This window comes from Salvia miltiorrhiza, chromosome 4 (assembly GCF_028751815.1).
Source record: "Salvia miltiorrhiza cultivar Shanhuang (shh) chromosome 4, IMPLAD_Smil_shh, whole genome shotgun sequence".
Taxonomy (NCBI): domain Eukaryota; kingdom Viridiplantae; phylum Streptophyta; class Magnoliopsida; order Lamiales; family Lamiaceae; genus Salvia; species Salvia miltiorrhiza.
Window position 1 is genome coordinate 22,175,039 of NC_080390.1, and position 70,301 is coordinate 22,245,339.

Below are 70,301 nucleotides of genomic sequence, written 5' to 3' on the forward strand. Positions count from 1 at the left end.
GAGGAAGAAATCGACTACTTCGAGAGGGCACAGTGGCTGCGAGCGGCAGTGCTCGGAGCCAACGACGGGCTGGTGACCATCGCATCACTGATTTTGGGCGTGGGAGCCCTCAAACACGATGCGAGGGCCATAATCCTCACCGGCTTCGCCGGACTTTTTGCCGGCGCGTGCAGCATGGCCATCGGTGAGTTTGTGTCGGTGTACACGCAGCTGGACATAGAGAAGGGCCAGATGAAGAGAGAGAAAGGAATGGGTGAGGATGAGTCGGAGAAGGAGAAGGAGAGGCTTCCGAACCCTTGGCAGGCAGCGGCGGCTTCGGCCCTCGCGTTCTCTTTGGGAGCTGTTGTGCCGCTGCTTGCTGCCGCGTTCATAACCGATCACAGGGTGAGGGTGGGGGTGGTGGTGGCGGCCACCACCTTGGGGCTGCTGGGGTTCGGAGGCGCCGGGGCGGTGCTGGGGAGGACTAAGGTGGTGAGGGCATGTGTTAGGGTGGTGGTGGGTGGGTGGATGGCCATGGCTATCACATTTGGTCTCACTAAGTTGCTAGGCTCCAGTGGATTTGGAATGTGAGCTCTAATGCTTGTATCATGTGTGTCTGAATGGAGCGTCCCCTTCATTATCTATCCTTCTTTTGCATGGAAGGTATTATTGTGTAGTATTAATAGCATGCAACAAAATGTGCATTGGCATGAAACGTAAACTAGTTTTCATGCAACAAACGTTTTGTTGGGAAATAAACTTTCACTAAGCTTGTATCTATCAGCTCGATTTGACACGCATGTGTGAACCTATGAAGTTTTATTTATCGTAGTTTTCTGTTTCTCCACTTCTAACTGATTAGTGTTGTACTGTGTGATGCATTGTATAAATATATAATACTCCTATAATTTTTTTTATATACACAAAGTGTTAATCCATAAACTAATTATTAAAGAATAATATTGAAAGATAAATTACAATAAATTGTACTAAATATTACTCCCTCCGTCCACGAAATGAGTACCTATATTTCCTTTTTCGTCCGTCCACGAAATGAGTACCCATTTCCCTTTTTGGCAAGTGTACCCCACACAACCCTTTAATTAATACTCTCAAAAAGTGGGACCCTTAAACTATTCACACTACACTCCATACATTTCTTAAAACCCGTGCCGTCCACAAATGGGTACTCATTTCGTGGACGGAGGGAGTATATTTTAAATATTACATCATAAGTTGATTAACCAATAATGATTTAATTAATCCGAGTATTGTAGCTCATTAGTATTCTTTTATTTGTAATAGTGGGTGATCCGGTTATAAATTTAAATCCCTTCACATTTCAATTAAAAAAAAAGATTTAATCAAGCACATAAATATATAAACAATTGTATAATCTAATTGAGTCGTACTATTAAATAACTGACCAAGATGAATACTATATTTCATCAATCATATTATTATAAATGAAAAGGATAATATATATTGTACTATAATTTATATAAATAGTAATATACAAAATTAATTATGAGCTCTAACACAACAATTTTATAATTTATATTAATAGTAAAAATAATACTCATAAGGGGTCATCTAAAAACATATACTTATAAGAGGACATTCAAGCAGTAAATACCATTTTTGTTAATATAGGGGCTTATGGTTCAATCTCCGCCGTTCCCCGGCCCTTCCCCATCTAAAAAAATTATAAAACTTTTGTGTATTAGTGTACAAAGATCATTTGACTAAATTCACTCACCTGAACTCTCTTGTGTGGATTATTGAAGATAAATTTAAATAGTTTTTTTTAATAAAAATATCGTCAAATATTAATATATTATTCTTCTATAAAAATAATATAATCCAATGTAATAAATATAAAATAACTATTTTATTCTTATATGCAATTTTATAATATAACCAACAATTTACTATTATAAGGCCCGCGACATTGATTATACTAAACATAATAAATATACTTTCTTAAGATAACAAAGTGGAAAAAAAAATGGAAAATTAAACTTAATTGATTGCAATTATATTCTATAGTAACTAAACTTATAAAACATCATTGCTAAAAATATAATTTTGTGTCAATGTGTTACACAATACAAATATCTTATAGAATTTCTTGTGTATAATGAAATATCCATATGATAAGTTCAAATGTTACAATATATATTAAAATTATACTCTCTCCGTCCCAAACGAAATGGCCTATTTCTTTTCGGCACGGAGATTAAGAAATGTGTATAAAGTAGATAAAGTGGGTTGGTGGAAATTATTTAAATATTAAGTATAGAGATAGAGTATATTGCCAAAAAAGGAAACAGGACATTTCGTTTGGGACAGCCCAGAAAGGAAAACAGGACATTTCGTTTGGGACAGAGGGAGTACAAAATATATTGATTTGTTCATCGATTAATTGTAAGAACCAACAATATATATGTTAAATTATAAACAATACTGTACACATAAATTATAAGTGTTTTATGTTTTTATTTTCTTTCAAATGAACTATTTTGATATTAGGTCAATGTCTATTTTATTTAACAATTAAACTCATTACTAAATGATATAAAATGTTTTTACACTACTACAAAAATGCACATACATAACGATTTTTTTAAAAAACCGTTATGTATGAGCCCATTTTTAGGAAAAGATAACAGTTTGACAAAAAACCGTTATCTATGTAGTGTTGTCCATAAGCTTAGATAACGGTTTGAGTTAATCTGTTATGTTTGTGCGTTATCTATTTGTTGCATATATAATGGTATTACAAAACCGTTGAGCCAACCATTATCTATGAGCATCTTTTTATAACGGTTGTTTTAACCGTTATATATGAGCGCCTCAAAACTGTTATGTATTATTTTTTTTAATAGCACTTAAATAAATTAAGTAAATCCGTTATTTATGAGCATTTGGGGTCATAGATAACGGATAAAATCCGTTATCTATGAGCGTTTTTCTAGTAGTGTTATAAATGTTTCTATTTCTTTATTGATAAAGTATTTGATGGATAACAATCACGACCCATTAACCAATAGTTAAAAACTTAAACCTAATATTCATTGGATATATCAATGATAGTTTTGGAGGAAATTTTTTGCAAGTAAATTCTTTGCTTTAATATATACTCCCTCTGTCTCACAAAAATATTAACATTATTTTGTCATTTTGGGGCGTGGTATGCCCTAACCTTTGCTTGGCGTGGTACAACCCTTACCTAGCGGAGATCACCCGCTAGGTTCGAACTGTCCACGATATCTGTTCTGATATTTTCGGAACCACTGAACTCAACCGAACACACAACAGCCTCTCAAATCCCTTCTGATCAAATCTCACCAAAGGAATTACTCACACACAATGAAAGATATAAACATGAAATGAAATGAGCACATGAATGAAATGAAATACAAAATACTTAATATAAAAGTACCTAAGGCAACAACCTTTGCTTTGTTCACAACGAAATTTGAAATGCGAGAAGTGGATGAATTGTTTGTACGAAAATGTAAACCGACTGAAAGTAAATTGTTTCTTGGTGGAACTGTAAATAGAGTGTCAAAAAATGAGGTGCCAAAAGTCTCTCGCTAGCCATACATGCTGTACTTTAAATAGCTTTTCGATAGCAGTCAAAACCCTAGCTCCGCCAGCAGACTATATCGGGCAGATGAGTTCCTTCCATATTTAGATTGATCCTTCATTGATCTGATTGACAATGGATCCAATTGGTGATTGGGTCAACTCTACCTTCTTCTAGATCCTTCCCTTGCTTGAATTCGCTAGAATCTTCCGGGCAATCTCCTCCACACATCTTTCCATATTTAACTTCAGCTGTTGAATACTGTTGACGGGTATGGTTGTACTGGCTGCATCATTCGGTTAGCCTCACACCAGGTGGTACACTTCGGCGACCCTCACTGCTCAGAGGTGTTCTGAGTGGTACATCGCCGAGCTCTCTTCTTGGTGAATTTGTCATTACGCAGCTAGGCTGATTTATCTTCTGTAATGCCCATTCCGGCCATCTTTCGCGCATATACCTTGCACTGAGCCTATTTCCTCCGAATACCTATTTTTTCCCCTAACAAACCCTTACAAACACAAAAGGAAGATAAAATAGGACCAAATGTCCCAAAAGTCGAAGACGCATCATGGTGTCAGCTATGTCATCGCCTGGCAGGAACTTGTTGTGCGAGTCTTCCCTTGTGTTTCCAAAATAAAATTTGCTATGATGGCATTAATACTTTTTTTAAGCATACCACAGATTGGAGCAACCGAACTTGTCCTCATTGTCAGCTTCGTCAACTATCAGCTTGTAAAGGGATTGGACTTGCTGGATGTCCTTGTAGAAATTACCCCGGCTGTATGGCCTTGATCAGGACAATAGAGAAATTACGGATCTTGAGAAAATGACTTTTATTTTTCTATTATGTTTTATTTGCTTTGGGCAGTGTTGGTTTTGTTCAAAGGTTGCTTTAATTTTTTGGACATCATTTTCAATTCATGTATATTTCTTTCTCTTAGTTCTTTTATGTTTTTTACTCTAATTATGTCTAATATGGGTAAAGTCGTTGTGTGTGTGTGTTCCTAAAGCACCAGGTCATAGTTGATATATACACTTTGGTCAAACTAGAAGTATTAATCGGTCAGTAATATTATGGGCGAGGGTGGGTTCAAAGCAATAATCGGGTCAAAGTGTAGAGATTTCTCACTTCGAGTAGTGTCATTGGTGCGGGCGAGTGGTCGCACATTTGGGCATGCTTTTGGCTATTTGGGCCTGCTATTAGTAATGTTGTTTGGGCAGAGCCACGTGACTTGGGCGGGCAACAGTGGGTTGGTATGAAATTTAACCACATCTGAAACAAGTTTCCACTGCCATATGCTTCTTAACTTCTACGTTTGTCATGTTCTGAAATCGTTAGAGGTTTCTTGGGACTGATGACCCATGTGAAGAGGTTGTCGGTGGTTACGATGCAGGATTCCTATAAGAAATCATTGGTGATTAGTTGGTCGGTGTCGAACGTGTCTGGTAACTCATCATTGAAGTTGTTTGGGCTGCATATGTTGTGGGTGATGACATACATGCTTGATTTGTCGGGGCATATGAACTGCGGCTGAGTAGTTTGTGATGGATGAGCCTTTAATTGTATCCTTAAGTGGTGTTTTAATCCTCCAAGGAAAAAACCCAAAAACTGGTCGTCCGTCAAGTTTGGAAGTTGAGAAACCCTACTTCCTAATGCTACTATGTACTCCTCCAGCGAAGTTGTGTGTTAGATCATCATTAAAGCTTCAAACCCATTAACTACAAAACCATCACGAAATTGGATTAATAATTCATGCGATAAATGCGTCCAATCCAGAATAGGACATCATTTGAGTAGAATCTAGAGCCATGACATGACGATTCCTATCATAGCGATTATGGCCTCTTTTACGCATCTTTCATTCGGTGTCTCATGAAAGATGAAATATTGTTGGGTACGGGCAAATTATGTTAAAACCTCTGAACCGTCGAAACTGGACAAATCCATGTTTTGTAAGGTTTGCATGGGGGCTTGAAATTCTCTCTCCAACTCGAGTTTATGGCTGCTGACTGAACTCAAACACCTATTGAATTGACTCGCAATCATACGAGGTCAATTGTAGCGTAATAAGCTAACTCAAGTCGTATTCTCGAGGAAGGCTAAGTAGGGAGTTCACTCGTGTTACACACAAAAAATAGTAAATTCCTAAACAGTCTAAACAAAGACTGATTTTGTCACTTCTCATTCGATAAATTAATTGCGAAAGCAAATAAAATTACCTAGACGATAATTCAAACAAGTAAAATAAGCAATTGATAAAATAATATAAAATAGAGTTCTAAGCTAGGGTTCTAAAAGAAATAGTAACTAGAAGTAATATAATCAACAATTTAAATTACGATTAACCTAGGATAGAAATTTAAATCAAATAAACAACCTAGTGAATTAATCTAACTTATTGATAAAGTAATGAAGCAACAATGATGACAATAAAAAAATAAAGCATGAGAAAAAATAAAGACAAAATGAAATAGATAATCAAAGAATTGATGTTAGTGAACATATAATTAGAACCGATGATGATTGCTAACTTGCTAACATTCAATTTTTTATGGCATAGGGAAACGTGCTAATTTTGATTCATACAAAACCGATCTCCATCCACTCTCTCAATTGCCAAACAACTATATGGGTTCATAGCCCTCGTCTCTATGCTACGAGAAAAAAGAATTTAAGCACACTTTTCACTCTTGCTCCCCCACCTTTTGGCATCTTGGGGGGCCCTACTACCTACTATTGCATTGGTTTGGTTTTTCCAAGAAAGGAAATAAACTTTTTTCTTTCTCATTCGGAAGGCTCAGTGGTACTTGCTTGATTAGATGATGGTGGCAGCGGAGCCAGACTAAAGCTCACAGGCATAATTTCGCAAATCGAATGTGTACTATAGGAAAGACTTCTGGTGTGGGTTCATCTTCGAAAGGAGCCTTTCCCGCGAGGACAATTTGCGGGTTTTTAAGATTTTCAATACCCATGTTTCCCGAAGCGACACTTTGTTCCACTCCTTTCATTTATACTCCAAGCGCGATTGCTATAATATATACTTCCTCGACCACTTCATTACAGATCGAATGCTCATGGGCAGCTTATCCCTAATTGGATTTCCTTTTCTAACTGGATTTTATTCCAAAGATGTGATCTTAGAGCTCGCTTACACTAAGTATACCATCAGTGGGAACTTTGCTTTCTGGTTGGGAAGTGTCTCTGTCCTTGACCAAGACATTCAATCAATGTTTTCGGGTTTAAGAATCCTAAAAACTCTTCCACCCTTTGTCTTTTCGCATCGACTCTAATAGTACTAATCGGGTAAGGCTGTTTTGCTCTCCTTTCTTACCCCTTCGTAGACGGACCAAGAGTGGAAAATTATTCAACATCTGATATCCCAGAGCCTTCCTCGATTGTGAAAAAGATGGAAAAGTCCCAGTTTATGATTGAAATCATGGGAAAATCCATGATCGGCGGAAACGTCAGCTAGGTCTTCTTCCAAAATGCTTGTGCTTGAAAATGCAAACAATTAAATATGGAATCAAAGGGGCAGCAGTGGCATCCAGTGGGCGGCCGCCCAGGGCACCCTATGGCCCCTGGAGGCAGCGGGCGCAGGTGGACGATGGGCGTCATGGCCGGTGGGCGCCGGGTGCTCATCACTGCTCTCTGCAATGTTTTCATTTTGGTCTGTTTTCTCTCGTTTCAAGTCTGATTTTAGATCCGTTTTCATCCACGAACTTGTATCGAGACGAACTTTAATTCTTATTCAGACCACACAACTCAATTTTGTCTCTATTTTTGTCCACTTATTAATCAATTTGAGCATAAAATCCCGAGAATTGTCCACTAAATAGCTACCTTCAGATTCATCGTCGTGTTTTGGTGTGGCGACTTGATACGGTGGAAGCCTGCATCTCTTTTAAAACCTTGGTGGTCTCTTCAACCGTCTTCTCTAGGCTATGAAATCGAGATTTAGTGCTTCAAGTAGTCACCATCGTTTGGAATCCGGTAGGGCAGACCAATTGATAGAGTTAACGCGATTAACAATGAAAGAAATGAAATTGATTGGATGAATAAAAGACAAATCCTCATCTGATGCCTACAGAACTCTGTTCTAACAAACTCGATGAAAACGATCAATAACTCCTAAGAAACTATGAAGTATAAATAAGAAATCATAACCCTAAAATCCATGCAATGTGGGCATGGGCATAACTCAATAACAAACTAAATAATTAATAATAAATAAAATCTTAGTAACTAATAACGAACTACAACTCTATCTCATCGCTTATACATGGCCTAAAGCCGATTGTAATCACATGAAAATACCGCGTGCTCTTTACTAATTTCTTCTTACTTATTTTCTATGATCGTCGTTAACCTACAGTCTTAGCTAACTTCTTTCATAATACTAAGACAAGATTGAGTCAATCAACCTAAAATCTATTAATTTGATTTGAAGCACAAGTCTATTCCATGTTTTAACAAATTCAAGAATTTTTTCAGAAAAGGTAAAAATGAGTATAAATGCGCAATTTACTTGTTCAAATAACTATTTTACTAATAAGCAAGTTTGTTGTTAGTAAGTGTGTTATCTGTGTGTAGACAATTTCACTCACATTGTTAGAGCGTCTTTTCTAGTACTATCAATTCATACTCACCTTGTTGACTCACAATAACATGATAAAAAGTTTCATATAGGTGTATGTCCCTCATACAACATACAACTTATCTGGCAACAAATAAGTTGCATGATCGTATACTTTTACTATTGAAAATTTCTAAAACTATGTAGTCTCCCTGGACATATCTCATTTCTTTGAAAAACTTTTCCTTATGCATATCTTATTGCACGCTTTTGTATTCCTTCACTAAAAATGGGTATTTTTCTCACTTATATTAACAAAAAAGGTTAAATGCAAGTGAAATATATTACAAACTTTGGTTGAAATACGCTTTGTCCACGAACTTTGAAAATTCTAATTTTTATAAAAAAAAATCACATTTGTTCAAATTTCCCACCGTTTTCATCTCTGGTACCGTAAAATTGATGTGACACTAATGTGGATTTAACTTTTACAAGTAACACGTGGATTAAGTATAATCTAATTAATCCCTAAAATCACAAATAATCTACCAATTCCTACATTCCGCTTTGCCCCTGACGGCCACGCGCACCAGAATCTCATCAGCATGTCCACCGCCCCCATTTCCATTATTTCTCTCGTCGGGCCTCCTCTTGCATCCGCTTCTCTCAGGAATGCCCCCTCCCAATCCCGATGCCGACCTCTTCCTATATCCCTTATTGAACCCGATCCCCTACTGAACGCCGCATTCTTTCTCCCGTCGGTCTCCTCTTGCGTTAGCGAAGGTGGTCCACGCTTGTCATAGTGTGAACAATGATTTTTGAATTCAAACCTAAAGAGAATGAAGAAGAAGAAGAAGAAGTCATCTTATGTTCTTCTCGCTTGGATAAAGAAGGAGCAGGAATAAAGAGAAAGAAGAAGAAGAAGAAGAAGAAGAAGAAGAAGAAGAAGAAGAAGAAGAAGAAGAAGAAGAAGAAGGTTTTCCTGGTTGCAGAATGCGACAAATATGAAGAATGATAATTTAGGGTTATGATTTCAATTCCACGGATTCAATCATAAAATATGTACAAAATGATGTAGTTTCATACAAAAACCAAACACTGCATTTAAGTTATTGGACGACAACAATTGTGGTAAGTGTCGACGAACTACATCAGTGACGTTGATTTCGAATTGGGGGAAAATGAAAATGATGGAAAACTTGAACAAATATGTGAAAGTTTTTGATAAAAAATGAAATTTCTAAAGTTCGTGGGCAAAACGTATTTATGCCAAAATTTGTGATTTTACATGCATTTAACCCTATTCAATAGGTCTGAGCACGGGTGATTAGAAATAAATAGTTTATAATGAAAAAAAGAGATAAAATAACTTTTGAGAATATGCACTCATATAGCCATATTGACTAATGAAACTCAATTTTCGGCCACCCATTTAAAAAGGGATTAATTGCACTAAATATCACCAACTTTGCCTGAATTTCATTTTTCCCATTATTTTAAAAAATTTCATTTTTTTATCACAGATTGAGTTAGTCGTTCATTTTTTCCCATGATTTTTCGCTCCGTTGACTGGAAAGTTGACGTGACGCTGATGTGGATTTAAATCAAAAATTTTGAGATATTTCATTGAAGCATGTGATGAAGATATTAATTTAAGATTACTCACATAACAAAATCACACACATTCTCTCTTGCGGTTTCTCCCTCCCGTTCCATCTCCCTCACGTTCTCTCCATCATAAATTTAAGGCGGCTGCGACGGTGACCCTTCCTCTCCAGCGGCGGCGCGGTGACCCTTCCTCCATCGGCGGCTGCTTCGCGGCTTCAGAGCCCCTCTGCCCTCGGTTTTTACACTCTAGCGGCAGCGGCACGTTCCTCCGACGCGACTTCTTCGCCTATTTCTCCCTCCTACACTCTACTCTTTCTCTCCTTTATATCTTTTTCCTTTCAAGGAATTATTTTTGTTTCTAATTTCGATTACTATGTGTGTTCTCTTATTTTTTGGTCTTCATTTTCGCCACCCACCCGCTGTGGGACGGGCAACTCCATCGCCGACAGCTGAAATTGCCGAAGCTTCGTTGTCCTCCACCCCCAAGCTCAAAAATACATAACCGGATTGTCCCCGCAAATCATAGCAAACCACCAATCGTCGGAGTGAAGAATGAAAATGAAAATGAAAAATTATGGGAAAAATGGAATTTGGGCAAAGTTCGTGATATTTGGTGTAATAAAAAAAACAAAACTTTTTCAATTGCCAGAGTGGAACGTGTGTGGCGTGTGCCGCCGAGCCACATCAGTGCCACGTCAACTCCGATCCGAGGGAAAAAAAAAAGTCGTGGGAAAAATGAACGGCTAGTTCAATCTGTGATAAAAAATGGAATTCGGGCAAAGTTGGTGATATTTGGTGCAATTAACCTGTTAGGTCCCGGGGGGTCTCGAATAGGTGTATGGGGGGGGGAATACACCTATGGGCTATTTTTACAAAATCCTCAATCAGAGGGATCTCAAGATAGAGATCTAAACGAAACTTTACACGCAAACAAAGACACATGTTGACTGAAAACAGTTTTGACCAAACAGGGTTGACGACTGATACTGAAAGCTCTTCAGTAAGGAGTTATCAGTAAGAACTTAATTGATGCACTTATGGGCTTCAGTAGAGTTTGCTAAAACAAAGATGATAACACTCTTCCTGACTATCAAAAGATAGATCAGTCAGACTGGTATCATACGCAGCGGAAATTAAACTTAGTTTCGCAATAGCCTCGGTTGAGCACGTTGTTGGTCTTAGGCTTCTCTTTGCAGTTAATCAGTATTCAGTTTATCAAATGAAACAACACAAGTAGGAATGTAAAACTGAAAGCTTGTAAACAACACAGAGACTTTTACGTGGTTCGAAAAAACCCTTTCCTACATCCACGGTCGGTTGATCAAACCAACAATCCACTCCGCAAGTGCTTAACAGGTGCACTGCAAACCAAACCGTGTGCTTGCCGGGTGCACACAACCGTACCACTGAAGAAAACCCTTCTTCAGTACCAACGCTTCACTCGCGTCGGATTTCTCTTGCTTAGCACAACCCGGGCTAAGACTCTCAGAGACAGAAAACCCTTCTGACCTCCGAATCACTCAAAACACTCAAATCTTTCTTTTGGAAAGGAGGTTTGAACGAGTGCCAACTATACTGCAAAGAACAAGTTCTTTATAGCAAGTTTGACCTTGGCTTCTGGGTAAACAGAGGTTTGCCTAAGGTCTAAGAGAATGTATGTAATCAGCAGTGACTGATTTTGGCTTTGGAATTCTCTTCTTCGATTCAAGCTTTGGGGAGGTTAAGCTTTAGGCTGAGTAGCAATTTCGACAGAGCTTCAGCTTATGTCGTTGAATCGGTGAAGATTGAAGTTGATCCTCGAGCGCTATTTGTAGGAGAACTCTTGAATAGATCCGTTGGCGTAGAACGTCCTCAAGATTTCTTCCGTTGGAGAGCAATTCGAATTTGGGCTGAGGCTTAAATCTTCGAGGTTCCTTGTCTGGTGGAAACGGCTCTCTTGAGGGATATGAGATGTGACGTCTCTGATAAAGTAACCACCAAATAGGAATGACCTCTGCAGAGATAAGATCCTGAGATCTCTGCATTTAATGCGGCTGTACTATTGTGAGTACGTGGCTTCCTTTGAACGTTGGAAGATCAGTCCGAGGAAGAATGATCAACTCATACTTGACTTTAGTATCAGTCTGTGGCACGCATTAAGTAATCAGTTCCAAACTGATACTTCAGTTGGTATCTTCAGTCTTCAGTCTTCAGTCCTTCGTCCTTCAGTCTTCAGTCTTCAGTCTTCCGAACCGCATACTAAATTAGAAACGAACTCTAACACTTGAGTTCAAAACAGTTCTAGTCTATTACAAATAAGACCTATGAATTATGGTATCATCAAAACAAGAATTAGGATATTCCACAAGGTTCCCAACAATTTCCCCCTTTTTGATGATGCCAAAACCATACAGCAGTTCTAGACAACAAAAAAAGACTGAACTCACAGCACAAGTTCTAAAACTGGGGTGAAAACAGTTCCCCCTTAACTAGGGGTGGGAATCGGGTCGGGTTCGGGTACCCTACCCGAAAAAATCGGGTACCCGAACCTGAAAAACAGTTGAAAATGATACCCGATCCCGAACCCTATTAAATAATCGGGTACCCGAATACTCGATTCGGATACCCGAATCGGGTATTCGGGTACCCTAAATTATCCGATCTTAATTCAATTTTAAAATTATTGTCAACTTAATCGGATATTTTGATTAATAGGGTACCCGATTTTTATTCAAACGAAATTCAGCCACTAAATTACATGGTATCAACCCATATGTATATACTAAATTAAATCTACTAGTGTGGCCACGTGTTTCAATCTAAACCAACCCACATGGCCACATGTTTCAAAGGAAATCAGCCACTATATCCATTAATCTAAGTCTAAAGTTTAAACATATTCACAATTAAAAAGAAAAGTAACATTGTACATAGAGCAGACACGCAGAAGGCGGTGCAAACGGCAGCACAGATCGCGTTGAGCAACGGTGGCGCACAAGCAGCGCGACGGCTGCGAGAAAAAAAGTTGGAGGTGGGGCGGCGCTGCTATCTGGAACGGAGCAGGGCAAGGGGAAAATAGGGCAGGCGTCGTTGCTGACTTGCTGCAGGCGGCAGAGAAGTAACCACCGCAGCGGTGGTGACTGGTGACCGATGAGGGCGGCCAGACGAAGGAAGAGAGAAGAGAGAAGAGAAAAGGCGAAAGGGAGAAACTCAGAAACTGAGGTCAGGGAGAAAGTCAGAAAACGCGTGAGGAGAAAAGTGAAAACTAGAAAATAGGGCTAAATTGAAATTCAATAGTAATTAATAGTAATTTTAAAATATATATTAATTTTTAATCGGGTATTTCGGGTATACCCGATACCCGATTTATTTATACCCTAAATACCCGAATCCGAACCCGAACCCTAATTTTTCGGGTATTGGGTACCCTATACCCGATTTTTTCGGGTCGGGTAATCGGGTATCCTATACCCGAACCCTATCTTTCCACCCCTACCCTTAACAATAGAACCTAAAAACTTGTACTAAGAGTTAAGAATGAAACAGTTCTAAAACAGAACAAGAGAAGACAGAAAAACATAATGAGAGCCTGGACAAAAAGTCATTGTCTTCAGGTTGAGATAAAAAAGAAGTTCTTTTCATTAATAACGGACTGAAAAGCCATCAGTCGAGGTACAGAGCGAGACTTACATTGGAGTAAAAAAAAATGAAAACAATCATGGGAAACCCATGGACTCCAGCAGTCTGCTTGGCTGCGCCTTTGAACTTCTTGATCTTCGGTCTTCGTGTCTTCATGTTCCTAAGCTTGTTCCACTCTCACTTGTTTTCCGTTGAGTTGATGTCTTTACTGGAACGTCGTCCTTACAACTTCTTGTGATCCTTTGTAGTCTCATCTTCAGTCAAGAAAGAAGATGAGGAAAAACCTTTGAGAAGGTTTTTCTCTGACTTCCAACTTTTCCCCCTTTTTGGCAACATCAAAAAGAGAGCTGATGATGAAGACAATGATCAGACGGTACCCAACTCCTAGTCTCAGAAGCTCTTGAGAAGATTCGAGAATAGGGTGAGTCCAGAGTTGTAGAAGGAAGGAGACGCCAGTGGAGAGGTGAAGAGATGAGAGAGGCGGAGAATTGAAGGAAAGACGAGAGAAGAAGGCTGCCTTGGAAGAGAGAGAAAGCTGCCTTGAAGGGAGAAGGAAGAGCTGGTGAAGGAGAAAGAAGGAGAGAAGTGAAGAGGGGCGTGAGAAGGAAGAATCGAACCGGTGGCAGCTGAGAAGACTAACACCGTCGATTCGCCAACACTGGGTCTTTGAAGAATAGACCTGGTGCGGCTGAAGATGCCGGCCAACAACGAGAGAAGTCTCGCTGTTTGTTGCAAGCCAGGGAGGAGTGCAATATCTGCGATAAGGGAAATCTCCTCCAGAAGTTGTGAGGCTTCTTGGCGCCAGGTATGAGGATGGAAGACACCTGCTTCGCTGGATACAAGTGAGGGTAGAGCAAACTTTGACGTCGGAGAGACGTTGAGATCCAGTGCAAGGGTCCGGTGAAGACCAAGTATGTGAACGTCATTCTCCCACTCCATGACTTTGCAGTCATAGATTTCTCCTTTAGTCGGAACAAAATTTCTCTGCAACTTTGGAAAGATTGAAACTTTTTCTCACAGTGAAGACTGTGGAGAGTTGTTAGTTGATGCAGAAAAAAAAATGAAGACAACATGGTATAAAAAGACAAAATTTGTACCAAATAAGAAGATGAAAAGTTTTTCGAAGACTGTGCCTAAAAATGTTTTTGAAGAAAATTTCACGTCCGCCGTCACTGCAGGGGACTGAAGCTTAAAAAAGGTGAGAGGTATCATTACTGATTTATGGTTAATTGTTCTACTTTTAGGGGTTTGAATGCGCATATTTTAAGTTAAATCTTCTGGAAATTGGTGTGTTTTATGGTTTGTTTGATGCTTTGCAGGAGATTTAGGTTTTATAGATGGAAGAATGCAATTTTGGAGATTTTTGGGCTAAAAATGGTGTTTTTAGCATAGCTCTGTCGCCAGAGCTGAGCCGACTTGAAAAGCTAGAGCTGAAAGCCCGCGCCAGAGCAGAGCAGACATCTCCAGAGCAGAGCTAAGTGCCAGAGTCAACCGACAGAGCTGACTTTTCAGCTCTGTACGCCAGAGTCAACTGCCAGAGTCAACTATGCCAGAGCTGACTTTTTAGCTCTGGACTTTTCAGCTCTGCCCATTCTCGCCAGAGCTGACTTTTCAGCTCTGGACTTTTCAGCTCTGCCCATCTCGCCAGAGCTGACTACATTTCCCGAGCATAATCATCGGAGTTCGCCTTCCAGAGCAGAGAGTTACTCTCGCCAGAGCTAATTTTCCAGAGCTGATTTCCAGCTCTGCCATGACCGCCAGAGCTGACTTTTCAGCTCTGAACCTTTTCAGAGCTGCGAATTGGGCCAGAATAGGAGTGTTTTCCAGAGCGCGCATCCAGCTGGAGTTGCCTTATCTTGCACGATTTTATTGCCTTTAGAGTTTTACTTTGCATGGCAACTTTCATGATGATCAAGAAGGATTTGAAGTCTATAAATAGGGTTTAGTTTTTCATTGAAACTAACTCTTCCTTGCCCTAATTTTCGTCCTTCCTTGAGATCATCTTTCCCTTGGCAGCCGAAAACTTAGAATTTTACTTGCTTTCTTAATGCTTTCATAGTTGTCGATTTTCATTGTTTTTAATTAGGTTTCAATTTAGTTTTGTTTAGCTTTTATTCTTGGATTGTGATTGCGTGACACAATTACACGTTCAAGACGTTTACGGTATTTCGTATTTCAATTCAATTTCTTTTGATTAATCATGTTTACATTTTTAGTTCATGTTTATGCTTTCTTTTTGATTATGCAATTTAAATTATGCACTTTAGTTTCATGTTTAGATTAGTTGGTTTTTAATTTACAGGTATTTAATTTCTTAAGTTAGGTTTAATTTAAGTTGTTTAAATTTTGCCTAGGGTTAATAGTTTAATTCGCCTAGTAATTCTAAAATTCGGTTTTAATTCAGTTTTTAATTCTAAGTTTTAGTTTAATAATCAAACTCTTTACTGATTTCTTTTATTGTTTTTTCCTACAATACAATTAAAAGCCCTTAAAGACTTTCCTTGAGAGACGACTTGGGTTAACTTACACGTTACAATAGATCTCGTACTATTGCGAGTCAATCTAGAGTAGTGTTTAGGGTGAGTCAAATTTTTGGCGCCGTTGCCGGGGAAAGTTTTTGGCATTTTAGTTGTGTCGTTTTGTTTACTTGCTTATTTAATTTTAAGTTTTTCTCTTTTTTGTTTTTACGTTTCTGCCACTCGGTGCGTTTAACCCGTTTGTTTAGTGTTGTGCATGCAGGGACGCCGTAGTCTTAAAGGGAAACTTGTGTTCCCGTTGCATAGTACGAGCGAAGGGATTTTTAGGAAATATAGCTGCAAAGGAGTGTTCGCCGAGGACAGCGCTGCCAGCTCTACCGAGTCCGGCTCTGATTGTGATCATGACGTTCCAGAGCAGACCGTAGTAGAGAAGGAAGCCAGCTCTGACCATACAGAGCAGACCACAGACACGACAGAACATACTAAGGAGGAAGAGGCCAGCCCTGCCGAGTTGAGCGCAGCCCAGGCCAGCTCTGCCGACTCCAGCGCAGACCAGGCTAGCCCTGCCGACTTTCGCACTGAGCATAACACAAACAAGGAAGAAACCAGCTCTGAACAGGACCAAGCAGAACAGATTATACACGAGGAGAAGAAGGAGATGGCCCTGAACATGGAGTACATGGGAGACTTCACCAGTGAACATGGAGTACATGGGAGACTTCACCAGGCCTGTAATTGGAGATACAAACACTTCAGCAATCGTACTCCCCACCGCAGTGAGAAACTATAATCTCAAACCCAATGACTCGAGTTTACTGCCGGTGTTCCACGGGACGCCAAGCGAGGATGCTCTGCAATTCATCCGGGATTTTTGCACCCAAGTGCAAACAATTCCTTTGCTTAGTCTCCCGGAGGACCAACTCAAGCTCAAGTGCTTCCCCTATACACTTAAAGACCGGGCGAGGACGTGGATGCTGTCTCTGCCGCCCAACTCTATCACTACGTGGGGAGAAGCTTGTGAAAAGTTTATGCTCAAGTACTATCCCAGCCACAAGACACAGGAGCTCAGAACGAAAATAATGGAGTTCACCCAAGGAGTGGACGAGCCTTTGCATGAAGCTTGGGAGAGATATGAAGAACTCCTCCGTCAATGCCCTCAATATCAATTCACTAATGTTATGTTAATGCAGTTTTTCTACGATGGGTTAGTAGAAACTGCCCAATTCATGGTGGATAGCACTGCAGGAGGTAACATAGCTCGGAAGACTGCAGCAGAGCTGAAGGAGATATTCAAGAACTTAGCCGAGAGCTCACAACAGAAATCAGTCTGTGGGAAGAGAGTTGAGGCCAGCTTTGTGACGCAACAGTTTGAGCTGCAGAAGCAAGTAGCCGATCTTGTGAGACAAGTGCAACATCTTAAGATGGGCAAGATGGAAACTCCTTCCGTCCCGGTGCAGAATGGCGAGCCTTGCGAAATATGTGGAGATTTCAGCCATGCAGTCAATGAGTGCCACAGAATGGGCGAGTTTACTACGAAGGGTGAAGCTGAAGTCTATGCTGCACAAGGATTTCAGAGCTATAATCAAATGCAGAGCAGACCTGGCTTCGTGCAAAACTACAATCAAGGGCAAAGCCATAATCAAGGACAGAGCTATAATCAAGGGCAGAGCAGACCACAATTCGGGCAACATTATAATCAAGGGCAGAGCAGACCGCTGAATTATAATCAAGGGCAGAACGTCAATAATGGATGGAGAGGTCAGCAGCCCTGCCCACCGCAACAAAATTTTCCCCAATAATATCCACCGAGGTATCAACAGCAAGGGAATTTTCAGCCTTCGCAGCAACATGCTCAGCCCCAGAAGTCATCACTTGAAGATACGTTGCAAGCTTTCATGGAGATTAGCAAGCAAAATATGGAGATGACTAAGAAAAATATGGAGTCTCAAGCATCCACCATAAAAAGACTTGAGACCACCATAGGGCAACTGTCGGGCACCTTGAACCAATTGCAGCAGCAGCAGCAGCCGCCCGGAAAATTTCATGGTCAACCTCTGCAAACTCACCAAGCTTTAGCTATCACTGCTCTCGAAGAGCAGACTTGGATACCGGAACAAACATGGATTCCGGAGCAGACCAGGGTACCAGAGCTGACGTGGATACCTGAACCGACTACGGTACTAGAGCAGAAGAAGGTAACAGCGCTGCCCAGTCCAGCCCTGCCGAGTGCCGCGCTGCCCAGCCCAGCCCTGCCGAGTGCAGCGCTGCCCAGCCCTGCCCTGCCGAGGGCAGCGTTGCCCAGCTCAGCATTGCCTGATCCAGTCCTGCAGAAGTCAGCCTTGCCAAATCCAACTTTGCAGAATCCAGCCCTGCCAATTCTAGCTATGCAACCTCCAGCCTTGCAAAATCCAGCTATGCCAAATCTAGCACTGCAGCATCCAGCTATGCGGTATCCAGCAGTGCGGAATTCAGCTATGCAGCATTGCAGAATCCAACAGAAAAGGACGACAGATCTGATAAGGCGGCCTGAGCAGAAACTTCACAAGTCCACTAAGCCATATCGACCGCCGAAAGCTGTCCAACATCCTTGCCCACCTCTGCCACCACCGATTGGTGATCCAACCCAACCATTATTGAAGCAAGGAGATCTCCGGGCAGCTTCGTTCTTAGTATTGGTTTTGGTAGAGCTGGAGAGTTCTCGGGAATGTTAGACTTAGATGCAGCAATCAACTTAATGTCGTTTGCCATTTTTTAGAAATTGGGCAGGAACGAACATGAGCTTAAAAGCACGAATTTGAGACTTCAGCTCGCTAATGGCGCAAATTGTAGCACCCGTGGCATTTTAGAGGATGTCGAAGTCACGGTGAGAGGAATTAAAGCGCTGGTAGACTTTGTGGTGCTCGATGCAGGGCAAGGCATTACTGGAGAAAATGGCCATCTTGTTCTACTTGGCCGGCCGTTTATGGCAACTACCCAGACCCGCATTGATGTGGGATCTGGAACTGTGAGTATGGCCGGGTCCGGTAGATCGGTAACATTTTCTGTGTTCGATAAGAAGCCTGTTATTCCTACTTCGTTATTGCATTTATGTTCTTTTGTTGAGATGTCTGACCTTGTGAATGAAGGGGAAATTTCCAGCACTAACAGTCTGTTGCCTAGCATTCCAGCTATGACCATCGTGCCAGCTTTGCCCAGTCCAGCGCTGCCCAGTTCAGCGCAGTCCAGTGTAGTGCGGCATAGTCCAGCCCAACAGATCTCAGACCTGACGAGCCCAGCTCTGCCCAGTCCGCCAGCTCCGACGAGCCCAGCTCTGACGAGTCCGCCAGCGCAGATCAGCACTTGCCAACAGGTGGCAGAGGAGAATTTTGGAGTAGACGGCCATAGCGTGAGGCCGTCCTTTGAGCAGCAGAGCTCGCCGTTGGTGGTGGGGTCTGCAGCTCTGCACGATCCTCATTGATGAATAAAAAACTGAAGTCGGGCTGGCAACTTTAAATCTAGCGGTTGGTGGGAGGCAACCCACCGTTGTTTTTTGTTTTCTTTTTGCTTTTCTTGTTCTTTCCTTGTTTTTAGTTGTTTTCTTGTGTTTTTCCTAAGTTTTGGTTGCTATGTGGATACTTTGATGTTGGTGTTCATGTTTTGACTTCAGCGCTGCAGTTCTAATTCTGCCGCCAGCGCTGCAGAACGCCAGCGCTGCCGAATGCCAGCGCTGCCCAGCCCACTTTCAGCGCTGCAATAGCTACGATGCCCAGATTCAGCGCTGTCCAGTTTCAGCGCTGCCCAGCGCCTTCGCTCTCCAGATTCAGCGCTGTAGAACGCCAGCGTTGCCCAGTTCAGCGCTTCCATCTCTACTCTGCAGCTGTCAGCGCTGCCACTCCCCACTCTGCAACAGACCGCAAATCCCCTTCTTCACCACCTCTCACGATGCTTCAGTTTTTCAATGCCGATAATCAGGGACGTTTTCTCAACTCTTCTTATTTCTTTTGCCCTGAGGACATGGCATGCTTTAAGTGTGGGGGGTGTTTTGTTGTGCTTATGCGTCCAATTGGGCGAGATTAATCTTTCTATGCTTAGTTTTTGTCTCGAATCTTGCTAATTTTTATGAATTTGTGGAAGAGAATATGGTTTTCGATGTGCATTTCGAGTTTGTGTTTGTTTGGTGGTTATTCTTATTTTACTTTTAATAGGTGTTTCTTGATTATGCAAAGAATTATGAGTTTTGTTGCAACACGATTGTAAGTAAGTAAAACGTGATTTGTCCGGTAGATGCTAGAAGGAGTGTTGTCATTGTGATTGCCTACGATCGTATCTTATCTGTGAAAAACGCTGAAAATCAGCTCTAATTTTGCCAGCTCTGAAACATCTGGCCTGTTCTGAAACGTTACAGCTCTGAGTCTCTGCTCCTCTAGGCTAACTATGAGCATGGGAAACCACGTGAAAAGACTTTAGATTATACCCAAATGTTTTTATTTCACGAACTATGGCTCAACTGTCGAAAATTTAAGCACACAAAGTGTGAAAAAGGTGATATTGATTATAAAGGCGATCACATTAGGGAATTCACTTCTAGCGGAGAATTGGGTCTGATCGAAATACTTGCATTACTGTTTTGTTACTTCTTAAACTTTGAGTTAATTGCATGATCGAGAGATGTGTGTTGATTGTAAAATTTTGAATTGACTTTGTGAATGTTTGGATGGAAATAAGCATCGTTGAAACCAATTTCTTCCTAAGATTCATATTGATTTTGCTTGAGGACAAGCAAAAGGCTAACTGTGGGGGGGGGTTGATTTATGCTTAATTGTTCTACTTTTAGGGGTTTGAATGCGCATATTTTAAGTTAAATCTTCCGGAAATTGGTGTGTTTTATGGTTTCTTTGATGCTTTGCAGGAGATTTAGGTTCTATAGATGGAAGAATGCAATTTTGGAGATTTTTGGGCTAAAAATGGTGTTTTTAGCATAGCTCTGTCGCCAGAGCTGAGCCGACTTGAAAAGCCAGAGCTGAAAGCCCGCGCCAGAGCAGAGCAGACATCTCCAGAGCAGAGCTAAATGCCAGAGTCAAACGCCAGAGTCAAACGCCAGAGTCAACTGTCAGAGTCAACTATGCCAGAGCTGACTTTTTAGCTCTGGACTTTTCAGCTCTGCCCATTCTCGCCAGAGCTGACTTTTCAGCTCTGGACTTTTCAGCTCTGCCCATCTCGCCAGAGCTGACTACCTTTCCCGAGCATAATCATCGGAGTTCGCCTTCCAGAGCAGAGAGTTACTCTCGCCAGAGCTAAGTTTCCAGAGCTGATTTCCAGCTCTGCCATGACCGCCAGAGCTGACTTTTCAGCTCTGCACCTTTTCAGAGCTGCGAATTTGGCCAGAATAGGAGTGTTTTCCAGAGCGCGCATCCAGCTGGAGTTGCCTTATCTTGCACGATTTTATTGCCTTTAGAGTTTTACTTTGCATGGCAACTTTCATGGTGATCAAGAAGGATTTGAAGTCTATAAATAGGGTTTAGTTTTTCATTGAAACTAACTCTTCCTTGCCCTAATTTTCGTCCTTCCTTGAGATCATCTTTCCCTTGGCAGCCGAAAACTTAGAATTTTACTTGCTTTCTTAATGCTTTCATAGTTGTCGATTTTCATTGTTTTTAATTAGGTTTCAATTTAGTTTTGTTTAGCTTTTATTCTTGGATTGTGATTGCGTGACACAATTACACGTTCAAGACGTTTACGGTATTTCGTATTTCAATTCAATTTCTTTTGTTTAATCATGTTTACGTTTTTAGTTCATGTTTATGTTTTCTTTTTGATTATGCAATTTAAATTATGCACTTTAGTTTCATGTTTAGATTAGTTGGTTTTTAATTTACAAGTATTTAATTTCTTAAGTTAGGTTTAATTTAAGTTGTTTAAATTTTGCCTAGGGTTAATAGTTTAATTCGCCTAGTAATTCTAAAATTCGGTTTTAATTCAGTTTTTAATTCTAAGTTTTAGTTTAATAATCAAACTCTTTACTGCTTTCTTTTATTATTTTTTCCTACAATATAATTAAAAGCCCTTAAAGACTTTCCTTGAGAGACGACTTGGGTTAACTTACACGTTACAATAGATCTCGTACTATTGCGAGTCAATCTAGAGTAGTGTTTAGGTTGAGTCAATTGCATTATGTCATGTCAATGAGATTCTCAAGAAATTTTATCACAGAGGCAACAGGTTGGAAAGATTTTTAGAGAAGATATTGACAAGTTCAATCAAAACAGATTTTCCCCTTTTTAAAACACTTGTCCTTCTCGGATATTCCATTTTCCAACAATCAGTTAAAGTTTTTGAAAGAAACTAATCAGTTAGAAAAAGATTTTGAATTTCAACTCAAGGCTCTTAACTGAAATAACTGATTTTAAATAGTAAGTTTTAAAAATACTTACTGATCGACTGATTATTGTAGTCAGTCGATACCACTTGATCCTGGTTGAATCATCAGGATGGTTTTTTTTCTTTCTTCAGATGAGCGCTTGACTTCATTGCTTTCCACGTTGGCGATCGTAGAACAGCAGTTGGTTGACCACCAGTCAGCATGACTATTTGAGAAAATCTTCAAACACAACATCACTCTTCAGGGTTGATGAGGCCGATCCTTCCACGCAGATCGTTGAACCTTTTTTCTGGAAGAGTTTTGGTCAGCAAATCCGCTCTCTAAACAGCAGTTGGAATCCATTCCACAGAGATATTCTTCTTTTCGACGTGATCACGGATGAAGTGATGTCGAATAGCAATATGCTTGACTCTGGTGTGATGAACTGGATTCTGGGAGATTTCAATAGCACTGGAGCTGTCGCAATAGATTGAGACTTTCTTTTCGTCTATCCCATAGTCCTTCAACTGTTGGACTAACCATAGGAGTTGTGAGCAGCAGCTTCCGGCAGCAACATATTCAGCTTCAGTTGTGGAGGTGGCGACTGAAGTCTGCTTCTTTGAAAACCATGAGATGAGCTTGTTGCCTAGGAATTGACAGGTTCCGGAGGTTGATTTGCGATCAATTTTGCATCCAACAAAATCTGAGTCTGAATGTCCGGTGAGCTTGAAGTCGTCGTCTGCTGGGTACCACAATCCTAAATTGGGTGTGCCTTTAAGATATCGTAGAATTCGCTTTGCTGCATCCAAATGAGCTTTCTTTGGATCTGACTGATATCTTGCACATACTCCGACTGCAAATGCGATGTCTGGTCTGCTCGCAGTCAAATACAGCAATGATCCAATGATTTCTTTGTACTTCGTCGAAGAGACAGATTTTCCTTCTGAGCCTGGATCAACCTTCCAGTTTGTGTTCATTGGGATCTTGACTGATTTCATGTGCTGAATACCGAACTTAGCTATCAGATCCTTGGCATACTTGGACTGACTGATCAGTATTCCTTCGCTGGTTTGCTTGACTTGTAATCCGAGAAAGAAATTCATTTCTCCCATCATGGACATTTGGAACTTGTTGGTCATGATGTCAGCAAACGTTTTGCACATGCGTTCGGATTTGGATCCGAAGATTATGTCATCGACATAAATCTGAACAAGTAAGAGATCTTCTCCTTCTTTGAGAGTGAACAAAGTTCTGTCCACAGATCCTTTCTTGAAACCTTGTTCAACAAGATACTCCGAGAGAGTATCATACCACTCTCTTGGAGCTTGCTTCAAGCCATAGAGCGCTTTCTTCAGCTTGTACTCCTTTTCTGGTCCAGCAACCTCAAAGCCTAGAGGTTGTTCCACATAGACTTCATCGGTGAGCACTCCATTGAGAAATGCGCACTTCACATCCATTTGGTGTACCTTGAAACCTTTGTGAGCTGCGAAGGCTAAGAAGAGTCTGACTGCTTCCAATCTGGCAACTGGAGCGAACGTTTTATCGTAGTCGATTCCTTCTTCTTGACTGTATCCTTTTGCTACAAGCCTTGCTTTATTTCTCACAACGTTTCCTTCTTCGTCTTTCTTATTTTTGAAAATCCATTTCAAACCAATCACTTTTGCATCGTCTGGTCGATCCACAAGCTCCCAAACTGAATCCCGATTGAATTCATTAAGTTCTTCTTGCATTGCGATGACCCATTGAGTGGACTTCAGAGCTTCTTCAACATCCTTGGGCTCTGTAGATGATAAGAAACAACTAAAATTCTTATCTTCGTTGATGCAGTTCTGATTGATGTCAAAGACGAGGTTGCACATTGATCTTCGAGTCTTGACGCCATCTGATGGTTCTCCAATGATGTTCTCCTTTGAGTGGAGTTCAAACCATCTTCGATACTTTTTGATTTCTTCTGGAGATGGTGGGGCTTCTTCAGTCAGAATGGTTCTGAGGTGTTGAGCACCTTCTGGAGCGGGGGAGAGTTGAGCTGGAGCTGCTTCGGCACGTTCAACTCGATCTTTAGCAACTGGAGTTCCCCCTTGACTGATGCCATCTGTATTGGCTTCAGTCTGAACTTCAGACCTTTGACTGATCTTTTGATACTGAAGCCTTTCAGTATCTTCATCTTTTCCTGGTCTCCACACCAGGACAGTAGTAGGCTCAGTATTGTGGATTTCAGCTTTGGAACCTTCAGTGATCTGGTCACGCCTTTCAGTTTCCTGTTCCCTGTTCCCTGAAATCATCTGTAGACTCATCAAAGACCACATGAGGTGTTTCTTCAACACAAAGAGTTTGAGAGTTAAACACTCGATAGGCTTTGCTTGAACGATCTGTTCCAGAGTATCCAAGAAAAACTCCTGGATCAGCCTTGCTATCAAATGTGTTTAACCTCTTCTTTTCATTGTTGTGGATGAAACACCTAGAACCGAAAGCATGAAAATAGGCAATTAAAGGCTTCCTGTTCTTCCGTAGCTCGTATGGAGTTTTTCCATGTCTTTGAGTGAGGAAGGAGCGATTCTGCGTATAGCATGCGTTGTTGACTGCTTCGGCCCAAAACTTCAAGGGGAGTTTTGATTCGGCTAGCATCGTCCTTGCTGTTTCCTTTAAAGACTTGTTTCTTCTTTATGCAACTCCATTCTGTTGAGGAGTTCTTGCTGCAGAAGTTTGATGACTGATTCCTTGTTCGTCGCAATACTCACGAATGACAGTATTGAGGAACTCAGTCCCACGATCTGATCTGATGATGTTGACTCCAATGTCTCTTTCAGCAGCTTTGGCAGTTCCTCCAGTGTCTCTTTCTTCCTGAAGAGAAAGATAACCCAAGTATATCGTGAATAATCATCCACAACAACTAAGGTGTACTTCCTACCGTTGTAGCTTCTTGGAGAGATTGGGCCAAACAGATCCATGTGAAGTAGTTGAAGTATTCTTCCAGAGAAGTGTCCTGACTTTGACTTGAATGACATTCGCGTCTGCTTTCCTCTTTGACATGCTTCACATTCTTGCTTCTTCTGGAACACAATAGAAGGCAGACCTTCTACCAGTTGATGTTTAGCAAGCTTGTTGATCGTCTTGAAGTTGAGATGGTTGAGTCTCCTGTGCCACAGCCAGTTGAGCTCCGAGCTGCTTTTGCTGATGAGGCATATTTTTGGTGGGCTGTCATCCCATGAGACGACGTAGAGACTTCCTTATCTGAAACCTTTCAGAACCACCTTCTTTTGATTGTTTCCAACAGTGAATTCATCCTTTTTTATCTTCACTATGAAACCGCTGTCACAAAATTGACTCACAGACAACAGATTATGTTTAAGACCAGAAACAAAGCTAACATTACTGATACTGGCGTTACCCATGTTGAGCACACCATAGCCTTTTGTTTCTCCGATTGAGTTGTCTCCGAATGCAACTTTGGATCCAACTTTCTCAACATACTGAGATAGATATTCTTTGTAGCCCGTCATGTGCTTCGAGCAGCCGCTATCCAGATACCATGTTCTGATTGAAGCCTTAACTTCTTCCTTCTTTTTGTGTTTCCTGATTTTGACCTGCAAGGAAGAGTTACTTTAGGTACCCAATCAAGATTTGGGTCCTTCGATGTTAGCTCGAGTTCCCTTTGGAACCCATATCTGCTTCAGAATACGTCTGGCTGATCTCTTGCACTTTGCTGATCGTCTGACTGAAGTTGTTGGCGCTTTAGTTGGCACACTAGCATTCTTCTATTGAGATTTTCCTTTGAAGGCCTCACTATTGTAGTAGTTCTGTCTGATGAGTGGTTGAGGTCTTCTTTGCTTGGTGAGATATCTTCCTGGAGATACTCGATTCTTTCCAGACTGATGGAGACTTGACTGATGTCGTGGAACATGAGTCGCATGATGTCCAGTTGCTTGACGTCGTGGATGTCGCTTGGCTCGTCTGGACTCATCATAGTTTTGTCTCCATGGATGTTGTTCATTCTGAAACTGAACTGATTTCAGTTTCTGACTGATGTGGCCGTTCTTCCCCCTGGTCTGGTGAGGAAGATTCTTCTTAATTCCTGATGTTCCTTCCCCGATCTTTGATAGAAATCTGCTTTCCGGTCTTCTCAGTAGGGTGATCTGGTTGGGGGCCTTCTTTGCTCGTCTATAGCTTGATGAAGGTGGAACATTTGATCTTGCCATCAGTTTTCGTTTGCGAACTTCATCCATATCATGATCTCTTGATTCTTCTGATGTTGTGATTTCAGAAGTATCGTCCTTTGAAATGATCATGATATTCTTTCCTTTGTCAGCTGCAAATTTTTCTCCAATGCTTTCAACAAGGCCTTTTGATGGAAAGTTGCTCATCATGGGTGACTGCATCATGCAGTCTTTGACTGTTTCTTCCAGCTTGTGATTGACCCTCTTGATCTCATGAGATGCTCTATCACATTCCGAGTTGGAGATTCTGAGCTTTTCTTCCAGTCGACTGTTCTCCATGATTAGCTGATCAAGACAAGTTTCATCCGGAAAGTAGATGATTGTCTTATTCCTAGCTCGTTCATCATTGATCTCCTTTTCAATTTTCTGATTCTGCTTGAGGAGATCTTCGAAACATTTTCCTCAACTGACAGTGATCAGTCATGAGCTGATAAAGCTGGTCAGTTTCATCGGATGAGCTTTCTCCTGATTCTGAGTGGTCTCCTGAAAGCATCAGGAAGTTATCAGTATAAGGAGTTTTAGAATGAGAGATTATCTCTGAGCCATTCATTCCATTGTCGTAGCTGTTGTCAGCCACGCTTTCAGATCCATTGGCCATCAGGGCTTGACTCTCATCGTCTGAGCTGGTGCTGTCGAAGTCGGATGATTCTGATGTGTCTTTGGATGAATCAGCATCGTCAGCAACCATCGCTTTCTTCCTTGAGAAGCTGCGATCTTTCTTGGCTTTCAGCTCTTTGCGCTCAAATTGAGTCAGTTCAGGGCATTCATTTCGAAAGTGCCCTTTCTTTCTGCATCCAAAGCATTCCATGTCTTTGATGTCGTGAGCGGCTGACTTTCTTTCTCCGCTTCGATCAGTGGAATGTCTGGAGTTGCTTTCTCTTTCCTTTCCTCTGTAGTGCTGCTTGTGGAACCTTCTGTACTTCCGGAACTTGGACTCCATTTTGTTGAATCTTTCAGTCAACAAAGCATATTTACTGAAGAAGTCCTCAGGGTTGAGCTCCGCTGGTTCCTTGATTTGCTTCTTGCCTTCTCTTGCTGAAGCTTTCAGTGCTGCTCCTCTTGAGGTTGATGGACCATCTTCGTCTGATCCTCCAGCCTTCTTGATTCCAAGATTTCTCTGAAGGTCGAACTCATTTGCCATGAGGTCAGAGAAAAGCTTGTTTGTCGGGAGCTGACTGAATCCTGTCTTATGTTGATGAGCGACTGAGTAGATCTGCCATTCTCCTCATGGCAGTGCTCGAAGAATCTTCAGGTTGATTTCTCGTTGAGTGTATTTGTCTTTAGAAATGGATTGAACTTCATTCAGGATTTGATTGAATCTAAGTTCCATTTCTTCGACAGATTCATTCTTGAGCATGAGGAATGAGTCGAACTTCTGGCAAGCTATGGATAGCTTATTCTCCTTGATTTCCTCGGAACCTACGCACATTTTTTCAAGAATATCACACATCTCCTTTGCAGTTCCGCACTTGATGATCTTCATGACATGCTTGTCGGGAACGGTGCCGAAGATGATACTTTTGGCGAGGTTGTCTAGCTCATCTTGCTTCCTTTCTTCGGTGGTGAAGTCTGCCTTTTGCTTTGGCTGGACCTCATCGTAAGGATCCTGATGTGGATCAACTGGGATTCGTTTGACGGTTTCGGTAATGATGATTGGTCCTTTGGTGATGACTTCCCACATTATGCAATGTTGGGCGGTGAGGAAGCTTTCAAGCCGAAACTTCCATATGTCGCATTTTTCAATACTAAACATAGGTAGAGAAGATAATCTGCTGTGGTTAGTCTCCATCAAAAAAGAGAGAACATATAACAACAGATAGAACAAACAGCAAACATAAAATGAAAGAGAAAACTTTTTCGAGACCCTTGAGAAAAAGGATCTAGTTCAATCAGAACCTAATCAGATACAGAATGTTCTTGCGAACAACCTGCTCTGATACCAATTGTTAGGTCCCGGGGGGTCTCGAATAGGTGCATGGAGAGGGGGGAATACACCTATGGGCTATTTTTACAAAATCCTCAATCAGAGGGATCTCAAGATAGAGATCTAAACGAAACTTTACACGCAAACAAAGACACATGTTGACTGAAAATAATTTTGACCAAACAGGGTTGACGACTGATACTGAAAACTCTTCAGTAAGGAGTTATCAGTTAAGTTACTGGAACTTAACTGATGCACTTATGGGCTTCAGTCGAGTTTGCTAAAACAGAGATGATAACACTCTTCCTGACTATCAAAAGATAGATCAGTCAGACTGGTATCATACGCAGCGGAAATTAAACTTAGTTTCGCAATAGCCTCGGTTGAGCACGTTGTTGGTCTTAGGTTTCTCTTTGCAGTTAATCAGTATTCAGTTTATCAAATGAAACAACACAAGTAGGAATGTAAAACTGAAAGCTGTAAACAACACAGAGACTTTTACGTGGTTCGGAAAAACCCTTTCCTACATCCACGGTCAGTTTATCAGACCAACAATCCACTCCGCAAGTGCTTAACAGGTGCACTGCAAACCAAACCGTGTGCTTTCCGGGTGCACACAACCGTACCACTGAAGAAAACCCTTCTTCAGTACCCACGCTTCACTCGCGTCGGATTTCTCTTGCTTAGCACAACCCGCGCTAAGACTCTCAGAGACAGAAAACCCTTCTGACCTACGAATCACTCAAAACACTCAAATCTTTCTTTTGAAAAGGAGGTTTGAACGAGTGCCAACTATACTGCAAAGAACAAGTTCTTTGTAGCAAGTTTGACCTTGGCTTCTGGGTAAACAGAGGTTTGCCTAAGGTCTAAGAGAATGTATGTAATCAGCAGTGACTGATTTTGGCTTTGGAATTCTCTTCTTCGATTCAAGCTTTGGGGAGGTTAAGCTTTAGGCTGAGTAGCAATTTCGGCAGAGCTTCAGCTTATGTCGTTGAATCGGTGAAGATTGAAGTTGATCCTCGAGCGCTATTTGTAGGAGAACTCTTGAATAGATCTGTTGGCGTAGAACGTCCTCAAGATTTCTTCCGTTGGAGAGCAATTCGAATTTGGGCTGAGGCTTCAATCTTCGAGGTTCTTTGTCTGGTGGAAACGACTCTCTTGAGGGACAGGAGATGTGACGTCTCTGATAAAGTAACCATCAAATAGGAATGACCTTTGCAGAGATAAGATCCTGAGATCTCTGCATTTAATGCGGCTGTACCCTTGTGAGTACGTGGCTTCCTTTGAACGTTGGAAGATCAGTCCGAGGAAGAATGATCAACTGATACTTGACTTTAGTATCAGTCTGTGGCACGCATTATGTAATCAGTTCCAAACTGATTCTTCAACTGATACTTCAGTTGGTATCTTCAGGCTTCAGTCTTCAGTCCTTCGTCCTTCAGTCTTCAGTCTTCCGAACCGCATACTAAACTAGAAACGAACTCTAACACTTGAGTTCAAAATAGTTCTAGTCTATTACAAATAAGACCTATGAATTTTGGTATCATCAAAACAAGGATTAGGATATTCCACAAGGTTCCCAACAGAACCCTTAAAAAAACACAAATTGTGGTTATTTTTTACAAGTTCGGTCCAAAATACTCTCGATCCCGTGAATCCTACTCTCCCAGCCTAACCCGTACACGTGATTCTCCCTCTCCCCCTCCCTTTCTCTTGCCCAACCTGCGTGCAAACCCGAATCCGGTCCCCCTAATTAAGGCAAAACAATCATAAAATGTAAAAAATGGCCAAAATTTATGTTTTTAGATGTGATGCCAAATATTGAGTTTCATTGTTCAATATGGCTGTCGCAAAAGTTGACTCATTTGTTAAAAAAGTAAAAAAGAGAAATAAAGATATTCATTTTAAAATTAAAAGATAGTTAATTATTTATAAAAAAAGGACATTTGATATGAATAATGAGTAAGAGTAAGAGTGTTTATTATGTATTAATCTTTTATATTTGTAAAGTGGAATAAGAAAATATGGCCAATTCATTTATGACCGAGAAAATATTTGATTTATTTGCCATATATAATTTTCGTTCGATTTCAATGGGGGGTGGTCTTGGATATATCCGGGTTGACCCGTATCCAAATCCTGACCCGCATCGCATCCTAATCCAAATCCGCATTCTAACTCAAATCATGTAAATGAGTCTATCCGGTTATACAAATGACTCTGCCTTATACAAATGACACTATGTATAATTGACACTATTTAAAATATAAATGACACTTTTTGTAATTGATACTATAAGATTGTAAATGACACTATAATATTTTAAAGGGAAAAATATCAAATAAGCCCCTAACATAGTGGCCCTTATCACGTTTAGATCCCTATAGTCGAAGTTGAGTCAACTAAACCCTCAAAGTACCTAATTTTTAACAATAGGGCCCTTCGCCTTAACGGCGGTTTAACACCGTTAAGATTTCTTTTTCTTTTTTTTTTTAAATTTCGCCAGCAGCGCTGCAATCCTCTCTCTTCCCCCGGCGGCGCCGACTGGAAAAACGCTCGCAACCGCGCCGGCGCCGTCGCCATCCCTGTTCCACGCGTCCTCCCCTGCTTCGGCAGCCTCCTCACCCTCAACCGCGGCCTCGCGCACAGCTCCCTCGCCTCCACCGCCTCCGCCCTCAACGCCACCAGCCTCGCGCACCACTCCCTCGGCCCACCCCGTCTACTGCTCCGCAGCCACAGTCGCACATCGTCTCATCGCTCAGCCTCTTCCTGCTTGGAACCGAATCTGCAATCGCACTCGCAATGATGGATCTGGATCCCAATCCTCAGCCGCGATAGGCGGCGAAGAAGCAGTTTTTCAGCGCGAAATTTGTGGGGTGATGCAGGAGATTATAAGGAAGGAGGTGAGGAATTACATGGTGGGGATGGAGATGGAGAAGAAGGGGCACTACATGCAGAGTGATGCAATGATGATTAATGGCGTAATTAAGCGGATGGGGATGAGCAAGGTTGATTGAATCCAGGAGGAGGGAAATTGAGATGATGTTTTTTCCATATTTTTAGATTAATAATTTGGGGATAAATGTACAGATGACGACGGAGAATGAAAATCAAACAAAGGAGTAGCGTTTTCATGTTTTCCGACGTGTTTCCGTCGAGTTTCCGGCGACCTTGGCGAAAAAAAATATATTTAACGGTGTTAAACGACCATTAGGATAGAGGGGGTAGTTGCATGAAATTAATTAGTTTGAGGGTTTAGTTGACCCAATTTCGACTATAGAGATCTAAACGTGATAAGGGCCACTATGTTAGGGGCTTATTGATACTTTTCCCTATTTTAAATAACACTATAAGATTGAAAATGACACTATAACATTTTAAAAATATTACAATCTCATTTATTATAAAATTGAAGTGTCACTTATAAACAAATGTCATTTGTATAACTGAATAGTGTCATTTACACAATTTGATAGTTCAGGATCTGAGTACGGATTATCGGGAGTGTACATACACCCTGCGTGTACACCAGATTTTGTACCTAAAAAAGAGAAAAAGAAAAAGAAAGAAACAAGGAAGAATTTCAAGGGTTTTGGGTCGGGGGTTTTACCAATTCTGGAGCGGAAGCTCTTCTCACCAACTTCCAACTCCTGCGCCGTCGTGCCTCCCCCGCCAACAAATTCAGATTCTCACGCTCCCCGCAAAAGTGATAGCATTCAGCTTCATCGAAGCATTTCCCCTCCAATAAAAGATCAAACGTCATGTGGTATCTATGCGTCTTCTACCACAGGTTGTTGGAATACAGGAAAGCCGAGTTCGAGTCCCTCGCCGGACTTTTTGAGGGCCGCAGCGGCGCTACCCGTCTCCAATGGCGGCTGCCGGAGGACCACCACCCGGATTCACCGTTTCATTTCGTCGATCTTGCGTCCGAAGAGACGGCCCGATTCATTGCCAATCGAAGTAATTACCTGAACCGCAAAAAAGAATTCAGATTAGGTTGAAGGAATTGGCAATGCAATTAGAACTTCCAGGAACTTGAACTACGATTGTTGCTTTGATATTGGATTGTCTTGTGTGAAATGTGGTTATTGAAGTGGACAATTTTGCAGGTATTCTTGTGAAGGGCATATACGAAGTTTGGGGCGAAGGAAGAAATTTTGAGGAACTGGAGGAGGCTGTCAGAAGCTATCCAGATGAGCAGAAGACGCTCTACTTGACTCCTGGCAGCACATTCAGAATCACTGTTGAAAGTTTTGGAAAAGCCATAAGCTTCCACGAGCAAAGCGAACGGATCGAGAAGTTGGCGTTCGTTCCGTTTCAGGTCTGATTCTGATATTGTTCGCTGTGAAATCTTGGTGAAAGATTATAATATGCAGAAGATTTCGATGAATGCTCGGTTATTTAGCGAATCTATACGATTCTTATAGCTGTAGGACGTGTTCAGTTTGGAAGATTGCTCTTTGGAAATTTTATTTAAAGCAGTATGTTATCGACTGAGAATTTTACTTGGGATGAATTTTGGACTAGAATAAGCGATTCATGCTAACATATTAGATTATGTTGTCTATTTGTACTCAATGCCATTCTAGTTCAACTCCGTTTTATTTCTCTTACTTTTGTCGTCAGAACAAGATGAAGAAGTTATGAACTTCTACTCTGTGGTCCGATTCACAAGAACATTTATCCAGTACTACCTAGACCACTAAAAATGATACGTATAAGTTACTTAGCAATTTGTTTTTCGTAGTATAGGTTCCCTTACTTGAGGCATGTTACATCTTATTTATTTCACCGATTTTATGACAGGAGGAATAAGGACTACGGAGGTTTTGGAATTATTATGTCACTTTGTATTCATATTGGATATTTTTTTCCAACTTCTAAGCTAGCATCTTTCAGGGACGGGTGAATCTACGGAATCCTGATCATAAATTCTGTCTTATTGATAACGATGATTATGGAGATAAAAATGGACTTCCTCCTGCATCTCAAAGGAGAATCTTTTTTGGCCGGGAGGTAGGTGCTTCTGATAGGAAGATATTGCAAACTTATCAGCTAAAAAGCCGCAAATATCTTGGCCCAACAGCCATGGATGCAGAAATAGCTTTCCTGATGGCAAATCAAGCACAGGTCAAACCTGGAAAACTGGTGTATGATCCTTTTGTTGGTACAGGAAGTATTCTAATTGCGGCTGCTCATTTTGGAGCAATGACAATGGTTAGAAAATTTCCTTTGTGATCAAACTTTTTCTTTTGCGATGGCATTATTGTTCAGTTAATTAGAATGGGTTTATTATTTCCACTTTACTGATGTAAACAATTCAGGGTGCAGATATTGACATTCGGGTAGTGCGTGATGGTCGTGGTCCTGATTGCAATGTCTGGAGCAATTTTAAGCAGGTCTTGTTCGTTTTTTTCTTTTTCTTTTTCTTCCTGTTCTTTCAATTTACTTGTGATACTTGTCTGCTGAGTGCCCTTTCTTCTGTCATTCACAATTTTTTCTGCTTTTGTTATTTCCCGTTCTTCAACGTGTCTTGCATACATTAGATAGTGAAACCTTCATTTATTTGCCTAGAGTAATTAATGGTTAACATTGTAGATAAAAAATACAATTATGTGGGGTGAAGAGTAAAAGAGAGCAAATTAAAAAAATGTGACCGAAAGCATTCACAAATTTCTGGAAATACTGATTGTTCTATAAATCTGACTGCAAGTTTCATCGTACTACAGTATGGACTGCCAATGCCGGTATCTTTATTAAGGGCTGATAATAACCTTCCCCCATGGCGTGCTGATTTAAAAGAGGTAACACATTTATATCTCTGATTAATAAGTTTTTGAAGTAACAGTTGTATATGTGCAATAAATTTATTTGCTCATCTTCCTTAAGTTTTTGGTGTCAACGTTTTTGACTTCTACATGCTTCTACAAAATATCCTTGAAAGCTTTAAAAAGAAGAAAAATATTAGTTCAATAACTGAACACCTATGCATCTGTTTCCTTCTTCTAATTGGGATGATGACGTGTAAACCTTTGTGTATTACTTTTAGGGTAAATGTCACTTTTTGGCCCATTGTTTGAGCATTTTTTCGAAAATGTCCCAACCTTAGATAATTACAAGAAAGTATCTAGCATTGCATTTTTTTTTGTTTGTGGCCAGCAAAAACTTTCCGATGCCTGAGTTGTGACGTGATCCAACTTTCATTGTACGCCATGTCAAGCCAACTTGGATTATTTTTAATTACATGGCAATTATGTTGGAATAAAAAATAAATAAAAAATCATCTAAAAACACGTAAATTGTGAATAATAATTGTTTAGAACACCTAATTTTCTAGTTGATGATCTATCTATGAAATTTCCAATTTCAAATGGGGATGGACAACTTTAGAAGAGGATTCAAAATTGTTTACAATGGAATTTCTCCGTGGAAGAAATGAATCAACCTCTGCAAAGCATGGACACTTAAATAGTTAATTTAGATCGTGGTGAGCCTAATCCTGAAGGATTGAACCACCAATTTCGCTCGCCGAGAAGAATATGTATGCAGCTTCCTCATGAAGCTGGATCATTTTTGGCATCAACTTATGATAGGAGGCTTTGCCCGAGGGAGCGGCCGCCACTATCGAATAAAGGGTGGCGAGGAGGTGGGGGTGGGGGAGTAAGGGGAAGGATTTTGAAGGGTGAGGAGGAAAGGGAAGGAATAATGAGAAAGGGGAGGACATAGAAGAACGGTTATTTATTTATATATTTATTTTTTTGATAGAATTGCCACCTAATTTAAAATAGTGCACACGTAATGACAAGTGGATGCCCGCTGGAATAAGTCAACATTCTGTTGAATGATTTTTTTTAGGGGACATAAACAAGAAAAAGATACAACGATGGGTATTGTCTCGCAAGTACCCTTAGAGTAGGATCTTTTCGAAAAAAATGACCAAACTGTGGCCAAAAAAGTGATATTTATCCTTACTTTTATGCTCATTTCATTATGATGGACGTTCCTGAGTAGGAGTATTTCTTAAAATGGAGGGTTTTTCACTCAAGTCATCAACTGTTGTTTCGACTAAAGTGCACTTAAAGTCGCTCGCAATCGTACGAGGTCATTTTAGTGAGTCAATCCAAGTCGTATCACTCAAAGAAGTCTAAGTTGGGCTATCACTCATGTTACAAAAGAAAGCAGTAAAATTATAAACACTTTGATGAAAGATTGGGTCTGACACTCCACATCTAATATCTAATAACTGATATGAAAATGAAGAAAGCATGTTAAGTTGTAGAAGAAAATGAAGGAAGCAATAGATCTAAGCAATGGAAATAGACAATTAAACCTAGAGTCTTAAATAATGAAGACACTAGAGATCTATTTAAGGAGAGATTCAACTACGAAGTTTGTAATCAGTTCACCCAAATTCAATAGCTGGAATAAAACATCTCAATGAACCACTCTTAAAATATACCAGACAGTAAAGTAAATCATAAACAATTGAAAGCAACAAGAGAAATGAAGTAGAGAAATAAGATTTGCAACTTGAAGTGAAAGGACAACTTGCAAAGTTTCATAATAGAGATAACTTACAATAATACCAAAATAATAATCTCCAAATTCCTTAGACATGAAAATAAGATTTGTTTTCAATCCCAATTCTTCAAGCTTAACCCTAGGCAAAAATTAAGAAAAGAAAAATAAAAGTTTGATAAGTGTATCTGAATCTGTGTGCCCTAATGAAGCTGTGCACTTCCCTATTTATATATTTTTCATAAAGGCATATTGTAAGACTCACAACGTTCAAATGCTTCTTAACGAATTTGATGATTCCTATTGTTTCTAAGATTTGTTTGAGGGTGTATGGTAAGACTTGTTTATATTACAATATGCCCTGCGGGCACCACCTTAAAGGATGTTCTGTAATGCCTTTTTGAAAAATGTATAAATAGGGAAGCGTCCAGCTTCACTAGCTCACACAGATTCAGATACACTTTTCAGAATTGTTGCAAGTTCTCCTTTCTTTTCAAGCTGCAGATCTTATTTCTTTACTCTATTTCTCTTGTTGGTTTCAATTCTTTATGATTTATTTTACTACTCCCTCCCGATGTTTTAAAGTATGTGTTGTGAGGCGAAACATTTGTTGTCTGTCGAAACGGGGTGAGGCGGAATAAAAAAATGGAATTAATAAAAATCACATAAATTATACTCCCTCCTTCCCTTAAAAGTTTGCCCCAAGGGGAGCGGCATGGGTTTTGAATAAAAACTGGTAAAAAGTTGTTTGATGGTGGGGTCATGTACAAAAATAGTGTTTAGGGTTGTAATTGTAAAGTTGATGGTGGAGTCATATACAAAAATAGAAAGTAAGGAGATTGGGGCAAACTCTTGGGGGAATCCCAAAAAAGGAAATTGGGGCAAACTTTTTGGGGACGGAGGGAGTACCTAATATCATAAAACACATAAAAATCTAGAAAATATTCACACATAAAAATGTAGCAAATATTCAAAACACAATAGTTCTTAACTACTATTGTTGCCGCGTGCTTCTCAACGGTGTTGGAGAAATCAATAGATGAAAAGGAGAGGAGAGTAGAAAGGCGCGGGTGCGTGCCTGAGAGTTGACGCTAGTTTTTTTAATTTTTAAAACCTGTTGTTTTTATTTTAATATTTTAATTACACTTAAATTGTAAAAGCCCATTTTAATTAGGGCTTAATTTCACCTAGCCTTTCTATTTTCGCACCTAAAGCCCAGTCCAATTAAGTTCAAAAATCTGAAAACATTACTAGGGTTAGAGACGGGCGCCTCGTGGCGTCTCACACCGCCTTGGCCAGGGGGAGGCGACAAACGGCGCTGGAAGGGAAGCGGCGCATTAGGTGTGAGCATCAGGCGCACTTCCCTATAAACATGTTTTTTTTGCTTTGTTTTTTTTTTTTTTTTTAAACATTGCTTCCTCTGTACCCAAAACATCTTCCTAACCTATTTTTGGAGACAATTCCACTAAGTATTATCCTTACAATCTTCATCTTTTTTTGGGACTCATTCTCCACTCATCAAATACATTACTAACTTTTATTAAAACCCGTGCTACCCTTCCTTAGGAAGATGTTTGAGGGACAGAGGGAGTATCTGATATTTTGATATTGGTTCATTGAGATTTTTTATTTCCAGCAATTGAATTTGGGTGATGAAAAGACATCATATAATAAAGAAAAAACTAAAACTCTTGGAGTGCTAAAAAATCTCAAGACCCGAGCCTCAATAGAACCTCGCTTGCGAAAACAAGAAAATCAAGAGAGGAAAAAGAGTACGTGTCTAATGAACAAAACGACAGAAGCTAGGTGTACAAATGTCATTAAGCACACTACTGTCAATACAAGGAATAGAATGAAACCAAAACTACTCTCAAAACAAGGAATAGAATGAAACCAACACCCGTCGGGATCCGTATTATGAGCCCTAGCATCCGCCACTGCATTTCCTTCACGAAAAATATGAGAAACTCTAAACTCAAAATCCTTCGCTAAAACTAAAGTTCTCTGCCAGTGAGCTGCAAAGCGCCAAGGAACTAACAACAAATGAGATTCAAGGATGCAAACCACATAAAGTTGAATCTGCTTCCAACCAAAGTGCAAGCCAGTCACCGAGGCAATGGCCTCACATTTAGAGTTTGAAGTTCTTTCTATTTTTCCAGTTTTTTGGGCTTCTCGAGGCTCATTAATGAATGGGCTTTCATGTTTGAAGTGGGTTATGTAAAACAGCCCTAATTTAAGAAGATTAAAGAAAAACAAAAGTCTGAAAATTGAATAACCTAAAGAAAACATACATTCCGAAGAATCCCTCTGAGAGCTATCACCTTCATGCACTCTCTCATCTCGCAGTTTCCACAGGTTATGATTCTTATGAACTAATAATTTTTGTGTGTTCTTATATAACTAGGTATGAATTTATGATTTTGTGTATGCATATATTTCAGACATTTACCACACTACCACAGGACCAACTCACGCACACGTATTTTCATTATTTGCTATGTTTTTATGTTATATTAGCCATGAATTTCATGTGTTTTTACGGTTTACGCCTCAGATTGCCTCGAGGCTTGCCTCACGGAGCGATTGGAGAACACCTTGAGGCCTAAAACTCATTTTAAAACTTTGCTTGTATGAAACTTTTTCTCCTGAAAATGCTTTTGTTTTATTGCTTAATAACCATTTGGTCAACTATAAGCGTGAATTTGTGATGTTTCAGGTGTTGGATGCCATAATTTGTGATCCTCCTTACGGGGTTCGTGCCGGGGGACGCAAGTCCGGTGGGCGTAAGCTCTTAAAAGGTGCTGTAGATCCTTACACAGTTCCTGATGACAAAAGGACAGACCACATACCCTCTACTGCTCCTTACAGCCTAGTGGAGTGCGTGCACGATTTGCTTGACCTCGCCGCTAGGATGCTTGTGATGGGTGGGCGTCTCGTCTACTTCTACCCTGTCTTGAGAGATGAGGACTCACCGGACCCAACCTTCCCGGACCACCCCTGTTTTGAATCAGTCGCGACATGCGAACAGATACTCAGCTTCAGATACAGCAGGGTCTTGCTAACCATGGTTAAAGTTGCACCATACACCGAAGAGATTGAGTCAGCGGCGAGGCTCAGACACGTGGAGTTCAAAGAGAACCACCTCAAGTGGTTAGAAGATGGCAACTTGCATTCAGCAGTTTTTAGCCCTGCTGATGTAACGGGTGAAAAGTTCAGCGCCAAACCTAGATACAGAGGCAAATATGTTTAGGTCAGATATATTGGTTTTATCACTTCATGTTTTGTTTGTAACTGTAATACTAATACTGATGAATTCTCTTAGGAAGTTTTGAAGAGGAGTGAGTGCTCTATAGATAGTTAACGCTCTTTTAGTCGGTACGGAAACTAGTTCGTGATAGTAACCTAATTTATTTTTAAATTTTCACATTTGGTTCAACTGTTATTCGTTTAAGAAAATTAAAATGAATCTTATTCGGAAATTAGTTACAATTTTTACGGCCGTATTAGGAACATATCATATAGTTTTAATCATGGATATTAGTTTAGCCTGAAACTCGTGGGCTAGCTTGATTAGCTCGATCATTCGAGAGGGAAAATTTTCAACTTGATAAAATTATAGTTTGAATAGCCTGTAACTAAATAGCTCGACACCTAATAGGATTGGCCCGAAAATAGCCAAACTTGATAGGGTTGATCAAAAAATAATGTGTTCGTCTGATTATATGAATTTTTTTCTTGTTATTTGATTTTTAATTTCATTACTTTGCTTTTGAAATTAGTAAAATAAAAAATTTTATTTCAAAAATTTGTAGTAAAATGTATTTTGATTCAATATTGAAAATTCAATATTAGAAAGGTAAATATCATTTTTTGACCTATTGTTCGAACATTTTTTTCAAAAATATCCCACTCTAAGGGTCATTACAAAACAATACTCATCGTTTCATTTTTTTCTTGTTTGTGGCCCGTAAAAATGATCCGGCATCCGTTATTTGACATGTTCCAACCAGTTGTCATGTTGGCAGCACAGGCATAATAAAAATGATAAAAAAACAAAAGAAAATGGTTTCATCTTTGAAAACGCATATAGAAATTCTTTTAACATTACGATTTCTTCCCTTTTTCATACCCCCAATTCAGAAATCATAATATGGTTCAAGGAACTACTCTTCCAACCGGAACCCTGAATCAGAAAAGTCCCGGTGGTCGGAGACCGTAAAATTTGAATTTTGAAATAGCAAAAAACCCAAAAATTCAGGTAAACTTAAAAGCTGCTAAAAAGCCATGAAACACATAAGAAGTATAGTTGTAGTAGTAGTAGTAGTAGTAGTAGTAGTAGTAGTTGTTGTTGTTGTTGTTGTTGTTGTTGTTGTTGTTATTATTATTATTATTATTTCTGATGGAAGCGAAGAACTTACGTCTGAAGCAGACAGAAGAATCAGAGAATTCAAAAGCTCAGCGGGGCTGAGGCCTGTCGGATTAGTAAACCAGGAAATAGGCAAAGTGACAGAGGGGAGAGTTATCAGCAGTGAAAGCGACAACAGGGACTTGAATTTGAGGACCCTAGAGCTAGTTCTCTCTGCTATCCGATGACCGAGCCCTCTGCTCACAGCGGAGGAGATGATGGTGGAGTGATGGTCGGAAGTGAGGAGGCTGGTGAAAGAGGCTGAAGACATGAATGTAAAGGAGCAGCTTTTTACAACGTATATTCCCTTCTTTTGTATAAATCATCACCAAGGCAATTTTCCTATGATATAAAATGGCCAAAGTGGTCATTTACTAGGTTGATGAGTTTTAATTGCTTTGTATGGTTTGAGGTTGTTTGTATGAGTTTTATAACTTAGTTGATTTATAGAGTAACAGTTTGACCTTACTGATGGGATGAAAGCTCAATTCTGGGGAATTTTATGTATTTACTTGGCGTGACGTCTCAAAGAAGTAATGGATGTCCGCTAGGTTAACAATTTAGAGATCATACTCTTTCTCCTCAATTTGAAAGAAGAATTGTAAAGATTTTTCTTCGCCAGAATCCCCTACATATACAGTGGAGATGAAAGACCGAAGTATAGAAAGATGGATTAGGTCTACGAAACAAATTTTTCACTTTCTTAGATGCAATGATTAAGAGTACCTTCTTTGCAAGCCCTTTCAACAATAAGGCTCGGTTGATTACTAGTTGGAGGTGAAGCAGAAGATGTATACTCATGACGAGTAGAGAATCTTACTTAGGGGTTATTCGTAGAAGTTTTATGAAGAGTATGTCCCTAGAAGCTATCATAAGTAAAAAGAGATGAAATTTACCAAGATAAAGCAAGGGAAAAAGACCGTAGCTGAATATAGTCGAGAGTTTTGTGATATGCACCTTATAAAGTTGGCACATATAATGGTTGTAACTTCTCATAGGGATTTCGAGGTAGTGCCTTACTTGTTGACAAGCCAAACATTTTTCAACAACCAAAGCTATATCTCATTTCATTCATTCCTACCAAAATTTTTGTTTGAGATCTTGATACATTTTAATGTTCATTCTCTCGTGTTGCACACAGATAACAGAAAATAAACCTAAACACTCCAATCAATATTTTTGGGCTGACACACTCTCTCTCATTAACTAGCGCGTAATTGAAATAAAGCATGTAAAATTATCTAGGCAAAAATCAAATATAAATAAGTAATAAAGAAATAACATGTAAATCTACGCTAGGGTTTTTTGAGGAAAACCAGTAATTCATTAAAATAATCGCGCATCAAAAATAACAATTATCTACACAGCAGACAAAATTATTAACCAGAATAAATCTAACAAGAGCATATACGATAAATAAGAAATACTGTAAAATCATAAACCTAGAATTTATCTAAGCAATAAATAAATTACTTACAGTAATTGGCGATAACTGAACAAGAATCTCTGACTACGAATTATTCTAGGCATAAGAATGAAATAAGAAAACGAATAAACCCTAACTAAGAAAATGGTGTCTGGAGCTTTCTGTCTAAGATCTGGATTGACGTCTTGAAAAGTGTAAGTGTACCCTAGCAAATCAGGATTCCTTCCTTTTATATTATGAAAAATGTAAAATACGCTTATTTTATTTTCTCTTAAAACTGAACGCGTTAAAGGCGCGGGCGCTGGCAAAATTGCGCGGGTGGAAGCTCAGCCGCGAGGCGAGTTGTGCACGGGCGTGGGGGAAGAGGCAGCGCTCGCTGGGCGCTAGGTGAGGGCGCGGGCGTGGAGAAGAGGCACTCGGGCACTGGAAAATGCGCTCGGGCGCTGGGAAATGCTCGCTGGGGATGCTGGGTATGATGGCGTGGTCGCGGGGAAAGGCCAGCGCCCGCTGGGTGAGTTGCGCGCTCGCGGGGAAAAGCCAGCGACCGCAGACGCTCAGCGCGGACTGTATTGCGCCACGTTTTTATTTTGGCCCGTTCTCCCTCGCTACAAGTCGGATTTTGGATCCGTTTTCACCTACAAACTCCTATCAAGACGAAATATAATTCTTCTTAAGACCAATCAACCGAATTTGAAGTGCATATTTGTCCACTAATTAATCAATTAGAGCATCAAATCCTGAGACAACAAAATAAGCACATAAGCTCAAATCAATCAATTACTGAGTGAACGAGACCAAAAATATAAACTCATAGCACACCTAAACATCCATAGAATCATCAGAAAATAGGACTAAACAACCCCCCACACTTAGCCTTTTGCTTATTCTCAAGCAAAATCCATATTAATCAAATGAAAAGACAGTTCAACAATGCTCAATTCCAACCAAACATTCACAAACCAATTCAAGTTTTTCACTCAACACATATCTCTCAAATGGTGTAAGTAACTTAAAGTTTAAAGAAGCAACACCATTATAATACAAATGATTCAATCAGACTCAATTCTCCGCTAGAAGTGAATTCCCTAATGTGATTGCCTTTATAATCATTATCTTATGTTTTCACTGTTTTCTTTTCACAATCTTCTATTCTTTTTAGAAGTTATTCTTTTATTTTCAACAGTTAAGCCACAATTCATGAGATAAAGTATTTTGGAGGTAATTCAAAGTCTTATCACGCGGTTTCCCATGCTCATAGAAATACTAGAGGAGCAAAAACTCAGAGCTGTCAAATATTTTAAAATTCATACAACTTCACATATAAAGATAAGATCGTAGACAATCACACTGATAACACTGCCTCTAGCATCTACCGGATAAATCACGTCTCAATTGCTTACAAATGTGTTGCAACAAAGCTCATAATTCATTATACCAACAAGAGACATGCATAAAAAGAAAAACCAGAATAACCACCAATCGGCACAAACCCGAAAATCACATCGAAAACTATCACTTTCATAAATTCATACAGATTAGCATGCATCCATGAATCGAGCCAAGTGCAAGGGGACCATTTGCCCCACCAATTAAGCACATAACTACTCCCCCACATTTACCAAAATTAAGAAAACCAAGGCTCTCCTCCCCACACTTAGAAATAAGAGTGTAAGAGGAACACTTCCCTGAAATATCAATCAAGGAGGTGAGCCCATGGAGTTCCACATTGCCATGCATGTTTCTCATCCACACAAGATGACAATCCCTAAAGCACAGAACCTGCACCATACACCAAAGGCACAACCCAACAAAAATCAAACAAGGCAAAAGAAAAAACAAAAACAAATGAAACTAAGAAGAACATGGGTTGCCTCCCATGCAGCGCTAGTTTTAACGTCGCCAGCCCGACTAAAAGGAACCCTTAACCAAAGTCTGCTTGAAGCTTCCGCTGCCTTAGTGCTTGTGTCAATACATCATCTTTCAATGCAACTGTGGGTCCTTTTAATGCACATCCAGTCCTCATAGCATCAAATGATTTCCATTCAACACCTCTTCAGGAACCAAATTCAAAACTCCCCTCTTATTTCTCATCCATCTATAGTGCACACTCAGAATCCTGCTCTATATCATCCTCATGTTGCAGCATGTCCAGAAATTCTTCTTCAATGACTGCCTCTTCCTGCAAGTTAGCTAGGAATTCTTGAATTATGTCATCTTCGTGCTGCAGCTTTTCCAGAGATTCTCCTTCAATGGCCACCTCACCTTGCAAGTTAGCAAGGAATTCTTGCTCAATGTCATCTTCATCCTACAAATTATCAAGAAATTCCTGCACAATGCGATCCTCATCCACAACATCAACAATTTCAACATAAGAATAGTTCTGCAAAGAAAGATTAGGAGTAGTAAGTTTCTTATCAAAAACTGAGAATGTTACCGATCTACTTGACCTGGCCATACTCAATGTTCCAGATCTCACGTCAATGCGAGAATGAGTGGAGGCCGTAAAAGGTCGGTCGAGCAAAATGAGATGACCATTCTCTCCTCTAATCCCCTTGCCTACATCAAGCACCACAAAATCAACTGGCACTCTAATATCTCTCACTGTGACTTCCACATCTTCCACAAGTCCTCGTGGGCTGGTAATAGAGCCGTTAGCCAGCTCTATTTTCATCTAAGTGCACTTCAACTCGTCTTCCTTCCTGCCCAGCTTCTCAAAAATATCAAGTGGCATCAAATTGACTGCCACACCCAAATCGAGCATACCTGAGACCTCCTCAAGTCCACCCAAACCAATACCAAAAATGAAGCTACCAGGATCTCGTTGCTTCGGTAGTGGTTGGGTTGGATCAGCAGTGACAGGTGGCAGAGGTTTGCTGGGACATGGATAGCTTTGATTGCTTCCACGGTTTTGCTTCTCCATTTTCCAATGGCATCTTTCCCCAAGTTTCCCTGCTGAAAACCTTCCCTATCACGCTCCACTCTTTGAGGCAACACATCAAATCCCTTCATCCTTGGGGCATCTTCTTTGACAATTTCAATAACATGAGCTTGATGCAGTTGTTGGCCCTGAGTGGAGGACTTTCCAATTGGCTGCGGCTGCTGCAGCTGATTCAAAGCTCCCGTGAGTTGCCCAACTGTAGTCTCGAGGCGCTTGATAGTAGCACTCTGAGCCTCCATCGCTTACTTGCTAGCTTGCATAAATGCCTTCATCGTATCCTCAGATAATGGTCCCGAGTGTTGGTACTGCTGCTGCTGGGGCTCAAAATTATTTTGTTGCATAAAGCCCTGATTGTACTGCTGAGGAAAATTCTGCTAGCGGCGGAACAAAAAAACTACTGCTGAGGTGGGAAACATTGCTGCTAGTTCTGATACCTCATCTGCTGTGGAGGTCTGCGAAGCTGGTTTCCTTGATTTGACCCTGACCCGCTAGGATCTTGATTCTTCCAACCAGAATTTGAATGTCCTTGAGCGGCATAAACTTCAGCTTGTCCTTCTGGTGTGTATTCTCCCATTTTGTGATGTAAGATCAAAACAGAGAATAACAGAATGCGACGAAGAAGAAGATGTACGTGGTTCGGCCACTAACGACCTACGTCCACGGAGGGTGAAGAGAAATTTTATTGACATATTTGAGAGCTCGCCGGAGTTACAGAACGTGATCGGAAATCTTGAGAAACGCAACTCAAGAAGATTACACAGCACTCACACCAACTACACTCTTTTCTTTCTTGTTACAGTACATAACTAACTGTGAAAGATCGAATTTAAAAAACCCTAACTAACTCACTTTCTATTGAGCTAGAAACGACACCGCTTCAACAGAAACGTAATACATGAAGTAAATAAGAAACGCGACTTATAATACTTCATCTGCACAACTTATGTTATCCCTCTGACCAGCGTGGAAAAGTTTCCAGAGCAGAGAAATGACTCCAAAGGAATGACGCCAAAGAGATCATCTTTCAGAGGAATCAACCGCCAGAGGAATAAAAAATGCAGCCAAATTCGAAGCCACCTTTCACAACATGTGACACTCATTAACTCCATGGCCCAAATCACTACAAATCCCACAGCTTTCTGTATTCTGCTTTCGAACATGAGAAGTTTCTAACTTGCTCATCTTTAGTTGTTGTAGCTCCCTCATCATCTCGGCCATCTGCTTTTGCAGCTCATAATTCGGTGCCACTGCACTCACTTCAACCCGGCCGTCTTCTACGGGTCGACTTCTATTGGAAACTCTCAGCTAGAGTCTGGAAAATCTGATTGAGCTCTACAGCTGTCTTCCTGCCTATATTTCCGCCTGCAGTGTTGTCCACCATAAATTGAGCTGTGTGAATCAGTCCATCATAGAAAAATTGGCTCAACATGACAGAAGGAAGCTGATGTTGTGGGCATTGTCGGAGCAGCTCTCGAAATCTTTCACACTCCTCATGGAACGACTCATTAGCTCATTGGATGAAATTCATAATCTGTGTACGAATCTTCTGCGTCTTGTGATTTGGATCAAACTTCAGCATAAATTTCTCGCATGCCTCTCCCCAAGTATATAGTGATGGAGTTTGGTGGCAAGGATAATAGCCACGTCCTTGCCCTATCCTTCAGCGCATACTTGAAGCATTTAAGTTTCAGCTGATCTTCTGTGATATCCAACAGCGGAAAGGTCTGCACCTGGGTGCAGAAATCTCGAATAAACTTCAGGGCATCTGCATCAGGCAGCCCGTTAAAAAGGGGCAGCATGTTTGAATCCTGGGATTTCAGGCTATAATTCCTGACTGCAGTAGGAAAAACTATAGCTGAACTTGTGGCCTCATTGATAAGCCAGGCAAAATCTCCCATGTACTGCAGATTTCCTTGCGCCATCTCTTTTCTGCCGTGGTTGGATTGCTGTCCTTCTTCTTTTGCTACAGACTTTTCAGAACGATCAGAGTCAGAATCTGCAGTGTCCTCCAGATTGGTATTTGAATAAAAACTTTATGCACGTTCAAGATATTTTTCCCCAAAACTGCTTGAACTGGACTCAGACTCCTCCATGCGGTTTCTAAACACTTCCTTGCTGCAATTTCTAAACACCTCACTAGGCCGATTAATGTTGTCGACGTAGGGCACCAATTTTTTTTTTAAACTTCGGCGATCCTGCATACACAACACTAGCAAATAGATCAAACGCACCGGAAGGAGAAAATAACTGAGTCAAAAATAAAGGAATAAAATAAACACAGAAAAAACAAAGAAACACAATAAAACGCCTAAAGTCTTCCCCGGCAACGGCGCCAAAATTTGACTCAACTCAAAACACTATTGAATTGACTCGCAATTGTACGAGGTCAATTGCAGTGGATAAGCTAACCCAAGTCGTCTTTCAAGAAAGGCTAAATAGGGTGTTCTCTCGTGTTGCACACAGATAACAGCCTAAACACTCTAATCAATATTTTTGGGCTTACACACTCTCTCTCTCATTAACTAACGCATAATTGAAATAAAGCATGTAAAATTATCTAGGCAAAAATCAAATATAAATAAGCAATAAAGAATAGCATGTAAATCTATGCTAGGGTTCTTGAGGAAAAACAGTAATTCATTAAAATAATCGCGCAGCAAAAATAACAATTATCTAGATAGCAGACGAAATTATTAACCATAATAAACGATAAATAAGAAAAACTGTAAAAATCATAAATCCAGAATTTATCTAGGCAATAAATAAATGACTTACAGTAATTGACGATAACTGAACAAGAATCTCTGACTACGAATTATTCTAGGCGTAAGAATGAAATAAGAAAACGAATAAACCCTAACTAAGAAAATGGTGTCTGGAGCTTTCTGTCTAAGATCTGGACTGGCGTCTGGAAAAGTGTAAGTGTACCCTAGCAAATGAGGATTTCTTCCTTTTATATTCTGAAAAAAATGTAAAATACGCTTCTTTTATTTTCTCTTAAAACTGAACACGTCAAAGGCGCGGGCGCTGGCAAAATTGCGCGGGTGGAAGCTCAGCTGCGGGGCGAGTTGTGCACGGGCGTGGGGGAATAGGCAGTGCCCGCTGGGCGCTAGGTAAGGGCGCGGGCGTGGAGAAGAGGCACTCGGGCACTGGAAAATGCTCGCTGGGGGTGTTGGGTGTGATGGCGCGGTCGCGGGGAAAGGCCAGCACCTGCTGGGTGAGTTGCGCGCTCGCGGGGAAAAGCCAGCGACCGCGGTCGCTCAGCGTGAACTACATTGTGCCATGTTTTGGTTTTGGCCCGTTCTCCCTCGTTACAAGTCGGATTTTGGATCCGTTTTCGCCTACGAACTCCTATCGAGACGAACTATAATTCTTCTTAAGACCAATCAACCGAATTTGTACTCCATATTTGTCCACTAATTAATTAATTAGAGCATCTAATCCTGAGACAACAAAATAAGCACATAAGCTCAAATCAATCAATTACTGAGTGAACGAGACCAAAATATAAACTCATAGCACACCTAAACACCCATAGAATCATCACAAAATAGGACTAAACAGTGACCATTGAGTGCTTTTGAGTACTCAGCCTTGAATATGTTTTCTAAATGTGCAGGTTAAATTGTGATGCAAATAGATGTTAGCAGAGCAAAGCTTTTGAAGTATAAGTACTAAATTAGGCTCAGGATTTCATGTCTTCATACATGTAATCCACTTAAGTTATTCCACTGCAACGCTTAGTGCATTTTACTATATTGATGTGTTGCAAAGAGTTCAAACTAATAACTTAGAGAATTATGTCACTTGATACTTAGACAACTTGCCGTTGTGTTATTGTAAGTGTCTACTCGTGAGTTTTTAGAAGTGATTGCTTATGATTACCAGACATTATAGTAAATTATTGTTTAAGCAGGTTAATGATAATTTTTGAAGCCTATTTTCTTTTTCTTTTTCTTACTCATTTCACATTCACACTTTCTTCGTCTTAACCATACTTAGCTTAGGTCCGGCTATGACAGGAGATGTACTGATTTTGAAGGGTTTAGAAGTTGTGTAGCAGTCCCCTTACTTATAGATGAATTTAGAGGGAATTTTGAAAAATATTTCCATGTATTGAAGCTTGTAAAAATTGCCGCCCAATATTTGGGTTTTCATTTGAATGAAAATTTGGTGACTGCCGCCATTTTCAGATTATATTACTTCTATTTTTAATTATTGTTCCAGATTTGAAAATTAGTGCTCTTATTTTTAATTAATGTCTGCCGTAATTTTTAGTGATTTGAAAATTAAATTGAAGTGTACAAAATTAAATTTCGAATAGGAACAGGTTGATTAAATTAAATTAAATTTAAAAATTTATTAAATTTGGTGTCTGCCGCCAATTTAAATTGATTAAATTTAAATCTCAGTTTTAAATTTAAATTAAATTTAGAAATATTTAAAAATGAAAAAGGTTGATTAACTCACTAATAAAGCCATTAAAAAAGTGGACCACACGTGATTAACACTTAACTATCACTTTCTTAATCTTCGTGTCAAAAAGAAAGTTGCCACATTTATTGGAACGAAGGGAGTAAGACATTTGTAGTAGGACGGAGTGAGTATTAATTTTAGTGAATTAAGGGTATTTATGTCTTTACATATTAAATGGCTAGAAAATATATACTTCCCTCCATTTTCAAATAAGTGTCATAACGTACAGTTTTTTTTTTGTCCCTTTTTAAGTGTCATTGTGAAATTTTAGAATAAAATTGAGCTAAACTTCCAATTCTACCTATTTTTTAATATTATAATTAAACGAAATCTTGAAGTACTTATGAAATATAAAATTATACTCTTCCTTGATATGTGTAATTTTGTATCATATCATATGACAGTTGTTGAAAGATGGAGAGAGTATTTTTATTGATGACTAGAAAATACTCTTTTATTAAATTGGTTACTTTTAGAGTTCTCCTTTAATTTATTCATACAAATTATTAATTTTATTTATATATTTTCATGTATTTTCACGACACATTCATCGTTTTGGATGAAATCTTTGGGTATATATATAATAGAAAAAATAAAGAGAGAGAGAATGAGAGACGTGTGGAACTCGTACTTTTCTATGTAATTATAATGAAGACAAACATGGAATACTATACTATAAGCAGACAAACCATACAAAAGACATGCAAAAACCATTTCGACACTTTGCGATTTTTAACTATAGTGCTGCCAATTTTACTTCATGGGATAGAAACAATTCTGACAACTTTTCTGATTCCTATCGTTTTGACTTATGTGCAATAATTACTATTCAATGCTTCAAATCCTCAACGTTTTAATCTTTTCCCTTCATGTTCTGATATTTCCATTTACAGTCTGTTTCTTGGTCTATAGTTATTTCTATAATTTGTTAAGACAAATATACTAAAAAAGCTACTATTAAATATGTATTGCAGAAGATATTATTTGCTTATCGTGCCAATTAAAGCAAAAGAAAACCTGATTACGCTATGGAGTTATTGCTTATAACTTTTTAAGTTATTGGGAATAATAATATAATAAATGCACGCACATCTGAACCTTTTTAATACTTATTTTAATAACTTTTGGTTAATAGTGTTTTAGTCCCCAATTTTGCGCCTATTCAATAAAATGTGATCAATTTTCGATTTTTCATAAAAACCTCTTAATTTTCAATATATTTCATAAGATGTTTCCTATCCAAATTCTAGTGACGAAAAGTCCAGAAGTCTAAGATGGATATTCTTTTTCCATCTTACCATATGGAATGACGTCATTTTGATGTTAGGTTAAAAGAAACTGAAACTTCAACAATCTCTCAAACTCTGATAATCGCAAACCCTCCTCCCAAGCTATTGCTTCTCGTTGCTCTACCATCACCAAATTAGAATCAATAGCAGCAAAAATCGGTGGTCGGAGGCAACTATGGTTAATAGGTATGTCTTCATTGGAAAGGATGAAGAATGAGCATGGTGATTAGGAGGTTGTAGATTTGAGGAATGGGATGAGTTTCTATAGTAGGTTTTGAGAGTATACCTTAGGAAGAGAGATATGGTCATTTTTCGCTGCAGAATAGTGGGAGAAGATGGGAGCTGCGGCGGATGACAACGGTTGTGGCAGTTGGCGGTCGTTTCAATGGAGTTAGGAAGAAAATGGTTACAGATAGAGATGAACGAGGGAGGAAATTTTTCTAAATATCAAAACTACATTGTTTTGATACTTAGTTGAGAAAAAAATCAAAAAAAAAAAAAAATCCACGTCAGCCTCTGGCAAGATGAATCATCTTTTAGACACTGGATTTGAATTAGTGATGTATTTTATGAAAAACACTGAAAGTCAAGAAATTTTAAGATTTTTTATGTCTATGGAAAATATTGAAAGTTGAGAACACAAAACACTATTAACCTGCTACGACCTTTTTTTGGCAGAGTGTGTTCTCGAATCTCCATCTTTTGGCATTCGGGGGAGTGGCATACTTAAATCTTTTGCAGTCCATGGTGCGCTAGGGATTGGGTTTAGGCGAGTCTGGCTCCTTTAGTTTCAGGTCCAGTCGTGTTTTTGGGGGGGCTCTGCATTGTCAGACCCTTCTTTGGTTTTTTTGCTTTCATCTTCCATCTGTCTTGTAATAGACGAGTACTCTTTTTCCTTCGTTGATACTTTTTCCACTGGGTTTTCGTCACGAAGGTTTTAATGAGGCTCGACCCTTAGTTTACGTCTCTGTGCTTTTAAGGGTTCTTTCTAAGTTTTTTTTTATTATTATTTTAATAAAATTTCTATCTCAACTATTTTAATTATCATTTAGTTTGATATGGTAGTCACAATTAGCACTTAATCATATCAGGCACGCTCTTACTTATCGATAGGTTTCATAAAAATTATGTTTATATATCTGATTGAAGTAGTGTGTTGTATGTGATTAGTGAAGGATCTATAGTAATAAAGGAGGTTCAAATGAAAACTTTAATTTAAATTGAAAATGTGAGAATCATTTTTAATCTTTCGATTACAAATATCTATGGTGATTGCATCACTTTAATGGATGAATGCATTTCATAAGCTCGAATCCCATGAGGGTGAAACTTTCATTTTTTTTATACTGCAGTTAATTTCATAATGCATGTAATGATTTTCTATGTTCAGTTATATATAGTGTTTTCACGATCTTACGAAAATTATAATTTTTATAATAATCAACCGTTATAATCAAAACATAAAGTTCGGGACTGAATTGAAGTAAATGAAAATCCGAGGACTCAATTAAAATAACATACAAAGCTCGAGGCCTTAATTGAATCAATAAAAAGTCATAGAATATGGTAATCTTTCTACATATAAAAGGCAGAAATACGAATTGTGGTCATTAAGCTCATTGTTACATCATCTTTCTCCTCAAACAAATACAAACTCTCTCTCTCTCCCTCTCGATTAATTTTGTGTTTCCTCCTTCCTCTTAATACAAGATTGAAAATATTGTTAAGTTGAAATACAATGGGTGGTGATAATATAATTGTAGTTGTGATAATGATGAGTTGTTTATTGGATGCATCAGTAGAAGGGAAGCTGCGGGTGGGTTTCTACAACAAGAGCTGCCCCAACGCAGAGACTATAGTCCGCAGCGTAGTCCGTCAAGCAGCCATCTCCGACCAAAACAACATCCCAGCCTTGCTCAGGCTTCACTTCCACGACTGCTTTGTCCATGTACTCTCTCTCTCTAATTATAATTATTTATTTACTTATTTATTTATAGATAGAGAAAGGTTCAACATAGAATGTTAAATATTTAGAGAATAGAGAATTCGTGAAACAAAAACGAACAGATCTATAATTTTGATGAACAAATCAATGTACCGCATGAACAGAAATTTGCCCCAGGTTCGAATCCTGCTGGTGGCAAGTTTTTCTCTATTTTTACTAAATACGTCTGTTCATTACTTATATTGATCTGTTCGTAAAATGTATAGATTTGTTCATAATAAACAAACAGATAATTCTCTATATATCGAACTCAACCCTATATATATATATATATATATATATATATATATATATATATATATATAGGGGTGGGCTACCGTGAGAACACATCTTAAAATAAGAACTAAGAACAATTTTTAATGTATGAATTTTATGTAGAATGCGTATGAATTAACTGTATAAAGGTATAAATTGTGAAAAATAAATTTTTGCTACTTTTGGGATTCGAAGTCAGGACCATACATCCATCCAACAGGGTTACGAATCAACCGTAAATCTTCATGATCTAAGGGCTGAAAATGATTCTTATTTTATATCTTAAAAAGTGTACATATATATATATATATATATATATATATATATATATATATATATATGAAAGGGCTAAAATAAGAACATTTCTTGTTCGATGAATTCAAGGTACTAGTTCAAATTTCATAAGAAGCAAAAAATTTAATTCTAAAAATTCAAGCATTTATAAATAGAATTCAGATATTTACACACGATCTTTTCGATTACAAATATCTATAGTTGATTCATCACTTGTTCGATGAATTCAAGGTACTAGTTCAAATTTCATAAATTTCACAAGGAGCAAAAAATTTAATTCTAAAAATTCAAGCATTTATAAATAGAATTCAGATATTTACACACGATTTTTCAATGATTAAATCTTAATCATTAGATTCTGAGTAAATTTATGATGTAGATATGTCATTACAAGCAGCTTATGCAAATTACAAGTATTTTATGCAACATATATACTAACTTATGCTATCATTCTCCATTCTCACCACATTTGTTTATTCTCATTTAATCTTCTCCCTATATACATATATATAAATGTGAAAAAATAATAACCTTTTTATTATAAATTGTAGTCCTAAAAACTCCTCTTAACTATTATAACATGATAAATTTGTCGTGGAAAAGAATGACGAGTTCATTTAAAAAAAAAAAAGGTTAATTACACCAAAACTCATGAACTATACCCCAATTTTCAACTTTTTCATGATTTTTTTTCTTTTTTTATCAGCAATTCCACCAATTTAAGGGGTTCAACAATTTTTCCACAGTTTTCATAATTCCCCAAATTAGAAGCTACATGACACTTTTTTAAGTTACCGGAAAAATGACGTGGAATTGCCAGACGATTAATAAAACGATGTCATTTAAGTGGGATAAAACGACGTCGTTTTGTCCTGTGTTTTTATCTCTCTCTCCACTTTCTCTCTCTCCTGGAATTGTCGCCGCCACCGCGAATCGAAGCTGCTGCTGCGTGAATCGGAGCTGCAGCGAATCAGAACTACACTTGTTGCCACCACCTGCCGCGATTTCCTCCATATCTTCTGCGACCAAGGCGTCTGCTGAAATTGGGGGCAGCGAGCACAACATCGATAGTGGTTCGTGCCCCTTTCTCTTTCCCTTCTCAGCGACATTTGCGTAGGAATTCAACGGAATCAGCAGACGCCTAGGGTGGTAGGGTTTCGGGGCAGTCAAGAATTAGGGCTCGGACGGCGGCTTGTTGCTGTCAATCAAAGTGAGAGAGGGGCGGGTTTTCGTGTTTGAGATCAAGGGAGGCGGTGGCGCCTTGCCATCGCCAAGGAGGAAGGCGGCCGGAGACGGTGGTCCTCGCCGCCTCTTTGACGGAGGAAGGCGGCGACGGTGGATTTTGAGTAGGGGTCATCTTACTCCGGTGGCGGTTCTTTGGCAGCGGTCCACCGAACCTGGAGGAGGGGGACGAAAAATTATGAATTTAATTTTTTTTAATTGTTTTTCATTTGTCAATTTTTAGTCGAAGTAGGCGCCATGTCAGCTCGTTACTGCCACATGAGAGCTATGTAAGCTCGGCACTTCACCGGAGTTCAAACGTGTGGAAAAGTTGTTCAACCCCTTAAATTGGTGGAATTACTGATAAAAAAAATTCATGAAAAAATTAGAAATTGGGGTATAGTTCATGAGTTTTGGCGTAATTATTTATATATATAAAAAAATAACCATAGTAAATGTATTCACGAACGTGTATAAAGTAATTCCTCAGATTTGTTAAGTATAGAGTTCACTACAAAACTTCTCATAGCGATACAAACTTACAATAAAAAGTTTTTATTTGAATCACTCTCTATAAGAAACGGTTCAAATGATTCCCAGTGAGGAGTTTTTGAGGTTGATGATTTAGGGATGCGAGGGGTCGATTCTGATAGATAGAGGGTTGGAGGCGGATGAGAAGCGAGCGTTTGGGCATCAAGGCGTTCGAGGTTTCGATGTCGTTGAGACGGCCAAAGCTCAGCTCGAAGCCGTCTGCCCTGCCATCGTTTCTTGTTCCGACATTCTTGCTATGGCCGCGAGAGATGCTGTTTTCTTGGTAAGTACATCAATCTTGGTTATGAATTGTAGAGTGATTTGATGATGTATGCTAATGCAGTCACAAGGGCCATGGTACGATGTGGAGACGGGCAGAAGAGATGGTTTGGTGTCGAATGTAACATTAGCGAGCCATATGCCTGATGTTGCGGATTCTATTACCAAACTCAAAGCTAAGTTTTTAGCTAAAGGCCTCACCCTCAAAGATCTTGTCGTTCTTAGCGGTATGCATATAAAATTCCCCTCTCTCTCTCTCTCACACACACACACTAATATTGAAATGCAAATTTTCTGGTTTTCTACATCTTAATGGATATGGTCCTATGGACAACTTCGATTCTCTATTAATTATCTTTACTTTATTTTTATGGATGATTTTACCGTTAAAAAAGAAAAAAAGAAAAAAAAGTAGAATTAAGATCCGCTGTCCTACTTCTTTGTGTCCCATTCAATTTCTTAAAATATATTCTTATCTTTTTCTTCTATTCATTTTCTTATAAATTAGTTTAATTTTATTTTTATTAACTAAGGTTTGTATATAATTATTTTATTTTATTTCAATTTTATTAATTAGTAATTGATTTTTAGCGTTGAAAAATTTATTATGATGCATTATATTACAACAAATTTTATTTTTAAAATAAATGTTACTCTCATTATTTCATTTGAAATATTGTCTCACTTTTCGATTCGGGCCGTTCCATTTAAAATGTATTATTCTATTTTGAGATGCCCAACGTATAACAAATACGCTAAACATAACTTATAAATTACATAATATGCCTTATTGCCAGAAAAATAATTTTCCACATTTTCTCTTAGTTGGTTTGATAGAAATACCCTCAAAAGCTACTTTCTCACATTCCAACATTATTATAAATAATTCGCTTTATACTCAAAACGACTTACACCTTAATATCATGAACAAAAAAAGAAACACACTTCGAGCGAAACGAAGAGAGTATTAATTAAACTAGCGTATTTGATAGTAGGGGCAGGATGGAGACACATAAAATGTTGGGACTTTGTATCTAATTGAAAAAAATAAATTGAAATTAGTGTACCACACTAGGTGTTCTACTTTTTTTTTCTTTCATCTCTTTTATCATTTAGTTTCAATTTTATTAATTACAAGTTCATGATTTATTATTAGGATTTTTATATTCAAAGTTATGGTATATGATTTTTTATTATTTCATTTTTATGAAATAAAAGTTAAATATGATTCATAATATCAGTAATAAATTTTACTTTTATACAAAATAATTAAAATAATAAATATAATAATGAAACATGAAAATACAAATAAATTTATATTTATGAGATATTGGATCTCATCTAAAAATAAAGCAATTAGGATCCAATGTTCTATTATTTCTTGTCCCATTTCAACTATTTTAAATATATTTTTTTCTTAAATTTTAATTTCTTGGGTTTTAGTTTTAGTTTGGTTCTTATTAACTAGAGTTTATGATACCCAATTAGGGCATATAGTTATTTCCACTACACTATTCTAGTCGAATATCAACTAAATTTTTCATCGATACACTTGAAAAATCTGTCGGTAAAATGAATTACCAACGGTTGCGTTGAACTTTACTCGATGCTAACATATGTATCGGTAAATTAATCACCTACGAATTTTTATGGATCGATGAATATTCCATCGTTTTAACTACTTCGTCTCCGGAGTTGGCCAATGATTTTACGAATTAATAAATACTCCTCCCGTCTCATTATTAATAACACTTATTCCATTTTGGGGTGTCCTAAGTTAAATGGCTCATTTCTATTTTTGGTAATAATTTTACACTACAAATTACATGGAGCCCACATACCTTTACACACTTTTACACTATAATGGTGTGTTTCATTTTATCCCTCTAAATGGAGGGATAACAAAAATTTATGCCTTTAAATGTCTCCTTTCTTATTCCACATTTTAAAAGTTCACCATTTTTCCTTCCTTATTTTCACTTCAAGGAGGGATAATAAGGAAGAAAAGATGGTGAACTTCTCTTTTGTGTAAAATGTGAGATAAGAAATGAGATATTTAAAGGCATAAATTTTTATTATCCCTCTTTTTCCCATCCATCAAAGTGAACGCACCCTAAATCACACGGACCCATATACCTTTACACACTTTTACACTACAATCTTATTTTTCTTAATTTTTGTGCCGAAAAGGTATGTGCCATAAATAATGGGACGGAAGGAGTAGTATTTAAATCTAACTTTATAAATTAATAAATAATTATTAGAGTTGATAAAATTCATTATATACGTAGTACATATTAATAAAATAGTGAATTTAATAGTGGAGGGAAATAAAATATTGGAACATTGTATAGAAGTGTTTGATATTGCAGATAATATTTTGCAGGTGCACATACAATCGGCACGACAGCATGCTTCTTCGTGAAGCCTAGGCTGTACGAGTTCCCGGGCAACGGCGGCTCCGACCCATCCATCAACGCCGGCTTCCTGCCGGAGCTAAAGTCGACGTGCCCAAAAGACGGAGACGTGAACGTGCGGTTGGCGATGGACAGAGGCAGCGAGAAGGTGTTCGACACCCAAATCATGGCAAACATAAGGAGCGGAACGGCAGTGCTACAGTCCGATGCGGCGCTCTATCAAGACGACGCCACCAGAGGCGTTGTTGACTCATCCGTTGGCACGTCGTTCCACGCCGACTTTGCTGCTTCCATGCTTAAAATGGGGAGGATTGGCGTCTCCACGGGATCCAAAGGCCAGATTAGGCGTCTCTGCTCCTCTTTTAATTGATCCATTAATATACAAACAACATTTTTTTCACTTCTTCTTGCTTTGCGTTTCACTACTAATGTATGCATAGAAACTCAAGTTTTAAGCATTCTATGCACTTTCTTTTATTAATAAACAGAGAAGTACCCAATAGCCCCCTATCATATAACCCCCTAACATATTTATCTTTTCATCTTTTAATTTTGGACTGTTAGCTTGTGTGAATATTAAAATTAATTAATACTCGATTTGCCTGAGGATCGTCTCTTGGATTATCTTAATTCACCATACATCGATTAAACCTAGCATGCTCCTATTAATTTAAATACTGCACCGAGGAGTTCAGAAATACCTGAAGAATTCCTAAGAATAATCGTATAACTTAGTACCTACTCTCAATATGTTTGACCCCTTGTGGTTCATGGATTTCTTAGAGTTTGCAACTGCGCACTTGAGTTATCACGAAGGTGATGCTCTCACGCAAACTAGAAATCACTCTTAGATCCTGAAGGTAGTGGTCAAACCAAATGGTTTTTACCTCCCAAGGAAAACACATAGCTCGAGGTAATTTTTCTTTGTTCCGGTCAGCCTGAAAATCTGAAATCGCATAATCCAAAAGAAACTAAACTGTCTAACTGGTAAACTATCCTTATTCTCTAGTCAGGGACTTGAGGATATAATTTACCATAGTTCAATTTCTTTAACTAGGACTATACTGATATTTTACAACCATGTAAACTACATAGCAAATATCAGGTCTCGTATATAGCAATCCATACATGAGGCAATCTACTGCGGAAACGTAGAATATTGCCTTCATTTCCTTAACCTCAATAGGTATCTTAAGACATATGTCTTTAGATAAAGGAACGTCATAGCTAAAAGGTTGCAATCCTATCTTGACGGTAAACATACTAAAACGAGTATTCACAGTATCAATGTAGGACACTCGAGATAAGGCCAAAATCTTTTTCTAGTGATCCCTTATAACTTTGATCACGAAGATGTATTCTATATCTCTTTAGTCTTTCATATGAAACTATTCGGATAACCATTACTTTATGTCTGATAATAACTCTAGATTGTCGCCAATTAGGAGGATATTATCTACATAAAATGCAAGGTAAACCACATCATCAATGACACGAGATGCTTCTCTTCCCCCCTCACGTAACCTTAAGTGAGCTGCTATGGGTAATATGGTTCGAATTTTTGAGCATAGAAAACTGGCAAAATAATATCATCAAGATCTATACCCTCACATTGGGTATAACCTTTCGCCACTAGTCTAACTTTAAAAGCTACGACCTTGCTCATTCGAACTTATCATTATCTTGTATACTCACTTGCGACCTATGGCTTTACTGCCTTCTGGTAGTAAGATTTTCTAGTATACACCCATATTCTTAAAAGGATTGCATTGCTGAATCCATTGAGGCGTGCCAGGAATAATCATTCTCGTCTCCCAGTAATTCCAAGTAGATATTCGAGTCGATTTTCTTATATTCACTATCAGGGACCGAATCTAAAGATTCCCCCAAGAACATAAATCGATCGGTTGTCCCACAATCCTCCCACTATAATGGAGTTGTGGTGACACGTATATGTCAACAGTGTGTGCAGTGTCTTGTGGTACAAACTCTTGCACACTTGGCTTGGGTTATGGAATCCCCTGCCTATTGCCTTCAATTTCTTGAAGCACAATATCTGACTTGGATTTGTGATTATTCACCTAGTCCAATTCTAAGAATCGTGTGTTATTGCTAATAAGTAATAACCATATTCTAATTCTTTAGAACTAATTGCAAAGATGCATAACCCATCATCGAACAAACTTTTCAAGAGTGACCTATATCTCCTCTCCACTACACCATCTTATAGATTACACGGTGTAGTAAACTGGGTTGAAATCCCAAAACCTGACAATAAATCAGAAAAGATCATTCCTAACACATTATTCGCCCTTTATCCCCTTTGCCATGAACGACCCGTTCTCCATCTTTTCCTCTACACAGGATTTGCAGGTTCTAAACGGTACAACTTGGATTGAATCCAACGTACTATTTAGACACAAGCCTTGGGATCCTGTTAAGATAGATGTGACCTAATCTAGGGTACCAATATATGTGTAAGATCCTCATGAGAGATTAGTCTTAACTTTTTTCTTTCTTTTGTTCGATGATGTACATGAAATATAAATGTATTATGTACACAAGTTATAGTATAAAGAGAGATGTTCAAAATACCAGAATAGACAACTTTGTCATTTCATATGATAGAGACACCACTATCAAAAATGACATAATATCCATCTATTCAAACTTTTGAAATATGATAAGGAACTCTCAAAAACTAAACTATGTCTTTTATTCATAAAGACAAGTCTCCAATTGCAACAATTGCGACTCTTGTCGCGTTGCCTATGAAGACAATCATCTTATCACTTTTCAGCTTCCTTGTCAACTTAAAAAGCCATGCAATGTGCAACAATCATGATCAGTTTCTCTCGTTCTCCACTACTCATAACTGAGTAGAAAACGAGCTGACATGTCTCAGTTACTACAACAAGTGAAGTACCTTAACCCTTTGCCTTGAGTATTGAAAGAAAAATTCTACAATACTCAATCTTATCACACCACTACTCCCACTATTTCCCTTGTCTTTCTTGCCCTTTGGACCCTTCTTCTTCCCGTTTTTCAACGAAGAAGATGGCCCCCCATTTGGCAATAACAAGTGCTTGCACATCTCTTTCCCACAACTTCCTTAGCCGTAACTAGAGCATTCAGCAACTCGAAAAGAGTATTATCTTTCTTGCTCATAACAGCGTTGAGACAGAAGTTCTTAATTAAAAGACTCGGGAAGAGAGTTCAGGATAATATCGACTTTTGCCTCACCGTCGATGTTCCCACTAAGCAAGTTAAGTCCGTCAAACAAGTTTACCATGTGCATGACATGCTCGTGCACTGAGCTATGCTCGCTCATAAAAATAACAAGATTACTCTCAATAATTTAAACGAGCAGCTCAGTCCGACTCTCCGAACATTTTCTTGAGTTCAACATGATGCTAAGAGCATCGTCCATGCCCTGATGTTAGAGCTGCAAGATTTGTGACATTATTCTCATAATATAGCACTTAGCCACATTATTCGTCTTATGCCACCTTTTATGTAGTTTCTTTTTCCCATCAGTTGACTCATCGTTCGAACAAAAAGAACGTGAAGTAGTAAACAACACAAAAATTGTGCTACTTTGTGATGAAGATAAGCTCCAAATTGCGTTTCCATTTATATATCGACCGGTTAAAGACTTAGTGCAAGAATAATAAACAAAAGGAGACATATACATATCTGAAAAAATGAACATTAAAGCACATAATCGTAACAACAATATTGAAACCTTTTGATAAAACAATATTGATGAAATCTCCAACTGCCCAACGAATCTCATGTGTGAGCCACGCAGTGTGGTTGTTTAGACATGAACCCCTCAACTAGACTATTCACCTAGTCGTTTAATTTCAGTCCATGTCAACTTAACCTTTTGACAAATGAAATTAATGGTTGGACCTTTAACTAGACCATATCATATTTAAGAAGGGACTTCGCGAGGAGTTGTACTTAATATAATATCCAAACAATAACCACAATATAGCCTTGAACATTAAATTCTCAAAATTGACATACTCACTAGGACCATGCCGCTTTCAATTCAATTTCTCGGTTATCTTATTTAATCTCATCCTCTAAAGTACATGTGAAAAATTACACGAGTAAGCCACGCAGTGTGGACGTTTACCACATAACTCCCACTACTTAAATGAATTAAATATTTTATTTAGAAGTCTCAGACTGACAAACTGGTGTAAAACATATGTGAAGTAAGCCACGCAGCGTGGACGTTTACTCACATTGCCAATCACTTTGTCTAGAAACCGCTTGTGGAGGTCTACATAATTTTAAGAATAAAAATTATTAAGTAATAACCACAATCTAACTTTGAAAATTAAATTCTCGAAATTGACATACTCACTAGGACCATGCCGCATTCAATTTAATTTCTTAGTTATCTTATTTAATTCCATCCTCTAAAGTACTCGTGAAAAATTATACGAGTAAGCCTCGCAGTGTGGACGTTTACCGCATAACTCCCACTATATAAATGGATTAAACATTTGTTTAGAAGTGTCAACTTGACAAACTCGTGAGAAAAAAATGTGGAGTAAGCCACGCAGTGTGGACATTTACTCACATTGTAAAACACTTTGTCTTGAGACAGTTTGTCGAAATCTAAATAATTTTTAATCAACTATAAAATTATAAAACGACTTAGTATTTTTCTTTCAAAAGGTTTGATCATGCAAAAAAAACACATAATCCTAAACATGCTTTTCTATAACTCAACATGTATAACATGCTCGCAAAATTCTAAAACATGCTTATTAAATGCGATAAAACTTAGCATACTCGTCTAAGCGCAGTTAAAAAACAAAGCAAAGACATACACTACATGCTATTGCAAAATTAAAACATCCAAGACATGCGAAGAAAAATAAAATAAAATAAATAATTCTTCGTGGCCCATTCGTGGAATCCCATTCTAATCTATTAAAATAAATAGAAAAGAAATAAAATAAAACAACGCTGAAAACAGCCCAAAAACAAAAATTGGGCAAAAAAAAAAAACCAAAACAACCGCCCAGGCTCATGAGAGAAGGCTCAGACCCGCGGACCAGTAGCCCAACCCGAAACCCCAGATCCAGGACCCGTTTGACCCGCCCTTTTGACTAGGGTTTTTTTCGCCTCAAAAAGCGCGCCGCCTCTGAGCGGCGCCTCAGCTCCTGTTGGGAACTTTATGGAATATCATAATCCTTGTTTTGATGATACCAAAATTCATAGGTCTTAATTGTAATAGACTAGAACTGTTTGAACTCAAGTGTTAGAGTTCGTTTCTAGTTTAGTTTGCGGTTCTGAAGACTGAAGACTGAAGACTGAAGGACGAAGGACTGAAGACTGAAGACTGAAGATACCAACTGAAGTATCAGTTGAAGAATCAGTTCAGAACTGATAACTTAATGCGTGCCGCGTGGATTCAGCGGACTGATACTAAAGTCAAGTATCAGTTAAACATTCTTCCTCGGACTGAACTTCCAACATTCAAAGGAAGCCACGTACTCCAAAAGTACAGCCGCTTTAAATGCAAAGATCTCAGTATCATCCCTCTCTGCAGAGGTCATTCCTATTTGGTGGCTACTTTATCAGAGGCGTCACATCTCCTGCTCTTCAACATAGCCGTTCTCACCAAATAAGGAACCTCGAAGATTGAAGCCTCAGCCCAAATTCGAAAAGCTATCCAACGGAAGAAATCTTGAAGACGTTCTCAGCCAACGGATCTATTCAAGACTTCTCCTATAAATAGCGCTCGAGCGGGGACGGATCTAGAAATTTAATAATGACCGGGCGAGATTTCACCGGATGATTCTAATAAAGTTTTAATAAAGAAAACGAGTTGAATCTTGAATAATTATATGAAATGACACAATTATGACCGGGCGAGATTAACATATATAGATAAAAAAAATTAAAATCATACATTTATAGGTAACAAAAAAAAAATTTGACCGGGCGACGGCCTGGGGTGCCTGGCCTTTAGATCCGTCCCTGCGCTCGAGGATCACTTCAATCTTCACCGATTCAACAACATAAGCTGAAACTCTGCTAAAATAGTTTCTCAGCCAAAACCTTAACATGCTCAAAGCTTGAATCGAAGAAGAGAATTCCAAAACCAAAAATCAGTCACTGCTGATTACACACATTCTCGTAGACCTTAGACAAACCTCTGTTTACCCAGAAGCCTAGGTCAAACTAGCTCCAAAGAACTTGTTCTTTGAAGTTTAGTTGGCATGATTTCAAAACCTCCCTTCGAGTTAGAATCGAGTGTTTGAGTGAAAAGGAGTTCAGGAAGGTACTCTGGCTCAGTGAGATCCTAGTGCAAGGTCGCGCTAGGAGTGACAAATCCAACGCGAGTGAAGTGTTGGTACTGAAGAGTGGAATCTTCAGTGGTACGGTTGTGTGCACCCGGCAAGCACACGGTTCGATTTGCAGTGCACCAGTTAAGCACTTGCAGAGTGGATTATTGGTCTGATCAACCGATCGTGGATGTAGGAAGTGTTTTCCGAACCATGTAAAAGTCTTTGTGTTATTTACAGCTTTCAGTTTTACATTCTTACTTGTGTTCTTACATTTGACAAACTGAATTCTGATTAACTGCAAAGAGAAACCTATGACTAACAACGTGCTCAACCAAGGCTATTACGAAATAAAGTTATTTTCGCTGCGTATGATATTAGTCTGACTGATCTATCCCCGGATAGTCAGGAAGAGTGATATCATCTCTGTTGTAGAAAACTCGACTGAAGCCTTAACGTGCATCAGTTAAGTTCCAGTAACTTAACTAATAACTCCTTATTGAAGAGTTTTTCAGTATCAGTCGTCAACCCTGTTTGGCCAAAACTTCTTTCTGTTAACAGGTGTCTTAATTTGCTTGTAAAGTTTCGTTTTGATCTCTATCTTGAGATCCCTCTATTTTAGAGGAGAAAAATAGCCCATAAGTGTATTCCCCCCCTCCCCCATACACCTATTCGAGACCATCCAGACCTAACAATTGGTATCAGTCGATCAGTAAGTATTTCTCAGCTTACTATTTAAAATCAGTTATTTTAGTTAAAAGTCTTTTTGCTTGAGTTCAAAATCTTTCTCTGACTGATCAGTTTCTTTCAAAACGTTTAACTGATTGTTGGAAATGAAATATCCGAAAAGGACAAGTTCTTTTTAAAAGGGATATTTGTATCTGATTTAACTTGTCTTGATCTTTTCTTAAAATCTTTTCAACCTTTTGCCTCTGTGATCAAATTTCTTTAGAATCTCATTGACATGACATAATGCAATGATACTTCTCACATTTTGAAGCTTCTGTCCCCTGCAGTGACGGCGGACGTGAATTTTTACTTCAAAAATATTTTAGGCACAGTTTTCGAAAAACTTTTCATCTTCTTACTTGGTAAAATTTGTGTATTTATACCTTGATGTCTTCACTTATAATCTGCATCAACTAACAACTCTCCACAGCCTTCACTTTGAGAAAAATTTCCAATCTTTCCAAAGTTGCAGAAAGATTTTGTTCCGACAAAAGGAGAAATCAATGACTGCAAAGTCATGGAGTGGGAGAATGACGCTCACATACTTGGTCTTCACCGAACCCTTCCACTGGATCTCTACGTCTCTCCGACGTCAAAGCTTGCTCTGTTCTCACTTGTATCCAGCGACGCGAGTGTCTTCCATCCTCATGCCCGGCCCATATGGTTTGAAATACCTGTCTCAAGAAGACGGATTTCACCTGGTTCTCAGGAAAGCTTCTCACCTTTTTGTGAAGCTTCCATATGGTGCAACAGCAATGAGCAGGAGCACGTTGTCAATCGGCGCAACATCGACAGTGCTAGTCCTCACGACTACCACTGATTCAATTTTCCACCCTCACATCCTCTCCCTACATGTATGACAAGCCGCCTTTTGCCATACTTCTTTCACCAAAGGCTTGCCATGCATTTCCTTCATTTTTCCTCCTCACTTCTAGCACTCCTCTTCCCCACCTTTCCTTGTCTCTCTACCTCTCCCCTAGGTCTGTATGCATAGCCGCATCTCATGAATATCTCCAAGATGCTGTGCATACTTTTCTTTCCCACACACTTCTCTCTACTCCCCTCTCTCTTCTCCAAAAACCTCTCCTCAGGCCTCTTCGGTTTGCGTGATAGCAGCTCTCTTCTCTTCCCATTCTGGAGAGCCATGCAAATCCACCCCTGCCCCTTTATCCGTCTCCTCCATTCCCTTACCTTCTTCTCCATGTTTCACTTTTTTTTTCTAAACCTCCGCGTTCTCCACCTCCATCATACCCTAGGCATCTTTCTCTGGACCATTCTGCGTTTCTGTTTCCTCGCACGGTCTTAGCTTCATCCTTCAGTCAATTCTACCTTTTTGATGATGCCAAAAAGGGGGAAAAGTCAAAAGACTGAAGCCGATTAAGCAAAATGATCATCACGATGATCATGAGGAAGATTAGCCAGGGAGACCTCAAGTCAACGGAAAACAAGTGTGAATGGAACAAGCATAGGAACATGAAGACTGAAGACAGAAGATGAAGATCAAGAAGTTCAAGGCGCAGCCATGCAGACTGCTGGAGTCCATGGGTTTCCCATGTGTTTTTGTTTTTCATTTTTACTCCAATGTAAGTCTTGCTCTGTACCTCGACTGATGTCTCATCAGTCTTACTTTTAATGAAAATAACTTCTTTTGATCTCAACCTAAAGACAATGACTCTTTGTCCAGGCTCTGGTTAATGTTTTTCTGTTTTCTCCTCGTTCTGTGTTAGAACTGTTGTGTTCTTGACTCTAAGTACAAGTTATTAGGTTCTATTGTTAAGTGGGAATAGTATTCACCCTGTTATAGGACTTGTGCTCTGAGTTCAGTCTTTTATTTGTCTAGAACTGTTGTGTGGTTTTGGCATCATCAAAAAGGGGGAAATTGTTGGGAACTTTATGGAATATCCTAATCCTTGTTTTGATGATACCAAAATCCATAGGTCTTAATTGTAATAGACTAGAACTATTTGAACTCAAATGTTAGAGTTCGTTTCTAGTTTAATTTGCGGTTCTGAAGACTTTCGGAACTGATTACTTAATGCGTGCCGCGTGGATTCAGCGGACTGATACTAAAGTCAAGTATCAGTTAAACATTCTTCATCGGACTGAACTTCCAACGTTCAAAGGAAGCCACGTACTCCAAAAGTAGAGCCGCATTAAACGCAGAGATCTCAGTATCATCCCTCTCTGCACAGGTCATTCCTATTTGGTGGCTACTTTATCAGAGACGTAACATCTCATGCTCTTCAACATAACCGTTCTCACCAAATAAGGAACCTCGAAGATTAAAGCCTCAGCCCAAATTCGAAAAGCTCTCCAACGGAAGAAATCTTGAAGACGTTCTCCGCCAACGGATCTATTCAAGACTTCTCCTATAAATAGCGCTCGAGGATCACTTCAATCTTCACCGATTCAACAACATATGCTGAAACTCTGCCACAATAGTTTCTCAGCCAAAAGCTTAACTTGCCCAAAGCTTGAATCGAAGAAGAGAATTCCAAAACCAAAAATCAGTCACTGCTGATTACACATATTCTCGTAGACCTTAGGCAAACCTCTGTTTACCCAGAAGCCTAGGTCAAACTAGCTCCAAAAAACTTGTTCTTTGAAGTTTAGTTGGCAGGATTTCAAACCTCCCTTCGAGTTAGAATCGAGTGTTTGAGTGAAAAAGAGTTCAGGAAGGTACTCTGGCTCCGTGAGATCCTAGTGCAAGGTCGTGCTAGGAGTGACAAATCCAACGTGAGTGAAGTGTTGGTACTGAAGAGTGGAATCTTCAGTGGTACGGTTGTGTGCACCCGGCAAGCACACGGTTCGGTTTGCAGTGCACCAGTTAAGCACTTGCGGAGTGGATTGTTGGTCTGATCAACCGACCGTGGATGTAGGAAGTGTTTTCCGAACAACGTAAAAGTTTCTGTGTTATTTACAGCTTTCAGTTTTACATTCTTACTTGTGTTCTTACATTTGATAAACTGAATTCTGATTAACTGCAAAGAGAAACCTAAGACTAACAACGTGCTCAACCGAGGCTATTACGAAACAAAGTTATTTCCGCTGCGTATGTTATTAATTTGACTGATCTATCCTCTGATAGTCAGGAAGAGTGATATCATCTCTGTTTTAGCAAACTCGACTGAAGCCTTAACGTGCATCAGTTAAGTTCCAGTGACTTAACTGATAACTCCTTACTGAAGAGTTTTTCAGTATCAGTCGTCAACCCTGTTTGGTCAAAACTCCTTTCTGTTAATAGGTGTCTTAGTTTGCTTGTAAAGTTTCGTTTTGATCTCTATCTTGAGATCTCTCTGTTTTAGAGGAGAAAAATAGCCCATAGGTGTATTCCCCCCTGCCCCATACACCTATTCGAGACCCTCTGGACCTAACAGGTCCCGAACCCCACCGCCTTGCGTCTGCCTTCCGACGCTGACTCTCGCCGTCACCGTCTGAAACCACTGGCCGTCTCGTCCGGCCGTGCGCCGTCTACTTCCGTCGATATCATCGTTTTTCGGCCTTAGAGAAGATCGGACGTATGTTAAGCTTACAGCAGCTGCCGCTGCAACTCTTCCATCACTGCCGTCTGATATAGCTCAGCTGCACCGGAGCTCAGACGCGAGCGCCCAACTGTGCTCACCCCCGGCGCACCAGACCACCCTAATGTTGCTTCTTCCCGGAGCTTCACGCAGCCTCGATCCGACAGACTGCTCCTGGCATCAGCGGAGTTGTCGTTGACACGAAGAAGACGCTTGCGAAAGAGCCTCCTTCATCGCTCCTTCAATCGAAAACCTCGCCTCACCGGAGACCTATCGTTGCTCCCACAGAACGGCTACCCCTCCACGGCTGTCGAGCAAGTAGGAGTTGCCAGAGCAACTCTAGCTCTCCACGCCGAAGGGCAGCACCTTACTGTTGGCGTCACAGCCCCGCCAGAGCTCCCGTCACCGGGCGACCATCAGGAGCCCGGAAAAAACATGAACACAGTGATTCCCTCTCGTACTTCGTTGTTGATTCGTTCTTCTCGTTTCCAAATTACAGATTACAATAGAAAAACGAATACAATTCGAAAATCTAACCTAACCACAGATTTTGTCGTGGTGGAAAACTGATTACAACGTCAAAACGACGTATCCCACGAATCAACAAGCCACGAAGAACAAACGTAGATAAATAAATTAAAACACACACATATTAATCGAACGCGAATTATCCGGCAGAGCCAAGAAAACTAATCTGGGCTCTGATACCAATTGTAGGAATATTAAACTTAATTAATACTCGATTTGTCCGAGGATCATCTCTTGGATTATCTTAATTCACCATACATCGATTAAACCTAGCATGCTCCTATTAATTTAAATACTGCACCGAGGAGTTCAGAAATACCTGAAGAATTCCTAAGAATTCATCAAATTCGTCGCTGAACAGGTCAGCCAACTTCAACCCTTCTTTTGAAACCTCAAACGTTCTCCAATCGTATTTTTTTCAAAAATACGACTTCTTCGTCTTCAAAAGAGCTTTCCGTGGCCGTCTGTTTCGTCTCAATCGGAGTTCTGTAGAGGAAGTTATGGCCGTTCTTCGGAGATTGTCAGAACTTGATTTCCTGCGAAAATCTGACTCCAGCTCTGATCTTCTCGACTGTTTCCCGCTCAATCCCCGACGTCGGATGGACGACGATCTTCGAGGATTCCCTGGAGAAAGCACCCACTCAACAGGCGCCGCTCAGCTCTCACAAAAAACCTAATTTTGTAATATGAAATTACGTATTACGTCTGTTCTATTCTGTTCTGAGAGCTGAGCTGTATTTATAATTATAAATACATGATATGGGCCAACATCCATTAATTAATTAAAGCTTCTTACAGCTTATATTAATTAATTTCTTATTATTTCTTAAGTAGTACCACTCAATCTTATTATTGCACCTGAACTTAATCAACCTGCAGAGTTTAGTGCAATAAACTTTTTGAGCTCCTTAAGGGGATGTTATCATCCTATACCAGATACGGTCACCTAATACAGATTACCAAATGTCATATATAAATTGCTATCACCCAAGATACAGAGTACTCAAGTTAACATGTAACTCTCACCCATAGTAAGTCAAAGTGATACACAAATTTATATATACACCTGAAATTTTATTGGGATTTAGGTCTCATTAAGTCACCGAGATCTTGATTCTTCACTTAGGTCAGATAGAATAATACATCTCACTGTGATTCTATCAATACGTTTACACGCACCAGTATAGACAAGTAGCCAAGACAAACTACTTCAATCTATACTGCAGCCTAAACCAACAACTCGTCCTAGAGTCGTCTCGGCTGTGATCAATTTGGTTATTACAATTATATGGTTTTCTGTGATCTACAACACACCATATAATCTACTTATATAGAGATAATTGGACATACATATGTAATTATGAACAATTCAAATAGGAGATTAGATAGTGAACTCAGAAATCATTGTATATAAACATAGAAGTTCTTTCTTTCAGTATTCAAATCCAACATAGCTTGTGTGGTGTTTGTGTTATGCAGCTTGTAGCTAGCATTAAATAGATGTGTAATGTAATTTAGGTTTTGGTGGGAAGTTTATAACTTATGTGTAATCTGCCGCCATTTGTTTTGTCCAAAACTGAAAATTTTGGAATTTTTAGGATGTAAACTACTGCCATTTATGAAGCTTGAATTTTGTTTAAAATTGTTGCCAAATCATCTGCCTTTCCAGATTTATGTTTCCTCTTTTATTTGGTTAATTCAGTGTCAGATTTTCGAGTATGTAGAAATGATTTAATTAATCATAATAAAATTAAAGTAATTCTAGAATAAATATAAAAAATAAAAGGAAAACTAATAAAGATAACCAAAGAAATTGCAGATAATAAACTTAA

The 70,301-nt window shown here is 39.2% G+C and overlaps 4 protein-coding genes across 4 annotated transcripts in view; all 4 read left to right on the top strand.

Moving 5' to 3' along the window:
- Positions 1 to 810, top strand: part of LOC131019412 (vacuolar iron transporter homolog 4-like) — a 970-nt gene extending 160 nt beyond the window's left edge. The window contains exon 1 of the mRNA XM_057947956.1: positions 1 to 810. This exon is cut by the window's left edge and continues 160 nt beyond it. Within this exon, the coding sequence (XP_057803939.1) occupies positions 1 to 570 (570 nt within the window). The 3' untranslated portion in view covers positions 571 to 810.
- An 18,779-nt stretch (positions 811 to 19,589) lies between these two features.
- Positions 19,590 to 31,340, top strand: LOC131023152 (pectinesterase inhibitor 10-like). The gene is made up of 2 exons (XM_057952697.1): positions 19,590 to 19,777; positions 30,830 to 31,340. Exons 1-2 carry the CDS (start codon positions 19,590 to 19,592, stop codon positions 31,338 to 31,340), a joined length of 699 nt encoding a protein of 232 aa, XP_057808680.1.
- Positions 31,341 to 31,862: 522 nt separating this feature from the next.
- On the top strand, positions 31,863 to 39,265 carry LOC131019413 (uncharacterized). The gene is made up of 6 exons (XM_057947957.1): positions 31,863 to 32,283; positions 32,433 to 32,644; positions 33,223 to 33,540; positions 33,648 to 33,722; positions 34,053 to 34,127; positions 38,558 to 39,265. The coding sequence occupies exons 1-6, from the start codon at positions 32,085 to 32,087 to the stop codon at positions 39,089 to 39,091; spliced, it is 1,413 nt and encodes a 470-aa protein (XP_057803940.1). The 5' UTR covers positions 31,863 to 32,084; the 3' UTR covers positions 39,092 to 39,265.
- A 12,719-nt stretch (positions 39,266 to 51,984) lies between these two features.
- LOC131019414 (peroxidase 43-like) lies at positions 51,985 to 57,862 on the top strand. Its single transcript, XM_057947958.1, has 4 exons — positions 51,985 to 52,323; positions 54,779 to 54,964; positions 55,025 to 55,187; positions 57,347 to 57,862. The coding sequence occupies exons 1-4, from the start codon at positions 52,114 to 52,116 to the stop codon at positions 57,745 to 57,747; spliced, it is 960 nt and encodes a 319-aa protein (XP_057803941.1). The 5' UTR covers positions 51,985 to 52,113; the 3' UTR covers positions 57,748 to 57,862.
- Positions 57,863 to 70,301: the final 12,439 nt, after the last annotated feature.

What these genes read in the sequence shown, in the direction of transcription:
- LOC131023152 (XM_057952697.1), top strand. Translation starts at nt 19,590, where the DNA reads ATGCCCAGATTCAGCGCTGTCCAGTTTCAGCGCTGCCCAGCGCCTTCG. An exon ending in CCACCTCTCACGATGCTTCA is followed by an intron (nt 19,778 to 30,829) that starts GTTTTTCAATGC and finishes AAATTTCGCCAG; the next exon opens with CAGCGCTGCAATCCTCTCTC.
- LOC131019413 (XM_057947957.1), top strand. Translation starts at nt 32,085, where the DNA reads ATGTGGTATCTATGCGTCTTCTACCACAGGTTGTTGGAATACAGGAAA. An exon ending in ATTTTGGAGCAATGACAATG is followed by an intron (nt 33,541 to 33,647) that starts GTTAGAAAATTT and finishes TAAACAATTCAG; the next exon opens with GGTGCAGATATTGACATTCG. An exon ending in GGCGTGCTGATTTAAAAGAG is followed by an intron (nt 34,128 to 38,557) that starts GTAACACATTTA and finishes GTGATGTTTCAG; the next exon opens with GTGTTGGATGCCATAATTTG.
- LOC131019414 (XM_057947958.1), top strand. Translation starts at nt 52,114, where the DNA reads ATGGGTGGTGATAATATAATTGTAGTTGTGATAATGATGAGTTGTTTA. An exon ending in CGAGAGATGCTGTTTTCTTG is followed by an intron (nt 54,965 to 55,024) that starts GTAAGTACATCA and finishes ATGCTAATGCAG; the next exon opens with TCACAAGGGCCATGGTACGA. An exon ending in AGATCTTGTCGTTCTTAGCG is followed by an intron (nt 55,188 to 57,346) that starts GTATGCATATAA and finishes AATATTTTGCAG; the next exon opens with GTGCACATACAATCGGCACG.